Source organism: Heptranchias perlo, chromosome 14, assembly GCF_035084215.1.
Source record: "Heptranchias perlo isolate sHepPer1 chromosome 14, sHepPer1.hap1, whole genome shotgun sequence".
Lineage (NCBI taxonomy): Eukaryota > Metazoa > Chordata > Chondrichthyes > Hexanchiformes > Hexanchidae > Heptranchias > Heptranchias perlo.
This window is the reverse complement of record NC_090338.1, coordinates 63,873,870-63,934,817: the sequence shown is the minus strand read 5'-3', so window position 1 is coordinate 63,934,817 and position 60,948 is coordinate 63,873,870. Positions and strand designations below refer to the sequence as shown.

The window sequence follows — 60,948 nt, the reverse complement described above, 5'->3', positions numbered from 1 at the left end:
CTGTCAGGAGGAGGGTGGCGGAGGCCAAACTTTGTCCCAAGTGACAGAGTGGCCTCCTGCAATGGGTGAGGGTCTCCCCCCCACACCCCCACCTGTCAAATGGACCTTTGCAGCTGCCACAGGCTGACAGCTGGAACACGTCCATTTGACCTGGGAGTGTTTCCCCCAGTATGGGAAACAGTCCCAGTTTACTCTAAAATCCCACATAATCCTTTAATCCTTGAATAAATACCTTCAAGTGGAACCCCGCTGGCTTTAATTGCCTGCAGGATTCCCACCAGCGGGGGCTGCGCGCACACGCCGGTGCGTCAGCGGGGAACCCGGAAGTACACGGGTTCGGGGCGGGCTCCGGTACCGCGCCGGGATTCTCTGATTTTCGGAGCCCCCCCGCCAGGAACGCACCCGATAGCGGGTGCTAAAATAGAGCCCTAAGCTTCTGTAAAACCAGCTGGTTGTGGGATCAGTGGGATTATATAATTCCCATGCATTTCATACTTTGCAAAGTTCCACTGTAGGTGGACTGCATAAGGTGCGAAATGCATGTGTATTAATATCAATGACAGTTGCTGTCACACAACATTAGATTCACAATACAAGACATTGATTCCAATACAATTACAATGTGGAAAACTTTTTGGAGAAGGAAAACAAAAGGCAAAACGGTAGGGGATAAATGTTGCTGCAATTTTCGCAACTGTGGAATCGCAGAGCTGTAGGGGCCCTGATTTTACTCAAGTGTATGCAGAGAAGAGCAAATGGCTGGGAGGATGTTACAAACCTGGAATACAGCAAGGGATTTCAATCATTTGGTTAGTTTTTCCATTAACGTCATTAGTCTTCATTTTAGTAGCTGTGTTTGAACTCTGACTTTGAATTACATTATATGATAAGAACATGAGGTTACATAGACATAATGCGAGGCCAAGGTTTTATTTTTGAATTAGAAAATGTAACGTGAACTAATTTCATATGACAAAACAAGGCTACATAGAATGATAATGTATTCTGCATTCCAGGATCATAAAATCCCTACTCATATACTTGAAAATAAAAAGGTTTTTAATTATTCCTAATTATGTGTTATATTTGAAGGCAAACTGAGACTTTTGCATGAGAACATGCATAAGCTGCATTTTAAAAAGGAAGTTATTTTGGTTTAGTATATTGTCAATTCAAGATTAACTTTATTAACTGGCACTGGTTACTCATGGAAAGAATGTTGGTAATACAACCTTAACATGGGGAGCAGCACTCAAGACCTCGGGTTGATCAGATCCTCAGTCTTGGGAGCTGGCCTGAAGCATCGTCTTCCGTTCCTTCTTTACCAGTGTTTTCTAGAGGTCCTCCTGATGTCTCCCCTTCTTCAGAATCTTCTGATTCCGGGAGCACATTTTTAAAAAATTCAAAATATACTTTATTCCATAAAATTTAAAGATACACACAGTTCAATATAAAAGGGACAAAATTTCAAGCAAAATATTTCGAACCAATACAACGCAGATCGTTTTCACAATTCAAAACACAGTACATATCTTCTAAAACATTCTGTACAATACAAAGTGGCGTGGCCTAACACGGTGGCCTTTCCCCATAGAGTCTTTGCATAGGTCGCACCTCGCCTCATTGCGTCCCGCAGCACATGCTCCTGGACCTTGGAGTGTGCCAGTTGGCAACACTCGGTCGTGGACAGCTCCTTCAGTGGAAGACCAACAGGTTTCGGGCTGACCAAAGGGCCTCCTTCACCGGGTTGATGGTCTTCCAGTAGCAGTTGATATCTGTCTCGGTGTGCGTCCCGGGGAACAGCCCATACAACACAGCGCCTTATGTTACCGAGCTGTTGGGTGCACATTTCTCTTCTTCAGAATCGCCTGATTCTGGCTGCACACCTTAGCTTAGGAGTCATGCCTTCTTTAAAGTCTTCTGTAGTCATTGTTTTGTCCCATTATTAGAATAGGTGCCGATTTAAAGACTTGACTTCCTCACAGCTGTGTGTTTGTTGATAGTTCCTTCTGATTTTCTGTATTCATTGTTTTGTCCAAACGATTAAGTCCCCCCACCATAGTTGACAGTTCCTTCTAATAATCGTCTGGGCCACTGTTGTTGTATGTGGCATCAACTGTTCTGCTTTGAAGCCTCAGCTCTCTGATGTTACTGAATTTGCTTTGAAGTCTCAGCGTTTTCTCGGAAGCTCCAGCACATAGCAGACAAGCAGTCGATCTTGCTCTCTGACATTACTGAAGGACCAGAATCCCTTCACCTTTTTTTTTCTTAGAGTTTTGGAATATGATGTGCTCTCAAGACAAGCCTTCTTCATCTGAAGAAGGTAAGTGGCTTTACAGATAACACATGGTCCATGGGATCTCCTGACTAGTTTCACTCACCACAGTGGGTCGGAGAGGAATTTTGCAGAGTGCTTTTTCCCTTTTTGGCCCTGGATTTTTCTCTGTTTTTTGCCTCTCCTAGGAGAGGGTGTGGGAGGTGAGGGTGTGGGGGGGGGGGGGGTGGGGGGAGGCAGTAGGGAAGTGTCTAGACATGATGTTCCAGCCATCATGAGTGTGGGACAGGCTTGATGGACCAGCTGGTCTTTTCCTGTCTGTCATTTTCATATGCTCGTATGTAACCATTGGCCATTTGAATTCGTCCTTCCAAACTGTTCAACCTTCATTGCATCAGCTTCTTAAACAAGTCCAGTGTCCTGGTCTCAACTGCCCTTCTTGGCAACCTAGCCCAGCTTCTGCATAAAGAAATACTTGCTGGTGCCTGTCCTGAACTTTCCCTTCACAAACTTAAACCAGTGCCCTTGTGTCCTGCTGCTTTGGCATATCTGAAAGTATTGTTCTGGTTTTTTCGATCCCATGAGGTGATTTATAAATTGCTATAAAGTCTTTTCTGAGATGTCTCTTGTTGAAGCTGAAAGCGGCAAACTTACGTAGTTCTTCGGAGCTCAACCACCTAACACTGGAGACCAGACTTGTTGCCATCCTGCACACCAGCTCAAGGGCTTGGATGAAATCTGTATATTGCAGTGATGGGAACTGCACTCAATACTCCGGTATGATAATGAAAGGCTGGTGTTCAAGTAACTGACAGAATGTAAAATAGTGGAGTTTATTCAAGATCTTATGGTCGTCCTTGAAAAAGCATCATCATCTTTCTCAGGTTAGTGCTGTAACATTCCAACTATACTTGTCAATACACAATATGACGATATAATTTGCATTGTGATAACAAGATTTACAATGGTGACACTACCTCTTTAAATATGCATTATTTGTATTGGATTATATGTTACTGTGGAAAATGTAATCATTGCACTTAAATCTGATTGAAAACCCAATTACAAGGCCTGCCTACTTCAATGCGTACTTTAGCCTGGAATATTTATGATAACACTAAACAACTTGCTATTAGGTAAAACATTTGCAGCTATTGCAGATACAAACATGGCTCACAAAATTCCTGTTGTAAATTTCAAATGCCTTGACTCCAAAGCTTGAGTCTGGGATCAAATACCAAAGCACAATAGTGACCCTTGAGGTGCCTTGAACCTTGTCTCCTCATCTGGTTGAACAGACAGGAGGCCAACCTTAGTTACGCATACCATATTACACAAACAGGAATTTTAGGGAAAAACTGTATCGTACAGTTACAAGGGCAAAGGTTCTCTGAATCACCAATTATTCTCCAAATAAACACTGCACATGTATATGAAATTAAATTAAACTATTTAATAAGCTTTATTACGCAGCGAGTAGTTATGATCTGGAATGCGCTGCCTGAAAGGGTGGTGGAAGCAGATTCAATCGTGGCTTCACAAAGGAATTGGATAAATACTTGAAGGGAAAAAATTTGCAGGGCTACGGGAAAAGAGCGGGGGAATGGGACTAACTGGATTGCTCGTACAAAGAGCTGGCATGGGCTCGATGGGCCGAATGGCCTCCTTCTGTGCTGTAGCCATTCTATGGTTCTATGATTCTAATAAAAATATGGTCACACAATTAATACCAAAATAATAACATTTTAAATAAATTCTACTTTTGAGAATCCTATCCATTGTCATTATCTTACTGTTTGTTTAGGCTGCCGTGTATTGGTGCCAAAGCTTTCAGAAAAAATCACGATCTAAAAACCCTCTTCCACCCATCATTGTGAAAATGAGCTACTCAAAATTCCACAGCACAATCAATTGTGGATTAATCATGATAGAACAAATTAGAATAATCACTTTTGATTTAAAGGAAATGTTATCAAGCTGTATTTAGTACTTAAACTAGCCTCATTAACGGCACCTTGACTAGATATCTTCAATGAATGTTCAACTCCATCAGTACCTTTTCTTTCCCACTGCTCCAGAAGATAATCATTCTGCTGTGGACACAAATTTTGCGTTAGTTGACTGAATGAATTTCCTCATATTCGGTAATATGCAGTGTAATTTTTCTCAGCTTAGCCTACATATTATAGTCATGGCTAGGTATGACTAAAAGCTCTTCTAGCATAACTCTGATACAATGCCCATCAAAAGCATGTTCATCGTATGGTTCTGTATAAATGAATAAAATCATCTTTTGTCATGGAGGCAAACCTGGTGGACAGAGTGGAGATATTTCTGTGAGCTCTATCAGGGAGCAATGGTATAGTTCCAGAGATTCATTCATAATGGAGTTTATGGGATGTTACGTCATGGGAATAGTGTTTGACTTTGAGCTTGCCAAACTGCTTATGTTGGATGAGATGTAATTTGTTGGTTAACTGCTGGAAGGACATATTCAGTCCTTTGTGTAAGAAGTTGGCCTAGTCTGTTTCCAGTGTAGTATTGGTGCCCACACATCAATGCATATTCCCTCCCATGCTTCATCTAAATCATATAGCTACTTTTATATTGGTGATTGACTTTCATGCTAGCCTCCGAGTATGCTAGAGATGAGTGTTCCTAAGACTTCCCCATTACAGCAGAGTGAGGAGGTGGTTGACAAGTCCAGGCAATCTTCCAGGAGACGCAGGCATTCCTCCAGTCTGAGAGCGTTAGTGCAACCATGGGGTGTTTCTGAACCACTCCCAGCTTTTTCTGGAGGTCTATGAAGAGTAGGTTGTGGAGACAGGAAAGGGAAAGGGAGGAGTTGGTAGGGAGGCTCCTGTCACCATTCCTAGCCGTATATTTGCAGGGAGCATAGGCACCATGACAAAATTCACAGGGCTGTGCCAGTCGATAACAGTAGCAGGTATTTGGGCAGCAAAGTGGCTGTTCTTATTTTGAGAGCTGGAATCATCTGCAGTGTACTTGCAGGGTCTTCTCTGCCCAAAAGAATTTGGTGATGCCTCTGTTGAGAAGGTCAGGCTGGGACCTTAACTGAGAAAGGTCTCCATATTATAAAAAGGATAAAGAGGCACTGGAGAAGGTGCAAAAAAGATTCACTTGGATGATACCAGAATTGAAAGGTAATACCTATCAGGAAAAATTGAACAGGCTGGGGCTCTTTTCTCTAGAAAAAAGATTGAGGGGTGACCTGATAGAGGCCTTTACGATTATGAAAGGGTTTGATAGGGTAGACATAGAGGAGTTGTCTCCACTTGCAGTGGAGACCAGAACTAGGGGCCATAAATATAAGATAGTCACTAATAAATCCAATAGGGAATTCAGGAGAAACTTCTTTACCCACTACCACAAGGAGTAGTTGAGGTGAATAGCATAGATGCATTTAAGGGGAAGCTAGATAAACACATGAGGGAGAAAGGAATGGAAGGATATTCTGTTAGGGTTAGATGAAGAAGGGTGGGAGGAGGCTCATGTGGAGCATAAACAACGGCAGGGACCTGCTGGGCCGAATGACCTGTTTCTGTGCTGTGCATTCTATGTAATTCTATGTAATAAAGAAGGTGGGGGAAGGTTTTCAGCTTTCCCGTATTTGCCTAGGAGTGACTTTGGAAGACTGTTCCATCTATTTACATACTAAACCTTTATAAAACACTGGTCCGGCCACAACTGGAGTATTGCGTCCAGCTCTGAGCACCGCACTTTAGGAACGATGTGAAGGCATTAGAGAGGGTGCAGAAAAGATTTACTAGAATGGTTCCAGGGATGAGGGACTTCAGTTACGTGGATAGACTGGAGAAACTGGGGTTGTTCTCCTTGGAGCAGAGATGGTTAAGAGGAGATTTGATAGAAGTATTCAAAATCATGATGTGTTTAGATAAAGTAAATGAAGAGAAACGGTTCCCATTAGCGGAAGGGTCGAGAACCAGAGGATACAGAATTAGGGTGATTGGCAAAAGAACCAAAGGCGACATGAGGAAAAACGTTTTTACGCAGGAATGTGCTGCCTGAAAGGGTGGTGGAAGCAGATTGAATCATGGCTTTTAAAAAGGAATTGGATAAATACTTGAAGGGAAAAAATTTGCAGTGCTATGGGAAAAGAGCGGGGGAGTGGGACTAACTGGATTGCTCTTACAAAGAGCCAGCATGCGCTCGATGGGCCAAATGACCTCCTTCTGGGCTGTAACCATTCTATGATTCTATTAATTGCACTTGTTTCTAATATGCAGTAAATGGGGTTACTGCACTGAAAGTAGCTTTTTGGTAGCAGACTGGCATCATAATTATTCTGATCACTGAATACTTTATCTGAATGGCAGCCGATTACTGATAAAGCAATCTGCTCATTCATTCACACAATTTGTCACGTCAATGAGAAACAACCTGTACATTTAAGAGTATGCATTGAGCAGCTGTTTGATTGTACAATATAAAAGTAGCTGCATGATTTGGACGAAGCATGGGAGGAAATATGCATTGATGTGTGGGCACCAACATTACACTGGAAACAAACCAACACAAAGTGTGCTCCTACCTTATAGTCAGAATTACTCCAAAAATAAAATGCATTGCAATTTCTTGAAGATCATTATAGGCTATGTATTGGCAATGTGGAGATACTGGTTAACTCATTGTAAGAATTGGCTCCCCCATGCGACACAAATCAGATTGTCTAATTGTTCGTGGGAGACTCATTGGCCTAAAAATTCCTTTCGGCCATTTTTAAAATACCAAATGGACAAAGGGAACGATTCCTGCCTGAAGACAAAGGCCTGAGGATCACAAGAAATTGGTCCTCAGTCCTCATCTAAATATTCAGCATGAACTGCCAATGCCTGTCGTGCTTCCACATGCCTGACGGAAGCATGCAACTTTGGGCTGCCTTCCTTGCCAGTAGTGGCCCTCAGGTAAGTCCCTGCATCTACATCTGGAAAATATGAATGGAGCAGGGTCAAGCAGGCTCAGGGCAGCCCAATTTCTGCTAAGGGTCCTAAACCAGGCATTAGGCCCCTCATTTGCATTTTGGATCTGGCATTTTTCAGTAGTCCTTGGGGTGTCAGACATTGCGCCCCAAAATTGATCCTTTTTTGGACCAATTTCTACCCCAGTTTGTGTTGACTGTATCATGATACCGGGAATGTAATTTGCCTGTACAGAAATCTATCACAACGTGTCCAAAAGACATAAACACAGACAGGCACAGGGCATTTGGACATCAGACCAGCGAGAAAGAATTCAATTAAAATTGTGAATGTTTCAGACAATAGGTGAGCTGATGATAAATAGAAAAAGCTGCGCCTGGGAAGGAGGTGGAGGGATGGGAAAGAAAGGAGTCAAGATCCTAGCTAATCACAAGAACCAGAAATTATATGGCGGTTGGCATGTTGGGTAACATTATGAAGCTAAATTACCCATGGATAAGACAGACAGCATTGAAAAGGATTTGGAATAATTAAGTAGATGGACTAAGGAATAACAAATGCTTTTAGTGTGAACAAATGTACAGTAGTTCACATTAAACAAGAAACATGTATACACTAAGTATCAGCTTAGCTCAGTTGGTAGCACTCTTATTGTTGAGTCAGAGGATATAGATTCTAATCCCATCGCATGATTTTTTCAGTACATAATCTAGGCTGATTGCAGTAATGAAGGATTGCTACATAGTCAGAGATCCTCCCATTGAAACATTAAACTAAAATGAGCAGGGAGTTCTACCAGTGTCCTGAACGACATTACTCCCTCAACCAACATTACCAAGAGCAGATTAACTGGATATTTGTCTGATTTGTAGGGTGTTGCTGTGCGCAAAATGGCCGTCATATTCACCTACATATGAACGCAACTAATTCATTGTATGAGCTTTTTCCGAGAGACACAAGGCAAAATGTGAATGTGAAGAAATTGGGAACTAAGTGATTGACAAATGCTAATAGAAGATTTCACATGCTGAGGTGATTTCCGAAAGCCATGTTCACGTTCAGTACTTCCCAACTTAAATAACTCTATGTCGAGAGTTTATCTGTTGGCGGCAGCGTGCAATTAAAGCTACTCCTTCAGTTCCCCTCACAAACAACATAGATTCATATAAACTGGCCTATGCACATAGCGAGCAAATCGCGTTAGCACTCAAGAGCCTGCTATAAGCAGTGAGGACTGTACCTTGCAATGAATAGGTCTTAATTTGAAATGTCCAATAAATTGTGGGATTGGGTGAAGGAATAGATCAACAAGTGCTTCCCCTTACTGAGAGGACACCATCTTTTGTCATTTATCAAGGGTGCAAAGGGAATATGATTTGTGTGACCATTCACCATTCATTGAAATTACCAGTTGTGTAATTTTGCACATCTACTTTCAAAAGTAGCATGATGTATTGGAGAGAGCTCAGGGAAGAGTGACAAAGATGATTTGAGCTCTTGGGGCTCTAAGTTATAAGGATGAACTTGGAGAGCTGAACTTGGGGCAAAAATGAGATAGCATGGACTTGGTTTCTCAAATGCTGAGAGACACATCTAATGCAGCTATCAGCAGCTTACCTTTACTGTAGTTGTGACTTGAAGGCACCCGTATAAAATTAACAAGCCTTGTGTAAGACAAAAGACCTCCATTTTTTTCCCCATGAAGAACAAGAATATTCGGAACAGAATCACAGCAAAATCAGTTAATACTCTGTTGATTAGTATTAAAAAACTGGTCAGGTATCGGATTTATGAATGAAATTGATGGTTATAATGATCAGGATGTGGTAGGAGTAGGGTTCAACAGGCTGAATGACCTTTTCCTGTTCCTTTTTTTATGCTTTTTATTAAACTTAGCAAATGCCAATAGAACTGTTGCCTTTTCAGTGATTAATGTCCCTGCTGCCCGTCCTTAGGCTATTTTTACTGTTCTCCTAACAGTACTGCTGCTTTTACAACCACTCCTATTGCCTCTCCTGAGGTTACATAATGCGTTACTTCTTCTGTTATCTCTCATAGCAAAAGTGTAGTGGACTCTATTCATCAGTAAAGATGTAGAAGTGATGGTGACCCCAAAGTCTGAGCCTTCCTACTTTCACTAAGTATACTTGAGGCTGTGAAATACTGTAAGCCAGTATTGTTCCACATTAAGTTCTATAAGAAAGCTTTTAATTAATTATCCAAACAAACACTGACTGGAAAGGTTTACTTTCCTAACACCATGATCGCTTAAGCATCAAGTAAAGGATTCATAGCGCACTGGTTCCAATTATTGAAATCATCTAGAAATTACTGAAGTAACAATTTGCATTCCATTTTCACATCAACAATTATGTACAAGGTTACTAAGCTCGTGACTGTTGAACCAAATATTTTATACAGTTCATGAGGAGTTTCTAACCCATGGGTTTGTTTACGATAAACATACTCACTCTGCTTCCTTCCAAATGAAGTGGCTGCAGCTCTGTGGCTAATAGGTTTCAGAAAGGAAATATTTAACAGCTGTGCCCATTGTTTGCTACAGCCTGTTTACTGCTAATAGAGAGATTTTGTGTTAGAGAAGCATAACTCCCAAACTTTTAAAAGGTTCCATGTGAACCGTGTTACCAAAATATGTGTCTGGTTCTTCACAGTATGCAGCCTCCACATTTATCGCAGGTTAATGTGTGAAATGGAGCTTCCATGCTTTTGCTGGAGGTCACTGTCGAGCAATGAAAGAGTGAAGGAAAAGAAAGAGCAAGCAAACAGCTTTCTGCAAGCTCACCAATAAACTGATCGGCATTAAATTACAAAACTATCACCATGGGAAGAACAATTCTTGAAGGGAAACAGAAATCAGCCAGTTGAGACAATGCGTTAGCAGGGAACAAAACAACATTACATAGAATTACATAGAATGTCTAGCATATCCAACAGGCCATTCAGCCCAACAGGTCTATGCCAGTGATTATACTCCACACGAACCTCCTCCCACGTCTCTTCTAATCCTATCAGCATAACTTTCTGCTCCTTTCTCCCTCATGTGTTTATCTAGCTTTCCCTTAAATGCATCTATGTTATTCGCATCAACTACTCCATATGGTAGCGAGTTCTACATTCTGCTCACTGTCTGGGTAAATAAGTTCTTCCTGAATTCCCTATTGCATTTATTGGTGACTAACTTATATGTATGGCTACTAGTTTTGGATCCCCCCACAAGTGGAAACGTTTTCTCCACGTCTACCCTATCAAACCCTTTCATAATTTTAAAGACCTCTATCAGGTCACCCCTCAGTCCTCTCTTTTCTAGAGAAAAGAGCCCCGGTCTGTTCAGCCTTTCCTGATAGGTATATCCTCTCAGTTCTGGTATCATCCTTGTAAATCTTTTTTGCACCTTCTCCAGTGCCTCCATATCCTTTTTATAATATGGAGACCAGAACTCCAAGTGAGATCTAACCAAGGTTCTATATAAGTTTAACATAGCTTCACTGCTTTTCAATTCTGTCCATCTACAAATGAACCCCAGTGCTTTGTTTGCTTTTTTTATGGCCTTATTAACCTGTGTTGCTACTTTTAGTGATTTGTATATCTGTACCCCTGGATCCCTCTGCTCCTCTACCCCATTTAGAGTCTTATTTTCCAAGGAGTATGTGGCCTCCTTATTCTTCGTACCAAAATGCAACACCTTGCACTTATTTATATTTGAAATTCATTTGCCAATTACACACCCATTCTGCAAGTTTAATAATGTCTTCTTAGAATTTGTTGTAGTCTTCCTCAGTATTGACTATACCTCCCAAATTCTGGTTAGGAAGCTAGAAGCACTCCATGTAAAGTGTAACTGGCTAGAACTTACTAAGTACTTGAAGAAACAAAAGCAAAATACTGCAGATGCTGGAGATCTGAATTTCTGATGAAAGATCATCGGCCTGAAACGTTGGCCCTGATATTTACAAAGAGCGGGGAGGGTGCGAGGAGAGGTTGTAGAACTTAACGGTAGGACCTAATTATCATTTTTTGGATCCGTTTTCCGCCCTGCAGCCGGCCAAATTGATAGCCTGGCCGGTGGCTGGGAGAGATAACCAGCGGCAGGAGGCTACAGCCAGGGATCCCTGGGGACGGTCCCTGGCAACCGGGAGGGGGGGAGGTCCGACATCGCGGCAGGAGGGAAGGTCGGTCATCAGGGCAGGAGGGAAGGTTGGACATCGCGGCTGGGGGAGGTGGGGGGAGGTCGATGATCTGGCGGGAGGAGGCGAAAGGCTTAGTTGAGGGACTGGGGAGAGCACTCCTGCTCCTCCTGGCCCACAAGGAATGCTGGAAAAGGCACTTACCTCTTGGGGCCGGCAGCTCCCACCTCTCTATCACCGCCGGGTTTCCCGACCCCTGGGAAACACGTGCAGCAGCAGTGAATTTTAAATCGTTCTCCCAATTGCACTGAGGGAGCCTGATTTAAATATGCTAATGAAGTGTCTCACCTCTCCATGGCGGGACACTCGGATGCCACGATATCTGCCACAGTATAAAACAGCAACAGGCACGTGCGCGATGGGTTAGGGTCACGTTTAAACTCTCCCCCCCACCCCGACCCTTTCCTGCCCACCTTGGAGGGTTTCATATCGAGGCCATGAATTCTGTTTCTCTCTCCACAGATGCTGCCGGACCTGCTGAGCATTTCCAGCATTTTCTGTTCGTACTCGAAGAAACAATCCCACCTAAAACATCTTTAAATTTCAACAGTAATTTGTCCTGATTATAGATTCTATTAACCTCGTTCTCAACCTACCAGCCCCACAACAAGCCAGCTACCTGGGGAGCACCACCAACTTACAGTTTGACATTTCTATGAGCCTACTGATGGATCATTGTATGTAAACCCCAGTTGAAATTCTTTTCCTTCACATTATTTGACAAGTGTTATTGCTTTGTTATTTAATACTGCTGATTCTGAACTTTGATGCAAGGCAATGTCAAGACCTGTTTAAACCACAATCCCCATGCTTCCTATGAAATATGTTATGGCTGATTGGCTCTATGTCATAGAAATAAATAGAATCTTTGTGGACATTTAGGGACCACAACTTCTCCAGCATCTGTTTTTCTAACCCCTGGGTGTATCAAATAGGTTGTAATAAGATGATAATGTTGCCTCGATGGCAGAGAGATCTCGTAACCTGAGGATTTCTCTTTTCTAAGTGACTATTTCATGTCCAAGCAAAGCCACTTTCTTCCTATAGAATATTTCAACTTCAATCCGCAACAGAGATTTCAGGAACTCTTAAATCATTAAGATTTGGCCAGTCATAGAATCAATAGATTAAATCATGATATAGCAACATCTGGCCACTTACCATCAGTGTAGGAAACACACCAATAAATAGCAGTTTATTTACCATGATACAAGAAAGCAATACCCGCCGATGGATTTTGCCCATTTTCCATGTTCTTCCATCATGCCACTTGGTTAGCGACATCTGCTGTTTGGTGCCAAAACATCAAAAGGCAGTTCACCTTGTTTCAAATAGAAAGAAAAGCTGAATATTTGATATGAAAACAAACTGCTGGAAATACAGAGCGGGTCAGTTGACATCTGAATGAGAAAGGGTAAGTTGCTCCTGAAAAATAATCTCTCCTCTCTATCACACGCAGATCGACCTGCTGTACATTTCCAACACTTTCTGGTTCTGTTTCAGTATTTGTAAGAATTTGGGAGGGGGAGGGGAGGTAAGATTTCTTCTGTTCATTTGTAGTGAAAACGTAAAGAAGGTGCTTATGATTTTACTACAGATGGTGAACAGTGTGGAAATCTTTTCCCTGATCGATCAGTGGAAATGTGAAGTCTATGCAATTGCAGTTGAAGTTTTAATTAACAATGCTGCTCTCTTATTAACCATGTCAGCACAGCTATTCTGCATCATGAGTTCACTACAATCCTGGGCAATTTGCATTATATATTCTGGTCATTCTTCTTAGCAAGCCCAGGCTGCATGGCTTTCTGTTAAATTGCAGAATTCAGATATATACTACCAAATTACAAGTTATTCCGCCTTCCTTTTTTGGTCACTGAGTCCCATAATGTCAAATGACGGCCTGATGCTGAATATAACAATAACTTGCCCTAATAATTTAAAATAAAATTGCTGGACTATAACTTGGTGTTGTAAAATTGTTTACAATTGTCAACCCCAGTCCATCACCGGCATCTCCACATCTTGCCCTAATATAGCATCCTTGACATAGAAAATTGCCCCAAAGTGCTTCACAGAGGCGTATTCAAAAAATGGACCCCGAGCCAAAGAAGGAGATATTAGGAGAAGCTTGGTCAAAGAGATGGGGTTTAAGGATGGTCTTATAGGAGGAGAGGAAGGTGGAGGAGTTTAGGGAGGGAATTCCAGGATGTGGGGCCTAGACAATTTAAGGCATAGCCACTAATGATGGGGTGAGAGGAGGGAAATGCATGAGGCCAGAGAAAGAGAAACAGAGAGTTTGGGGGTGGATCGTAGGGATGGAGGAGGTTACAGAGATAGGGAAGGTTGAGAACATGAAGGGATTTAAACATGAGGATGAGGATTTTAAATTGGAAGCGTTGGGGCACCAGGAGCACAGGGGTGATGGGTGAGTGGGACTTGATTCAGGATAAGATACGGGCAGCATAGTTTTGGATCAACTGAAGGATGGGAGCCAGTCAGGAGAGTATTGGAATAGTCGGGTCTGGAGGTGAATAATCGCATGGACGAGGGTTTCAGCGACAGATGAGCTGAGGTAGGGGCGGAAGCAGGCCAAAGCCACGCTACCAAGTCATAACTATTCTCTGCTTCATAAAATATGACAATTTATTATTGAAAGGAACAGGTGGATACCTATGAATAAATCTGCCTAAAAGGGATAAACAAGACTGCTTACCAAAAACCATTTCTTGGCACTTATCAGAGCCACCCTGAGAGAAAAACAGGACTGTTTGTACTTTACAATAAAATTGGGACACGATGGCTGGAGTTTTCTACTTGTATACTTGCCGGCTTGTGAATCCTCCTGCCCCCCCAACTTCTCCACCCCCTCCCCCTCTCCCCTCCCCCCTCCCCCCCACCATCTATTTTAATGGATAGGAAAATCAGGGGCTGACAAGGATAGAAGCAGAAAACCTAGGCCAATTTCCCAGGCTGACACTCCTGAAAGGCCTCTAATAGTCCAACCAATACTTCCAAGGAATGTGAACCCTAATATGAAATGAAGACACACTTTGCCCTCAGTGAAAAAGGTACATGATTTTTTCCTGATTACTATGACCTTCTAACATGCACATCTGACCCAGTCTTGATGGGAGTTTCACATTACCCAGCATTTGCTCTGGTACCAGGTCACTAACCTTCACTGAACAAGTAAAAAGGGCTGAGCAGATGGCCTGAATGTATCTTTGGAATTCTCTACCTCAGAGGGCTGTAGATGCTCAGACATTGAGTATATTCAAGATAGGGATCGATAGATTTTTGGACACTAAGGGAATCAAGGGGTATTGGGATATGGCAGGAAAATGGAGAAAATGAGCCATAATCTGATTGAATGGCGGAGCAGGCTCCAGAGGCCGTATGGCCTACTCCCTGGTCAGACCGCACCTGGAGTACTGTGAGCAGTTCTGGGCACCGTACCTTCGGAAGGACATATTGGCCTTGGAGGGAATGCAGCGTAGGTTTACTAGAATGATACCCGGACTTCAAGGGTTAAGTTACGAGGAGAGATTACACAAATTGGGGTTGTATTCTCTAGAGTTTAGAAGGTTAAGGGGTGATCTGATCGAAGTTTATAAGATATTAAGGGGAACGGATAGGGTGGATAGAGAGAAACTATTTCCGCTGGTTGGGGATTCTAGGAGTAGGGGGCACAGTCTAAAAATTAGAGCCAGACCTTTCAGGAGCGAGATTAGAAAACATTTCTACACACAAAGGGTGGTAGAAGTTTGGAACTCTCTTCCGCAAACGGCAATTGATACTAGCTCAATTGCTAAATTTAAATCTGAGATAGATAGCTTTTTGGCAACCAAAGGTATTAAGGGATATGAGCCAAAGGCAGGTATATGGAGTTAGATCACAGATCAGCCATGATCTTATCAAATGGCGGAGCAGGCACGAGGGGCTGAATGGCCCACTCCTGTTCCTATGTTCCTATGATTGAGAAATGTTGCTCCCCTCTTAACTGTACCAATACCTTCCTTAGATTGAATCGCAATATTGATGGGGAGTAAAGAACTGCTCTCCCTTCCAACTTTTCTTGGCGTTGTTAGACCATGTGATCACTATGGAGCCTTTATTCCTTCTCTTCATGGTTGAACTACATTGTAAACATAGGTGCTAATGTAGTGGAATCCTTGGTAAGTCCCTGTCCTGGTATCACCTCAGCCTTCTTCATGCTAAGGGGTAGCAATACACATGTACAAAAATAATGCAAACAGCACTCTGCTATAAAGTCAGACTACTATCCACTGGCTTCTCAAGTGAATAATTCCACTGATCTCTGGGCCTGTTATTTATGCTCCTTAGGAAGTTGAGAGCCAGATATATGATGCATTGCGTTCAGTCACACAATCCAATAGTGGCCAAAAGTTGAGTTTGCATATTACAGTATTAGGAAATTCATCAGTTATAAAAGTGACTTATTTCTCAGTAATCGGATGTAGTTATTAATTTTCTATGTGACCAACGAGCATTAACTACACTGAGCAAAAAGGCTCCTTATATCTGTGGTGACACTTGCTTCCAGCAAAATAAAATAATAGAATAAAACATGCCAAAGGTTCCAGTATATATCATACAAATAAATTCATAGAAGGGATTACAAGACTGCATCTCCTTTAAAGCGTTGAGCTGTACTACTCTTGCTTCAGAGTCAGGAGGTTGTAGGCTCAAGACCCATACCAGAAATTTGAGCTAATAATATAAGCTGACACACCTGTACAGCACGGAGGGAGTACTGTCCTTCAGATCAGATGCTAAACACTGGCCTTGCCTTCCGAATGTGCAGTTTCAGGTGGGCTTAAAGATCCAGGGCACGATTTAAAGAAGAGCAGGGAGCTCGCCCACTGTCTTTACCACCATAAACAGGCTCACTCATCTCATTGCTGTTTGTGGCTGCGCCATTTACGTTCATAACTGTTACAGCACTTCAAAAGTAATTTGTTGTATATACTTTGAAACATTTGTAAGGAATGTGAACAGAGGGACTATCTCAGCGATTTCGCCCTGGAAATTGAGAGACATTGGGCTCGAATTTAGCAGGCCTGCGGGTTCCCAGCGGGTGGTCCTCCGGGAGCGTCGAAAACGCGGACGGGTAATTGTTCGCGTCCCCCACGCGATCGCGGGATAATTGGACCCATTAAGGCCTGCTTCCGGGTTCTGCGCTCCCCAGCTGCGTGCCGGCCGGCTGCGCATGCGCAGTACCGTCGACGCGATGTAGGAGCTCCAGTTAAAGGGGCAGTCTCCCAAAGCCCCTCCTGCTGCAAGCAAGAGGTCTGGGAGAATGGCTCAACCAAGGGGAAAGGCTGCGCCCCGTTTTTCAGATCTGGCACTGCAGCTGATGCTGGAGGGCGTGAGGAGGAGGAGGGAAACACTCTTCCCTGAGGATGGGCGCAAGTTCCCTGCCGCCGCAACCAGGAAGGCATGGGCAGAGGTGGCGGCGGAGGTGAGCAGCAGGGGCAACACCCCAAGGACTTGGGAGCAGTGCCGCAAGCGCTTCAATGACCTGACTAGGTCTGGCAAGGTGAGTACACCAACGCACCCTCCCACATCCCGTCCCCACCATCACGCCAAGCAGATCACAACCCCCTCCTGCACAGCCACCACTGCGCTCCATCAGCAATCCTCACAGCCACTCATTCACCATCCTCGCCGTGCACGCAAGTACCCACCGTCCCTGACCCCACCCGAACACTACCACACACCCCAATCCCCATGCAATGGGATGGGCACGTGGCCCACACTTCCTCCCATCCGTTCCGCGCCACGCTCAACCCAACCACACCGATGCTCGATGCGTCTCACGATGCAAGACGCACCCACTCACACATCTGTGTTTTGCCTTCACAGGAGAAGAGGAGCAAGAACAACCGCGAAAGGGCACGCACCGGAGGTGGGCCGCCGCAAGTGGTGGAGCTCACCGACGCAGAGGTGGAGGCGCTCGACCTCGCCCGCACGCGACATTGCCTGTCGGTGGCCGATGGCGAGTGTGTCGCTGCCGAAATGGGCGGTAAGGGAAAGCTGACACTCAACACCCATGATCGCGAGTGACCGTATCATCACCTGCCATCAGGCGCACTGTCAAGTTGGTCCACATGCCTCAAAGTGCCCTCTGTTCTCTTGCAGGTGCGTCTTTGGATCAAGCGAGCATGGAGGGCGATTCCTCAGAGGACATGGCGGTCTCTGAGGGTGCATCGTCACATCAGAGCCAACCATCCACCAGCGCAGAGACACGCACCTCGGTGGGTCCCCCTCGCCAACTAGTTGGGGTAGCACTTGGTGAGTCACTGCGCACGAGTGAGCATGAGCAGACCCTGGTGGCAGGGGCAGCCGCGGAGGGTCCGCGACGGAGGGAGCACTCATCTCCAGGCTCTGCTCAGCCGGACCCAGATGCTGAACCCAGGGGGCCACCAGAGAAAAGGAGAGTCGTCGAGGGCCACCAGCTAATTGCTGAGGTGCTGGCAGAGGTGCCGCGCGCATTGTCCACAATAGCGCAGGCGATGGAGGAGTCCACCTCCTGCATGTGGGCATTGGTGGCGCAGGCACAGGAGGGTACCGACGACACAGTGTCGCAGGTAGGTGCGGGACTGTCTGTGGTGGAGGACAGGCTGGCCTCCCTCGAGCGTCACGCACAGCTCCACTTCGAGTCCTTGCAGGCCCTCACAACGTCTGTACGGATTCAGGGTGAGCAACATTCCGACGCCACCAACAGGCTGAGGGATACACTAGGGGTGGCCTTGCAAGGCCTCACACATGCCATCCAAACTGCCGTCCAGCAGGGTGGAAGGGGTGATGTGGGCCGAGGCCAAGAGAGGGATGATGGTGACCGGGGACATGGAAGCGGGGACGCCTCTCAAGGCGTCCCCACGTCCCACCCGTCGCCCACCTCTCAACCAGCACCCGCAATGGTGCCTCCTCTCCAGGTGGCCGAGTCTGCCCCTGCCCCGGTGCAGGAGGAGCAGTCTGTGGAGGTGCCCTCACGGGCACCGAAACCCAGGGGCCGTCCGCCAAAAGCATCTACCCGGTCAAGGCAAGAAGACGAGCAACCTGCCACTACCTCTGCTGGAGCCACAGGGGTAGCACCACGTAGGGGTTCCCGGAGAAGAATTCCAAAGGCCTTATAATCACAAAGGGAATACACCAGGGTGTTTATTATTTTGTACTTTGTTTCTTAAATGATGTCACATTCCACATATTAAATAGTCTATTCTCACCACTCCTGCCACCTCTCGTCCATTCTTCCGCGGCTTGTGCAGTAGTTGCGTTCCGTGGAGGCCATCATGACGGCGAACACCTGCTGCCACCCATTGGGCACACTGCTGTGGGTGCAGGATTACTGGCAGCACTCTTCAGTGGAGGGGGCTGGTATGGCCGCTCGCATGTGCAGGTGAGGAGATGCGAGCGCCTCGCAGTGTCTGACTCTAGGAGAACCGTTGACGTATGAGTGCGTCCCTGGCCCGGCGACCATCCCGGTGAGTCGCGGCTCGGCGCATGGGTCGTCCAACATCCTCGGGCGCGTCCTCCTCCTCCTCCTCCGCCTCCGCCTCCTCCTCCTCCTCCTCCTCCTCCTCGCCCTCGCCTTCCTCAATGTGGGTGGCGGGTGTGGATGGGGCCTCCTCCAGCGGCACCCCTCTCTGTTGGGCCATGTTGTGCAGGGCACAGCAGACAACTATGATTCGTCCCACTCTGAATGGTGTGTATTGGAGCGCTCCCCCAGAACGATCAAGGCACCTGAAGCGCATCTTGAGAAGCCCTATGGTCTGCTCAATTGTAGACCTGGTAGCAGTGTGGCTGTCATTGTACCGACGCTCCGGCTCGGTGATGGGGTTCCTCAGAGGTGTCATGAGCCACGTGTGGAGGGGATACCCCTTGTCGCCGAGGAGCCAGCCGTTGCCGGCGTTGGGTGCCTGCAGGATGGGCGGGACGGCGGACTCCCTGAGGACGAAGGCATCGTGGCAGCTGCCGGGGTATCTGGCGCACACGTGTAGGAATCTCTGGCGGTGGTCACAGATGAGCTGGGCGTTCATGGAGTGATACCCCTTCCTGTTGATGAACAGCCCTGGCTCATGCGGAGGTGCCCGTATTGCGATGTGGGTGCAGTCGATTACACCCTGCACCCGTGGGAAGCCGGCCATGGCATGGAATCCAACCGCCCTCTCCATCTGGCTGCGCTCGTCCATGGCGAAGTTGATGTAGTGGGAGGCCCTGCGGAACAACCCATCGGTGACCTGCCTTATGCACTTGTGTGCAGAGGACTGACAGACCCCGGTGATGTCCCCGGTGGCACCCTGGAAGGAACCGGATGCGAAGAAGTTGAGGGCAGTGGTGACTTTGACGGCGACAGGTAAGAAGATGCTGCTTGGTCCATCAGGGAGCAGCTCGTCGTTAAGGAGGCTGCAGATGTCGGCGACTACCTGGCGATTGACTCTGAGCCTCCGTATGCACTGCTCCTCGGAGAGGTCCATGAAGCTGAGCCTCGCTCTGTACACCCTGTGCGGAGGGTAGTGCCTCCTGCGACGCATCTCTCTCTGCGGTTGCCCTCCCTCCTGCTGTGCAGGTGGGTGTGCCGCAGCACCGTGTTGGGGGGCCCCACCTCTCCGAGGCGGACGGCGTGGACTGTGAGGCTGCTGGGGCTGGTCATCCTGTTCGTCCTCCGACGATGTCAACGCACCACCCATCTGGCAGGTGTTGGTGTGAGGGGTTGTGCAGGGTAGGTGGGTGGGTCCTCGGACTGGGGCTGCGGTTTCGTGTCGGTCTGTCCTCTGGCTTGGCGGGGGTTGGTGGAGGGCAGGGGTTGCCCTATGTGACGCGGTGGCCTCCTGCGTGGGTGAGGGCGCTCCCCCGTGGAGCGCACCTTGGCACCTGGCACAGGCTGCTGGCTGCAACACGCCTGGTTTGAAGGGTCCTGTTTCCCCCAGTGTGGGAAACTGACTGCTTTGACCGTAAAATCCCACACTTCCTCTTTTGACAGCTGCTTCAGCTCATTAACTGACCACAACGAGCAAGTTAAGTGCTCTCAAGTGGAACCCCGCTGGCTTTAATTGCCTGCGGGATTCCCACCAGCGGGGCTTGCGCGCGCAGCCCCGCACGTCAGCGCGGTACCCGGAAGTGGCCGGGATTTCGTCCGATTCCGGTCACGTGATCGGAGATCGGGATTTTCGGGGCCCCCCCGCTGGAAACCCGCAGGTAACCCGACCCTAAAATCGAGCCCATTGTATAGGAAGCATCATTAGACAAATCACAGATTTCCCATCAGTTGGAGGACACGAGAAAGAAGCTGGTGTTCTTTGTGAATTCACTTGAACCCCTCAATAAAACTGTTAATTGTAACCATAGAATCATAGAATCATAGAAAATTTACGGGACAGAAGGAGGCCATTCGGCCCATCGTGTCCGCGCCTGCCAAAAAAGAGCCACCCAGCCAAATCCCACTTTCCAGCACTTGGTCCGTAGCCTTGTAGGTCACAGTATTTCAGGTGCAGATCCAAGTACTTTTTAAATGAGTTTAGGGTTTCTGCCTCTACCACCCTTTCAGGCAGTGAGTTCCAGACCCCCACCACCCTCTGGGTGAAAAAAAATTCCCTCAGCTCCCTTATAATCCTTCTACCAATCACTTTAAATCTATGCTTCCTGGTTATTGAACTGTCTGCTAAGGGAAATAGGTCCTTCCTATTCACTCTATCTAGGCCCCTCATAATTTTATATACCTCAATTAAATCACCCTCAGCCTCCTCTGTTCCAAAGAGAACAACCCCAGCCTATCCAATTTTTCCTCATAACTAAAATTCTCCAGTCCTGGTAACAATCTCGTAAATCTCCTCTGTACCCTCTCTAGTGCAATTACATCCTTCCTGTAATGTGGTGACCAGAACTGTACACAGTACTCAAGCTGTGGCCTAACCATTGTTTTATACAGTTCCAGCATAACCTCCCTGCTCTTATATGCTATGCCTCGGCTCAAAAAGGAAAGCATTCCATATGCCTTCTGAACCACCTATCTACCTGTCCTACTACCTTCAGGGATCTGTGGACATGCACTCCAAGGTCCCTCACTTCCTCTACACCTCTCAGTATCCTCCCATTTATTGTGTATTCCTTCGCCTTGTTTGCCCTCCCCAAATGCATTACCACACACTTCTCCGGACTGAATTGCATTTGCCACTTTTCTGTCCACCTGACCAGTGCATTGATATCTTCCTGCAATTTACCATTCTACTAATCATTCTTGAGTTTGTTAATCTCTATAAATTAACTTAATTAATTCCATTAAATGAATTCATTCCATTGTCTCCATATATCATATTCCTGTCCATCTTAAACATAATTTTTCCTTTCACATTTTCCTTGTTTTCTCACCTTTGACAATTTATTCCATACTTTGTCTTTCTTGCTATCTTGATTTCACTTTATTACTTTCTCACAAACCAACTTTTTTTAAAAATCCTTTGCCATTCTGTTTATTTTTCTTTAAAGATTCTTGTCACTTTTTGGTCTGTTTCCATCTTGCCTCACAATGCACACAGTTGTTATTGGCTATTTGTCGTGTAGCTTCCATTTGATTTTGCAATTTGAAGATTGTATTTGTCCCTTCTGTGCAGGCTCTTTCATTCTCTGCCAACAACTAATCAGCAAGGAATCAAAATACTAATCAACTGGACAGTGGGAAGATGTAAGTACATCGCAAGATCACCATGAAATATATAGCATGTGCATAAATCGATAATTTGGCAAACAAAGATATAAATGGCCAAAAAATAACTTGCTTCCTCCATTTCCAGGCAAAGAGTATTATTTGCTTTGCTCTGCCGACGTTAAATATTTCTACATCTGGGAGAAAAAATCTACTGAGGAGACACTTCTGCACTTTGCAGTGGGATTAGGCTGGGTGGCTCATTTTTGGCCGGCATGGACACAATGGGCCGAATGGCCTCCTTCTGTGCTGTAAATTTTCTATGATTCTATGCAGGCGACCTGCACTAACAAATGTGCCGCATGTAGCAACTCCAGGTAAACAGCTCAACATACTATTGGATGTAGTAGTGTGGCAGTTATGATGTTCATCAGCAACCTTACAGGTCATGGCCTAGAAATTGGGTGATGATGTGCCCATTTTTTGGGCGCTAAACGGGCGCCTAAGCCTCCAACGCAGCGGGCAGAAAGTGCACGTGCATTACGAGCTGGAAGTCTGCCACCCGCCATATTGTGTAGGCAAGAAAATGGGCGTCCAGAGCCCGTGCGTGAAATAGGCGTTAAGCCCTTTGCATATGAAAATAAGGGGACTAATGCCTGTTTGAGCCCCTTTTGCAATATTGGATTGCCCTGAACGCAGACGGGAATCTAGGCACAGGGTGCAATGTGTGAGGCTGGAAAAAATCAATCATACTTATCATGCACAGTTAGCACTGTGCTCCATATATGCCAAGGCCTGAGGGAAACATGCACACCAGCATCTCCACTCACCTTCTCAGATCTTTTATAGATTGTCAGTTCTCCAGCATATTGTGAACATCTGTATCTACAAACTTAATGCTGTTTGAATGTAATCGTCCAGGAATAGGGGATCCCTCCTTCATTTATGGATGAGAGAGCATAGAACACTGTACCTACAGCAGCAGATTGCTGGCATCTGAGAAAAAAAAATCTACTGAGGAGACACTTCCTCACTTTGCAGGTGCTAGTGGGATTAGGCTGGGTGGCTCATTTTCGGCCGGCGCAGATACGATGGGCCGAATGGCCTCCTTCTGTGCCGTAAATTTTCTATAATTCTATGCAGGGGACCAGCACTAACAAACGTGCCCCATGTAGCAGGCGCAAGGATTGCTCCCTGCGTTCTCGCCTTTGGGTGCGAACAAATTTCTAGGCCCAAGAGTTCAAGCCCCACCATGATAAATTGTGAAATTGAATTCAATAAATCTGGTAATTTGTGGACTAGCACCAGGAATACTAACTATGAAAGCTGTCGGATTGTCATAAAAACCTAATTGGTTCACCAGTGTCCTACAGGGAAGGGAAGCTGCCACCCACACCTGGTCCAGTCGACTCGTGACTCTAATTCAAACTACTTGGTTAGCTCTTAATGCCGCCTGAAATCCGGTCGAACTTGTCACCACCTTCTAAGAGCAACTATGGATGGGCACCAAATAGAGCCTTGGGAGCATCACCCACAACCCAAGAACAAATTTAAAAAATGGCACTGACTGTATCCCTTTGAGTCAGGTTTACTAACTGGATACATGTGGAGTGGAGATAAAAACTGTTCACTTAGATTGAAGCTAAGTCCAGCTCGTAAGAATACTGATGTTCGGAGTTTCCTTCAAAAATGGAAAGCAAAACATGACCATTATGTTTTTTGAACATTACATTCCTCAATCCCACACTCCAACTCTGTAGTACTGAATCTCCGACCTAAACTCCCTGCGTGAATGCAGGTCCACACTGGGAGCACAGAGTCACTCATGGAAACAAGAAATTGCTAGACGAGAAAAGACCAAGGTCCATCTAGTTCACCTCCTACCATCCTGGTAGTCACATTATACCTTGCTAATGGAGTTGTTGACTAATCATAGCTATCTATCTCTAACAATTAGTCTATAACATTCCTTATCTATCATAACAAATGGCAACTGTAATAAGGACAGATGCTTCATGAAAAGAAATCCATCACCATGCTGAACCAAGCTGCTCAAAAATCTACACTTGCAAAACTTCTGTTTGCCAGATACTGAGTGCACACTCTTCACCCATAGGGCATACCGCACTTTGCCCAAAACTCAAGATCTTAGGCTCATGGTGGCAGAGTCCAAGGCTTTGAGGCCTGAGTGTGCACTGGGGAACTACTGGAGTTTAACCATCTAAAAATGTGCAGCTTACACAGAGGTCTGGTAACTTCCGTTTGCTTGTCCAGCTACGACCAATAAACCCGTTAGATCATTGGCTTGCAGGGTTATCTGAAATCATGTGGGAAGAATTGGAGCTCCAAGTGACATGTCTCCTCCCTCCTCTGCTTCCATTATTGAGGCAGGCTACTGGTCAACCAACCACAGCATGCTGGAGGACTGCACACCAGCTCGGATCAGGTATCAGATTTTGAAATCTGCCACAGGGGGTTGACTTGTTTCCATACTTCCATTACCAGGCCCGTCATTTTGGAGTTACCTCGACCCCTGAATAGATCCAACCTCTGCAGAATATGTACGGTCTATTTCCATAAAGGTAAAACTCCAGAATATCTATCCTAACCTTATTTTTCAATTCTGAAGAAGGGTACGAGCTTAGCATTTTATTTTCCAAGCTTGACTATGTCTGTTCTGAAGGAAAGAATGTTACTTTGAATGGCTCGAAGAACAATAAACTCAGGTACTTCTTCTGGTATGGCAGAGAACCTGAGTCTTAGCGGTTGTGACTGCTGGTTGCTGTAACAAAAGGAAAGATCTGAGCACACTAATTTGGGGTGGAGACACCAGGGTCAGGCTAACATGGAACATCAACCAGATGCCAGCACTCTGCTGCAATCAGTACAGTGTTCTATGTTCTCTCATCCATAAGTGAAGGAGGATCCCCTAATCCTGGATGATTACACCCAAACAGCATTAAGCTTGTAGATATTGATGTTCACAATATCCTGGAGAACTGATGATCCATAAGAGATCTGAGAAGGTGAGTATAGATGCTGGTGTGCATGTTTCCCTCAGGCCTTAGCTTATGCGGAGCACAGTGCTAACTGTGCATGATAAGCATGATTGATTTTCTCCAATCTCACATATTGTGTTCTGTGCCTAGGCAGATCCTCTTAAGTATTTTGTAATGAGGAGAGAGTATGTGTGATTCCAGAAATTCCACCATCAGAAACAAGCCAGTGCTTTTCCTGCGTTGTGCGACTATCCCAACCCAACCAACAGCACAATGCGACACAAGATTATGGACATTGCTAATACTGATTCAACAGCTATGAGGGCATAGTCACGATTGAATAATTAGAATCTGACCCAAGGAACAGCTTCGTTTTTCTGACAGCACAAATATTGAAATATCATATGTAGAGCTTTCTGAACGCATTAGTTTCAGTGCAGCATAAAAATGAATGACAAGAAATGATTATTCTTTTACACCGACACAAACAGCCGGACAGTAAAACTATGCTCAATGGACCAAACCCTTTCTTAAAGAAAGAAAAGAATGAGCTTGCATTTTTATAGCACCTTACACAACAGCCAATGAATTACGGTGCCGATTTTCATCCCCTCCGCTGGGTGGAAACGTAGTAGTCGCTCAATTAAAATGGCAGCGCAGTACTTATCGTCCGTTCCTGCCAACATCCGGGTCACCGCCATTTTGGTTGGGGACTTGAAAAGGACGGTCCACCAAATCCCCGCCAGACACTAGCAGGAGCCTCATTCGCCCATACAAATCAGGGTCCTATGATATCAATAAGACCCCGTTGCAAGCTTGAAGTATCATTGGTACTTGGTGTTGAGTGGTCTGACCGACATTCCTTAAAGGGGCTGCTGCATGCCGCTCCAAAAATCAGGTATGTAAATGATTTTTGTGGGGTCAGGAGGAGCATTAATGCTCCACAAAAAAATCGATCCCTGACCTTCCCTGTGGCCCTCCATTGAGATCGCTACCCTTCCTCCCTTTCACTTACATGCACCGGTGCTGGGCTCTGCAGTGGAGCCGTTGCATTTCCCATCTCTTCCATCAGCGAGCTGCTCCAAATGGGCAAGCAGCTCGCTGGCTGCATGGTGATGAGGCCTGACTATGAAAATCAGAGCGTTTCTAATGGGCGGGCGGTGGGCTCGCTCCACCCGATGGAAGCTGTCACATAAAGACCCACCTCTATTTTTGAAGTGCAGTCACTGTTGGTATGTAGGCCGTGTTGGCAGTCAATTGGTGCACAGCAATGTCCCACAAACAGAAAATGAGATAAATGGCTAATTCATCTGATTTTTGGTGGTATTGTTTGAGATATGAACGTTGTCTGGGACACCAGCAGAACTCCCTGCTCTTCAAGTAGTATCATGGCATCTTCAACGTCCACCTGAATAGATGGATCGGGTTTTGGTTTAACTGAAGTGTCAGCCTAGATTATGTACTCAAGCCTCTAGTTTGAACCCAGAACTTTTTATCTCAAAGTGCTGTCAGTGAGCCAAGTTGACACTTAAATATGAATGATAGCTTTTGGCGTTTTTATTTTAAATAAAACACAAGACTATTCATTCTGCTTGATGCTGACAGGAGCAAACATTGACCTCGATTTTAACTCCCCCAGAAGCAGAAACAAGGCAGGGGGGGCAGTTAAAATGCAATGGAGGATTGACTCCTTTTCTGCCCTGATCTGACTGACTGTAATTTTAAATTATAGCTATCAAATATGCCTGCCTCAAGCCGTTTGCGTCCTCTTAAAAATGCAGGTTGGGCCCTCATGACATCATTGGGGCCTGATCTGCCATTTTAACCTATGACCTGAGGTGGGGGAGCAATGGTAACTTCCCCGCCAGGCCAAATCTGTCGGGAACAGTAGCCAGAGCCAGAAGAGGCCCAATGAGGTAAATATTCAAATTTTGTTTTAGTTTCCATGAGGCTCAGGAGGAGCAGGAGTGCTCCTCCAGGCCCCACAAGGAAACCTTTGATGACCCCTTTCCTGGGCTTCCCCCCCACCCCACCCCGGACAGGGATTCCCCACCTGGGTTCCTCTGATGGACTTATCTCGTGCCGGGACCTTTCCCGTGGGATCACGGCGGCGGCCTCCTCCCGCCTGAATTCCCGTTCCCGCCCACTGGCCTGGCAGTGATTCCTGCCATGTTCTGGCAGAAGTCCCAACTTGCATATGTAAATGACGCCCGGGAGCATGCTTGCCACTTGCCCTGCCCCCCCACCCACACACCGATCCTGCCCCGAGCTAAAATCGAGGCAATAGTGTGGATTGGGGACACTAGCTTGGGAACAGTTAGACGTAGTATCTGTTGTTCAGAACTGGTGACACCAAACTCTTCTCCCCCACCGCTCTTGGCCCCTCCACTGCCTCTGTTTGGTCAGCATGCATGTCTGATATCCAGTCTTGGGTGAGCCACAATTTCCTCCAATTAAACATCAAAACCATCGTCTTCACTCCCTGCCACAAACTCCCTACCGTTGCCACTGATTCCATTCCCCATCTTGGCCACTGCCTTGGGTTGAACCATACTATTCACAACCTATGCATCTTATTTGAACCTGAACTGAGCTTCCATCAGAAGGAATGCCTACTTTCACCTCTATAACATTGCCTGCCTTTGCCCATCTGCTGCTGAAAGTCTTATCCAAGCCTTTGTCACCACCAGGTTCCAATGGTCTCCTGTCCGGCCTCCCACCCTATACCCTCCATATATTTGAGCTCATCCAAAACTCTGCTGCCCGTATTCTGTCTTGCACCAAATTCAGCTCACCCATCACTCCTGTCCTTGCTGCCCCTACATAGGCTCCCGGACCACCAACAACTCCAATTTAAAATTTTCATCCTCATGTTTAAATCCCTTTGTGGCCTCGCCCCCTCCCTATCTCTGCAACCTCCACCAGCCCTTCAACCCTTTGAGAACTCTCTGCTCATCTGACTCTGGCCATTTCCACCCCCTCCCTTAGACCCACCATTGGTGGCTGTGCTTTCTGCCGCTTTCGCCCCATGCTCTGCAATTCCCTCCATAAACCCCTCCACCACCCTCTTCTCCTTCAGGCTTTCTTTAAAACTCACCTCTTTGACAAAGCTTTTGGTCACCCTTCCTAATATTTCCTTCTTTGGTTCAACGTCCATTTTTGTCTGATAATGCTTCTGTGAACACCTTGGGACATTTTTCTGTGTTTAAGGCGCTTTACAAATACAAATTGTTTTTTATTACAGAAAGGAGCTAAAGATAAATTAACTCGTTGGTGGATGCAACCAGGTTGTCTTTAAAAGCCATCAGCAATTAGATCTGCATGACAAATATATATACAAACATATTATATAACATTGCTACATCCTCCTTTATTGCAGGTGCTGACTGATGCTGGGATACACCTACACAGCTGCCACCAGCACTCCAGTACCTCATACACAAGGGGCCATTCTTTACCGACAAGCCTGAACAATGAGTGTCAAAAGACTATCAAATTGGTGGAGATGGGGGCAGGGTATCACGACTGATCTTGATCCTATTTTCACCAGGAAGCCTCCCATGTACACTTGCCAGAAGGGGGTCACTCGATAGCAATTGAGCGTGGGAACATCTGGCTGTTTTTCCTCCTTCATAGCTGAAGGGAGCAGAGGCTAAACGTAGCTGCCCTGACTGCAGAGACAAGACGTGCAGGGGTTGAACTGGAAGCTTTCCTGGTCTGTATGTCTTGACACCAAACCAAGTGGTATATCTTCCTACTGAGCCATTGGAAACACTAGCACTCTCTCCGCTGACTCAGATGGTTGTGGGATCAAACCCTATTCCTGGATTTGAGCCCATAGTTTAGGCTGATGCTTCAGTGCAGTACTGAGGGAGTGCTGCATTGTCAGAGGCCCTGTCTTTTAGATGAGATGTTAAACCTGTCTGCCGGCTCGGGTGGATGTAAAAGATTCCTTCACACTATCGAAGAAGAGTCGGGGAGTTCTCCTAGTATCCCGGCCAATATTTTTCCCTCAACTAACACCCCCAAAAACAGATTAGCTGGTTATTCCTTTCATTGCTGTTGGTGGAACTTTGAGGTATGCAAATTGGCTGCTGTGTTTGCCTACATGACAATAGTGACTACTGGCTGTCTCAAAGATCTGAATGGACACTTTGGCCTGGAAATTCCTCGGAGCTGCTCCCGCTCCGTCAGCATTACTTCACCGGAAGGGCGGCGCAAACTCAGTCTGCGCGCCTCGATGGGGTTTCTGCAACGCTTCCGGAAAGGGTGCAGCTCCGAGGAATTTCCTGGCCTATATAAATGCAAATTCTTTCTGTTTTTTTCTCCCATTGGAACTCAACTATCCAGGAGACACCATCTGCTTGAAGGTTGTAACTGCTATAAAACTCTTTTCAGTAAGTAAATGGATTCCTCTTTCCTGCAAGCTTGAAAAGGTTATTTGAACACTTCATCCATCTATTGTTCATATTGCTAATTCAAAACTTTAATATAAAGTCATATCAAGGCCAGGACGAGTCACAAATCCCATTGGAATTCACTGCCCGAAAGGATGGTGGAAGCAAATTCAATAGCAGCTTTCAAAATGGAATTGGATATATACTTGAAAAGGAAAAAAATTGGGAAAAGGGCAGGGAAGTGGGACTAATTGGATAGGTCTTTCAAAGAGCCAGCACAGGCTCGACGGGCTGAATGGCCTCCTTCTGTGCAGTAATATTCAATGAAATCCCATTCTTCCCATGAAAATATTTTATGGGCTGCTTAGACCCACAACTTAAAATAAATAGCGTTCTTGTAGAGATGATGAATCACTTCACTGTGAAAAATCTACACTTCTAACTTTTAATTGATTGGAGCTTCATTCTGCAAGAAATTAAAGGATGAATTCCTTTTTCTCCTAATCGAGTTCCTGAATTTTGGAAGTGTTAGTCGAAGCGCTTTATATCACTAATGTAAACAACTCTGTTTATCCAGTGACAATCACTGAACAACACTATCTGGATGGCATCAAACTTCATTTCACTCAGTGTAAAGGTCTTGTGGCTTTTGAATTCTAGACCGCCTACTTCCACCTCCAAAACATCAATCCTCTCCACCCCTGCCTCAGCCCATCAGCTGCTGAAACCCTTATTCATGCTTTTGTTACCTCCAGACTTGACTATTCCAATGCCTGCCTGGCCGGCCTCCAATCTTCCATCCTCCATAAACTTGAACTTAACCAAAACTCTGCTGCCCGTATCCGAACTCGCACCAAGTCCCCTTTACCTGTGCTCACTGACCTACATTGGATTCTGCTCCAGCAACGTCTCAAATTTGAACTTCTCCTCCTCGCCCCTCCCTATCTCCTCCAACCCTGCAAACCTCCGGGAATTCGGTTTCCTCCAATTTTGGCCTTTTGTGCACCCCTGATGTCCTTCGCCCCACCATTGGCGGCTGTGCCTTCAGCTGCTTGGGCCTTAAACTCTGGAGTTCCCTTCCTAAGACTCTCCACCTCTCTGTAATCCTTTAAGACGCTCCTTAAAACCTATCTCTTTGATCAAACTTTTGGTCACCTGTCCTAAAATGTGGTTCATGTCAAATTTTGTGTGATAACGCTCCTATGAAGTGACTTGGCATGATTTACTACGTTAAAGGCGCTATATAAATGCAAGTTGTTGTTGTTGTTGAATTATTTAATTCTCTGGTACAGAGAAGCAACTCATTAAATAGACAAATATTCAATTTATTTGACTGGAACACAAGTTGAAAAGACAGTAGTATTGGTGCATGTACATGGGTGTGGAGAGGGAGTGAGGAACCAAACCAGATTACATTCACAGCTTAGACATGAGGGTGGTTACCATGGTCAGTCCTGTGTCTGACTGCAATGCTCTTGGCGCCAGAAATCGACTGCAGACCAAACTATTAATTGAGTGTTTGGAGCAGGGAATTCCTTTGTCCACATCGCTGAATGTGTCAGTGCTGGACGTCACATAATAGAACACTGTGTGGTCAGCTCGAGGTTGATAGCAGGGTGGTACAGGCAGACTAGAATCTGCTCGATTTCTAATTGTCCAGCAATGTGCCATGGAACTATGGATTGAGTAAAAGCTGGCGAACAACTGGTACTGTGCCGTCCCTTGCTGTGCTACCTGCTCATCACAGCCAAGAGATTGATATTTCATACCATAGTGTCCCTGGTTTGAATCCATTCAATGCCCAAAAGTTGCTGCATGAATAATCCCCTTCAGTGAGGGACTTGGCTAAAGTTGGCTCCAACCCATCCAACATAGCCAAGAAGTCAGCAGGAAACCTGTGTGAAAAGTCTGGGCCCCATCTGTGGGAATTCTGCACTCCTGTCCTAGGGCAATAAAAGAGAGATAGGGCACTCTCCAAATGGCTGGCTGGCTGGGCTTGATTTGGCTTGGGTAATTTAGATTTTGTCCTTCATTCTTTGTAATATCCTACATGGTCCCTCATTGAGAGTGTGGAGCTCCCAAAATGCTCCCTGACCTCTACTGCAGTATGGTTGTCATAGGAAGGGACCTCCCATGGATTCTCTCTTCCTTCTTTCCTGTGTGGGAGAACCTAGCCTCTTACCTTTTCCAAAATGGCATGACTGATAACAATCACTCACTGTGTGAAATTTGTGGGGTGAACCAAGATTTAACTACCTTGACATAAAATATTTCTTATAAAGCACGTTTCTTTAAATGATAATATCAATGCAGGTGAATAGAAGACATTCCCTCTGCTGCAGTATGTACAATCTACAGGATGCACTGCAGCAACTCACCAAGGTTACTTTGACAGTACTTCCCTCCCCTGTGACCTCTACTGCCAAAAAAGACAAAGGCAGCAATGTTGTTGGAACACCATCACCTCCTAAATTGCTATCCAATACACGCACCATCTTGACTGGCGCATATATTTCCATTCCTTCATTGTCGCTGGGTCAAAAGCCTAGAATCCCCTACCCAATACCATTGTGGGAACAGCATAACCATAATGACTGCAGCAATGTGAGGAGAAGACCCACCATTGCCTTCTCAGGGCAACTTTATTTTATTTCAAAATATACTTTATTTCATAGAATTTAAGGATACACACAGTACAATGTAAATATCACAATTCCAACCAATACAATTCAAACCAACACAATACAGATTGTACACAATGCGATCCCAATATTACAATTCAAACACAGTACGTTTTTTATGATTCATGGTGTAGAATACAAGGTGGGGCAGCCTTACACAATGGCCTTTCCCCATAGACCCTTTGTGTAGGTCGCACCTCGCTTCAGTGCGTCCCGCAGCACGTACACCTGCACCTTGGAGTGTACCAGTTGTCAGCACTCGGTCATGGACAGCTCCTTCAGCAGGAAGACCAGCAGGTTTCGGGCGGACCAAAGGGCCTCCTTCACCAAGTTGATGGTCTTCCAGCCACAGTTATCATAGAATCATAGAATCATAGAAGTTACAACATGGAAACAGGCCCTTCGGCCCAACATGTCCATGTCGCCCAGTTTATACCACTAAGCTAGTCCCAATTGCCTGCACTTGGCCCATATCCCTCTATACCCATCTTACCCATGTAACTGTCCAAATGCTTTTTAAAAGACAAAATTGTACCCGCCTCTACTACTGCCTCTGGCAGCTCGTTCCAGACACTCACCACCCTTTGAGTGAAAAAATTGCCCCTCTGGACCCTTTTGTATCTCTCCCCTCTCACCTTAAATCTATGCCCCCTCGTTATAGACTCCCCTACCTTTGGGAAAAGATTTTGACTATCTACCTTATCTATGACCCTCATTATTTTATAGACTTCGATAAGATCACCCCTTAACCTCCTGCTCTCCAGGGAAAAAAGTCCCAGTCTGTCTAACCTCTCCCTGTAAGTCAAACCATCAAGTCCCGGTAGCATCCTAGTAAATCTTTTCTGCACTCTTTCTAGTTTAATAATATCCTTTCTATAATAGGGTGACCAGAACTGTACACAGTACTCCAAGTGTGGCCTCACCAATGCCCTGTACAACTTCAACAAGACATCCCAACTCCTGCATTCAATGTTCTGACCAATGAAACCAAGCATGCCGAATGCCTTCTTCACCACCCTATCCACCTGTGACTCCACTTTCAAGGAGCTATGAATCTGTACTCCCAGATCTCTTTGTTCTATAACTCTCCCCAACGCCCTAATCTGTCTCGGTGTGCGTCCCATGGAACAGTCCATAGAGCACAGCGTCCTGTGTTACCTAACTGTTGGGGGTGAACCGGGACAGATACCAACGCATCTCTCTCCACGCCCTCTGCGTGAAGGAGCAGCCAATCAGGAGGTGGATGACGGTCTCCTCCCCGCCGCAGCCTCAAGGGCAGCTCATGGTGGCGCTCAGATTCCGTGCATGTTGGAAGGATCACATTGGGAGGGCCTTTCCCACCACCTTCCAGACTACATCCTGTTGCCTGTTTGTCAGTTCTAGGGTTGAGATGTTTTGCCAAATGGCATCGACCGTCTGGTCCGGGAAAAGTCCGATTGAGTCCACCCTCTCCTTTCCTTTCAGGACTCTCAGAATGTTTTGTGTCGACCACTGTCTGATAGCCTTGTGGTCGAAAGGGTTCCTCCTCAGGAATTTCTCCACCTGGAATAGGTGGGGGTGGGGGACGGGACGGTCCAGCTGGACGGGACGTCCTACATCTGCTTGGCCAGCGTAGCCAGACCCAGTCTTCTCAGTGTGTTGGACAAGTAGAATCTCAGCACATAGTCACACTTGATGTTTGCGCACTGGGGACCTACACATATTCTGAGGCAGCCACACACAAAGGTGGCCATCAGGATCAGAACGGCATTGGGGACGCTCTTCCCCCTTTTGTCTGGGGTCTTGTACATGGTGGTCCTGTGGATACGTTCTACCTTGGACCTCCGGACAAAGTGGTAGATAGCTTGGGTGACTGTGACGGCGGAGTTGTGGGGAATGGGCCAGAACCTGGCCACGTGGAGCAACACCACAAGTACCTCACCTCTTATCATCAGGTTCCTACTGGTCATGGAGAGGGATCACCCACCCACATACCAAGCTTCTGCTTGGCCTTGGCGATCCACTCCGCCCAGTTCTTTCTGCAGGTCGGGGCGCCCCGAAACAGATCCCCAGCACCTTCAGGTTGGACTTGACGGTGAAGGGGACAAAGGGTCAGGTCTCCCTCCTGCCAAAGAATATGACCTCGCTCTTACTTCGGTTCACTCTGGCCCCCGAGGCCAGAACAGTCGCAGATGTCCATTGGAGGGGAAACCGACTGCTGATCAAAGCAGAAGACGGTGACATCATCCATGTATAGGGAAGCCTTAACACGAGAGTCTCCGCTGCCTGGGATCATCACCCCCTGATACCCGTGTCCTTCCTGATGGACGTGGCAAAACGGCTCGATACAACACCTGTCTGACTCCAGATCGGATCAGGAAGCTCTCTGACTCCCACCCGTTAATTAGGACTGCGCTACAGATGTCCACGTAGAGTAGTCAGATCCAATCGCGGATTCTCTCCTCAAACCCATTTTGGAGAGCACATCCATCATGTACATGTGGGATATCCCGTTAAAGGCCTTCTCCTGGTCCAAGCTGATGAGGCAGGTGTTCACCCCCCTGTTCTGCATGTAGGCGATTGTATCCCTGAGCAGCACAATTCTATCAGAGATCTTCCTGCCGGGTCCGGTACAGGTCTGATCGGGGTGGATCACCCATGCCAGAGCAGACTTGAGCCTATTGGCGATGGCCTTAGACAGATAGTGGTTGTTGGAGGCCAATCATCTCAGCCCCAGGACATTGCTGCAGGAGTTCCTCAGGGCAGTGTCCTAGGCCCAACCATCTTCAGCTGCTTCATCAATGACCTTCCCTCCAACATAAGGTCAGAAATGGGGATGTTCGCTGATGATTGCACAGTGTTCAGTTCCATTCACAACCCCTCAGATAACGAAGCAGTCCGTGCCCACATGCAGCAAGACCTGGACAACATCCAGGCTTGGGCTGATAAGTGGCAAGTAACATTTGTGCCAGACAAGTGCCAGGCAATGATCATCTCCAACAAGAGAGAGTCTAACCACCTCCCCTTGTCATCCAATGACATTATCATCGCCAAATCCCCCACCATCAACATCCTGGGGATCACCACTGACCAGAAACTTAACTGGACCAGCCACATAAATACTGTGGCTACAAGAGCAGGTCAGAGGCTGGGTATTCTGCGGCAAGTGACTCATCTCCTGACTCCCCAAAGCCTTTCCACCATCTACAAGGCACAGGTCAGGAGTGTGATGGAATACTCTCCACTTGCCTGGATGAGTGCAGCTCCAACAACACTCAAGAAGCTCGACACCATCCGGGACAAAGCAGCCCGCTTGATTGGCACCACATTCACTCCCTTCACCACTGGCGCACTGTGGCTGCAGTGTGCACCATCCACAGGATGCACTGCAGCAACTCACCAAGGCTTCTTTGACAACACCTCCCAAACCCGCGAGCTCTACCACCTAGAAGGACAAGGGCAGCAGGCACTTGGGAACAACACCACCTGCACGTTCCCCTCCAAGTCACACACCATCCCGACTTGGAAATATATCACCATTCCTTCATCGTTGCTGGGCCAAAATCCTGGAACTCCCTTCCTAACAGCACTGTGGGAGAACCTTCACCACACGGACTGCAGCGGTTCAAGAAGGCGGCTCACCACCACCTTCTCAAGGGCAACTAGGGATGGACAATAAATGCCGGCCTTGCCAGCAACGCCCACATCCCATGAACGAATAAAAAAAAAATTCTATGAAACAGGAAGCTATAGTTAGAGGGCGAAATAACAGCAGCACTTATACAATTTCAAATCTTCCCTTTTGTTCTTTCCTCCCCTTCCCTACCCTCCCCCTTTCCCTGGCTCTGTACTTGCTTAAAAACTTTAAATCTTTAACATCTTCCAGTTCTGGCGAAAGGTCTTCGACCTGAAACGTTAGCTCTGTTTCTTTCCCCACAGATGCTGCCTCACTTGCTGAGCTTTTCCAGCATTTTCTATTTTTATTTCAGACTAAAAAGGCTCTCACTAAGCAAGTAAATAGGATGCGAACAGCAGAGTTTTGTCATTTTAATGGCTTTTGGTTTACTTTGACAGCTAATTTGCATATTAAGTAGACAGCTTAGTTCCATGTCCTCAGTGTCTGACAAGAGTCTGCAAGTTTGCAAGCATTTACTATTTAATAAACATGAAGTCATTTCTGATGCGTGCGATTTAGAAATGCAGAATGATGAGAACATCTCCAACTGGTTGTGTATATTTGAGCTGAAAGTGCTTATTGCTGATGCCTGTGCATTTTTATTTGGTATTGGGTTGTGGGTGGTACTGGTATGCAGGATCTATTTCAGCTGTAGATGATAAGGCTGTTAGACAGAGGTTGACATGAAATGTTCTCAGAGTCCTGCAAGGAACTGAGATGGTGGATTCTGTTGCTTTCTTCCCTGACCACATGGTTGATGCTATTTGGTCGAATGTCTTGTTGCTGGAACTGACCAACAGGCACCAGCATGTAGCCTGGATGGTGGTGAGAAAGGCCCTCCCAGTGTGGTCTTTCCAACATGCATCGACCCTCAGTGCTACTGTGAGTTGCTTTGAGGCTGTGGTGGGGAGTAGACTGTTGTCCACCTCCTGATAGGCTGCCCCTTTGTGCAGAGGGGGTGGAGAGAGATGTGATGGTATCTGTCCCTGTTCATCCAAAACAATTCGGTAACATTGTGCCCTACGATCGTTGTGCCCTACGAACTGTTCCCCAGGACGCACAACGAGACAGATATCACCGGCAGCTGGAAGACCATCAACTCGCTGAAGGAGGCCCTTTGGTCCACCCGAAACATGCTGGTCTTCCAGCTGAACGAGCTGTCCGACTGGCACACTGCAAGGTGCAGGAGTACGTGCTGCAGGACGCACTGAGGCGAGGTGCGGCCTACACAAAGGGTCTATGGAGAAAGGCCACCCCACCTTGTATTGTACACCATAAACTGTAAGTACAATGTATGGTGCGTAACTGTATTGATTGTACCGGGACTGTTGAATTATACTGTCTGCACTGTTGTAAATTGTATGACCTGTATTCTATTATTTGAAGCATGACTTGAATTGCATTGTATGTACCATTACAAATTTTATGAATAAAATATATTTTGAAATAAAAAAAAGTTGATGGGGGGAACGTCTCTTCGCCGGAACTGACCAACAGGCACCAGAATGTAACCTGGATGGTGGTGAGAAAGGCCCTCCCAGTGCGGTCCTTCCAACACGCACGGAATCTTAACATCACTGCAAGTGGCTCTCGAGGCTGTGGTGGGGAGGAGACCGTTGTCCACCTCCTGATGATCTGCCCCTTTGCGCAGAGGGTGTGTGGAGAGATGTGATGGTATCTGTCCCGGCTCATCACAAACAGTTCGGTAACACAGCACGCTGCGCTCAACGGGCTGTTCCCCGGCTCTGTGGGACTGGATAGGCCCAGACCTCTTGGAAGTGTACGGCGGTACGCTTCTGGCAGGCAGCATGTCAGAGTCCATGAGGAAAGGCATCATCACCCTCATCTACAAGCAGAAGGCGGAGAGGGAATAAATCACAAATTGGCGACCCATTTCCTTGCTAAATGTTGACTACCTGAAGGTGCTGGAGATCTGGTTCGGGGGGCCCTTGGCCTGCTAAAAGAACTGGGAGGAGCGGATCGCCAAGGACAAACAGCAGCTTGGTACGTGGGTGGGGCGATCCCTCTCCATAACCAGCAGGAACCCGGTGATAGGGTGTGAGGTACTCACATTGTTGCTCTACGTGGCCAGGGTCTGGCCCATTCCCCACAACTCCACCGTCAGAGTCACCCGAGCTATCTTCCACTTTGACTGAAGGTCCAAGGTAGAACGCGTCCGCAGGACCACCACGCACAAGCCCCCAGACAAAGGGGGGGAAGAGCGTCCCCAACGCCGCTCTGATCCTGTCCGCCTTTGTGTGTGGCTGCCTCAGGATATATGTAGATCCCAGTACGCAAACTCCAAGTGTCACTACGTGCTGGGTTTCTACCTGTCCAACACTGAGAAGGCTGGGTCTGGCCACGCTGGCTGAGCAGGTGTAGGACGTCCAATCCAGCTGGACCACGCCCCCCCACCTGTCCCAGGTGGAGAAGTTCTTGAGAAGGAACCCCTTTGACCACAAGGCCGTCGGACAATGGTCGACACGAAACGTACTAAGAGTCCTGCAAGGAACGGAGAGGATGGACTCGATCGGTTTCTTCCCCGACCAGACGGTCGATGCCATTTGGCAGAACGTCTCATCGCCGGAACTGACCAACAGGCACCAGGATGTAGCCTGGATGATGGTGAGAAAGGCCCTCCCAGTGCGGTCCTTCCAACGCGCATGGAACCTCAGCGTCACTGCGAGCTGCCTTCGATGTTGTGGCGGGGAGGAGACCATTGTCCAACTCCCGATGGGCTGCCCCTTCGCACAGAGGGTGTGGAGAGAGATGTGTTGGTATCTGTCCCGGTTCATCACAAACAGTTCGGTAACACAGGACGCTGTGCTCTATGGGCTGTTCCCTGGGACGCACACCGAAACAGATATCACCTCCGGCTGGGCGACCGTCAACTCGGTGAAGGAGGCCCTTTAGTCCGCCCGAAACCTGCTGGTCTTCCAGCTGAAGGAGCTGTCCATGACCAAGGTCCAGGAGTAGGTGCTGGAGGACGCACTGAAGCAAGGCGCGACCTACAAGGCTCTATGGGGAAAGGCCACCGTGTAAGGAAACCCCATCCTGTATTGCACAGAATGTATTAGAAAATATGTACTGTGTTGTAAAACTGTAACAATAGGATCATAGTGTATACGATCTGTACTGTATTGCTTTGAATTGCTGTGTTGCACTTTGCGCCTTTTATTTGAACTGTGTGTAAACCGTGTGTATCTTTAAATTTTATGGAATAAAGTATATCTTGAAATTTTAAAAAAGTTGATGGGGGTCGATGTCGGGGAGGAACTCAGAGAGGTGAAGGGCCAGCAAACCTCACTCTTCGCCTCCGAGGCCTCATAGATCATCTTACGGTCCAGAGTCCGCTCCATAGAGCAGAGCGAGAAGTGCCCGCGTTTCTTCTTCCAGAAGCTGCACAAAGAGACCTCTGTGATCAGCAGGCTGAAGGAGGAAGACGGCTCGCTGACGTCTTCACAGGCCGACATACTGAGGATCAGCAAATCATTTTAAGTCGGGTGGCTCGACGTAAAGCCCACAAACAGCACTGCCTCCCAGTCATTCCTGTCCTCTATCATGGAAGTCTTAGAGAACAGTGAGCAGGGGAGCATGGATCGGCCACTGACCTTGGACGAGCAGACAAAGGCCATCTGGTCCTTCGAGAAGAGTAGAATTCCCGAAAGCGACAGCTTACCGGTCGAGTTCGACTCAGCTCTGTGGGATTGGATCGGCCCAGATCTACTGGAAGTGTACGGGGGTGTGCTTCTGGCAGGCAGCATGTCAGACTCCATGAGGAAAGACATCATCACCCTCATCTACAAGCGGAAGGGGGAGAGGCAAGAAATCACAAAATGGCGACACGTTTCCTTGGTAAATGTTGACTACAAGATTTTTTTTTTCAATTCTTTCATGGGATGCTTTGTCCTGGATGGTGTCGAGCTTCTTGAGTGTTGTTGGAGCTGTCCTCATCCAGGCAAATGGAGAGTATTCCATCACACTCCTGACTTGTGCCTCGTAGATGGTGGAAAGGCTTTGGGGAGTCAGGAGGTGAGTCACTCGCCGCAGAATACCCAGCCTCTGTCCTGCTCTTGTAGCCTCAGTATTTATGTGGCTGGTCCAGTCAAGTTTCTGGTCAATGGTGACCCTCAGGATGTTGATGGTGGGGGATTCGGCAATGGTAATGTCGTTGAATGTCAAGAGGAGGTGGTTAGATTCTCTCTTGTTGGAGATGGTCATTGCCTGGCGCTTGTCTGGCGTGAATGTTACTTGCCACTTATCAGTCCAAGCCTGGATGTTGTCCAGGTCTTGTTGCACGCGGGCTCGGACTGCTTCATTATCTGAGGGGCTGTGAATGGAACTGAACAATGTGCAATCATCAGCGAACATCCCCATTTCTGACCTTATGATGGAGGGAAGGTCATTGATGAAGCAGCTGAAGATGGTTGGGCCTAGGACACTGTCCTGAGGAACTCCTGCAGCAATGTCCTGGGGCTGAGATGATTGGCCACCAACAACCACTACCATCTTCCTTTGTGCCAGGTATGACTCCAGCCACTGGAGAGTTTTCCCCCTGATTCCTATTGACTTCAATTTTACTAGGGCTCCTTGGTGCCACACTCGGTCAAATGTTGCCTTGATGTCAAGGGCAGTCACCATCACCTCACCTCTGGAATTCAGCTCTTTTGTCCATGTTTGGACCAAGGCTGTAATGAGGTCTGGAGCCGAGTGGTCCTGGCGGAACCCAAACCGAGCATCGGTGAGCAGGTTATTGGTGAGTAAGTGCCGCTTGATAGCACTGTCGACGACACCTTCCATCACTTTGCTGATGATTGAGAGTAGACTGATGGGGCGGTAATTGGCCGGATTGGATTTGTCCTGCTTTTTGTAGACGGGACATACCTGGGCAATTTTTCACATTGTCGGGTAGATGCCCGTGTTGTAGCTGTACTGGAACAGCTTGGCTGGAGGCGCAGCTAGTTCTGGAGCACAAGTCTTCAGCACTACAGCTGGGATGTTGTCGGGGCCCATAGTCTGTTGTATTGTATTATCATGGAAAGGTTACAGCACCGAAGGAGGCCATTCGGCCTATCAAGTCCGCGCCGGCTCTATGCAAGAGCAATCCAGCTACTCCTACTCTCCTGCCCTTTCCCCATAGCCCTGCAAATTATTTCCTTTCAAGTACTTTTCCAGTTCCCTTTTGAAGGCTGTAAGGTGTTCCGTTCCTTTCCGCCTTACACCGGTTCCTGGACCTCGGAATTACTAGAACAAAATTGCACGCGACAAACAGGCTTTGGCTCAACCCAAACTTGTTAGTTTATTAGACCAACAAAATCCCAGAACAAACCCTTCTATGATTTGATTGAAACTTACAATCACACATGCGGCTGGTCGTTACCGATGCTGATCATAGACCTGGACCTGGAAATGATTGGTTTCCGTCCTTCTTCCCTTGACTGCAGCCTCCGCAGTGCAAACCCCTTAGTGGTTTGCCTGGAACTTACAATCACCCACGTGGCTGGTTGTTACCGAAGTTGATTGTAGGCCTGGATCTGGAGGTGACTGGTCTCCATCCGACTTCACCTGACTGCAGCATCCACGTGCTGCTGTTGTACCTTCTTATAGTGTTCGAGTCATGCAAGCCCCCACCTGGGCCTCATCTGTGGTTTCAGCTATCAGTCTGTTGGATTGCTTGACATTCACACCTCTTCATCTGGGCATCTCGGTGATTCAAAACTCCTTAGTTGTGCAGAGCTGTGAGGTTGAGAGACAACTCCTTATCTCCTCCCCCACTACCTGCACAGCATCAGGACAATGCGGTATTCCTCACTGTGATGGGCCCCTGGCTCACAGCATTGTTCAGGTGTGAAAGGCCTTCTGTTCTTGTCCGAGACTGAGCATGGCTCAGAGGCTCAGTATGATTATACATTGTCTCGATGTTAATGTGTCTTCGCCAGGGGATCGTTGTTTGATACAAATGAGTTTCCAAAACTGATCATGGACTGGAGTCTCTTTGACCGGCACCCGGGGTTAACTGTTTCATATCTCGCAGCCTGTTTCATGTCTTGCAGTTTTATAGTGTTTTTACAGTATTTTCCATATTTGTAGTCTTACAAGGCCATGATTGAATCTGCCTCCACCACCCCCTCAGGACAGTGCATTCCAGATCCTAACCACTCGCTGTGTAAATAAGTTTTTCCTCATGTCTACTTTGGTTCTTTTTCCAATCATACCCGGAGACCACACCTGGAGTATTGTGTGCAGTTTTGGTCTCCTTACCTAAGAAAGGATATACTTGCTATAGAGGGAGTGCAGCGAAGGTTCACCAGACTGATTCCTGGGATGGCAGGACTGTTGTATGAGGAGAGATTGGGTCGACTTGGCCTGTTTTCACTCGAGTTTAGAAGAATGAGAGGGGATCTCATTGAAACATATAAAATTCTGACAGGGCTAGACAGTCTGGATGCAGGGAGGATGTTTCCCCTGGCTGGGGGGTCCAGAACGAGGGGTCACAATCTCAGGATACAGGGTAGGACACTTAGGACTGAGATGAGGAGAAATTTCTTCACTCAGTGGGTGGTGAACCTGTGGAATTCTCTACCACAGAAGGCTGTGGAGGCCAAGTCACTGAATATATTTAAGAAGGAGTTAGATGGATTTCTAGACACAAAGGCATCAAGAGGTATGGGGAGAGGTATGGGAATATGATATTGAGGTGGAGGATCAGCCATGATCATATTGAATGGCGGAGCAGGCTCGAAGGGCTGAATGGCCTACTCCTGCTCCTATTTTCTATGTTCCTATGTTTCTATCACCTTAAATCTATGCCCTCTGGTTCTCGACCCTTCCGCCAATGGGAACAGTTTCTCTCGATCTACCCTGTCTAGACCCTTCATGATTTTGAATACCTCTATCAAATCTCCTCGCAACCATCTCTGTTCCAAAGAGAACAACCCCAGCTTCTCCAGTCTATCCACATAACTAAAGCCCCTCATCCCTGGAATTATTCTAGTAATTCTCTTCTGCACTCTCTGTAAGGCCTTCACATCTTTCCTAAAGTGCAGTGCCCAGAACTGGACACAATGCTCCAATTGTGGCCGAACCAGTGTTTTATAACGGTTCATCATGACTTCCTTACTTTTGTACTCTATGCCTCTATTTGTAAAGCCCAGGATCCTGTATGGTTTTTTTAACCGCTTTCTCCACCTGCGCTGCCACCTTCAACGCTTTGTGCACATAAACCCCCAGATCTCTTTATTCCATTGCCCCTTTAACAGTTGTGCCATCTAGTTTATATTACCTCTCCTCGTTCATCCTACCGAAATGTATCAATTCACATTTTTCTGCAATAAATTTCATCTGCCACGTGTCCGCCCATGCCACCAGCCTGTCCATATTCTCTTGAAGTCTATCACTATCCTCCTCACTGTTTACTATTCTTCCAAGTTTTGTGTCATCTGCAAAATTTGAAATTGTGCCCTGTGCACCCGAGTCCAAGTCATTAATATATATCAAGAAAAGCAGTGGTCCCAGTACTGACCCCTGGAGAACACCACTGCACACCTCCCTCCAGTCCAAAAAACAACTGCTCACACTACTCTCTGTTTCCTGTCCCTTTGCCAATTCTGTATCCATGTTGCTACTGCCCCCTTTATTCCATGGGCCGCAATCTTGATGATAAGCCTATCATGCGACACTTTATCAAACACCTTTTGAAAATCCATTTACACCACATCAACTGCATTGCCCTCATCTACCCTCTCTGTTACCTCATCAAAAAATTCCATCAGATTAGTTAAACATGATTTGCCTTTAACAAATCCATGCTGGCTTTTCCTAATCAATCCACACTCGTCCAAGTGACTGTTAATTCTGTCCCGGATTATCGTTTCTAAAAGTTTCCCCACCACTGAAGTTAAACTGACTGGCTTGCAGTTGCTGGGTTTATCCTTACACCCTTTTTTGAACAAGGGTGTAACATTTGCAATTTTTCAGTCCTCTGGCACCACCCCCCGTATCTACGGATGTTTGGAAGATTATGGCCAGTACCTCCACAATTTCCACCCTTACTTCCCTCAACAACCTAGGATGCGTCCCATCCGGACCGGGTGACTTATCAAATAAGCAGGTTTACATTGTAACAGTAAAGGGGACCTGATAGAGTTCACGGCCCCCATCAGAGACTCTGTGATAAGAATCTAAAAGAAAGAAAGAACTTGGATTTTTATAACCCCTTTCACAACCTCAGCACTTCCCAAAACGTTTTACTGCCAATAAAGTACTTTTGAAGTGTAGTCACTGTTGTAATGTAGAAAACATGGTAGCCAATATGCGCACAGCCACAAACAGAATTGAGATAAATTTCCAGATAATTTGTTTTTAATGATGTTGGTTGAAGGGTAAATATTGGCCAGGGCACCGGGGAGAACTCCCCCGCTCTTCATATAGTGCCATGAGATTTTTATACATCCACCTGAGGGGGCAGCTTAATGTCTCATCTGAAAGACGGCACCTCCTACAGTGCAGCACTCCATCAGTACTGCACTGGAGTGACAGCTTAGATTATGTGCTCAAGTCTCTGGAGTGGGACTATGAACCCAAGACCATCTAACTCAGAGAGGAGAGTGCTACCCACTGAGCCAAGGCGACACCTAAGCCGCGTTGGTTGCTGATGTGGTCAAATTACGGTTTGTGGGCCCTCGGTGTGTGGAAATTGGCTGCCGTGTTTCCTACATTGCAACAGTGACTACACTTCAAAAGTACATCATTGGCTGTAAATCGCTTAGGGACTTGAAAGGCGCTATAGAAATTCAAGTCTCTTTTTTTTTACCATTAATCAATCAGTGACTAGTGATCGACCTGCACCTTCTAATTCACTACTGCCATTAGCAATATTCGAAGGGATACAGTCTTCGTGAAATGGCGGTTAGCGAATTTTTCGTTGGGCAACAGAAAAAAGCCACACCAGCCACAACATGTTGCGAGCACACGGAAGTAAAGCATTTCACCCTAACTCATTTCACCCTAACTCATTTCACCCTAACTCATTTCACTTCATTTGGAAAGGTTGGCCTAACATTTTCGTCAAGACAATGTATCTTTAGATAGATGAGTGCTGATGTCACCAAAGATTCAAATGCTGTTCTGTATTCTTATCTATTTGGATTTTAAGTCAATCAGTCCCATTGCTGATCCTGATCTCACCATGATCTAATTGTGCAGAGCACATACAGCAGTTGGGAATCAGAACAGCTTGTAATTGAAACCTTGAATAATTTACATCCAGTTTGAACCAAAGCAGTTATCCTGCAGTTTATTATCAGTGCATCAAACATCTGTTTTGCTTATTACAAACATCAAACTACAATGTTGAGTTATGTTACTACTGAGCTCAACCTCGACCCAAATATATTTCCCTTTTTAGTTTTACCCATCAGATTTAAAAGGAAAAAAATGTTTCTTTTTGGATTATCCTTTTTGATTGGATCTGATGATCCACCAAAGTCTATACCGCTTCTTATTTAATTTTGTTCCTGCTGTAATTTTAGAAAATTAAAGGTCAGGTTCTCCCATACAGAGGCCCCGATTTTAAAGAGGGGGCAGTTACAGTGCGCATGAGCCCCAAAGCGGGCGGTGTACCCGGAGAGTCCGGGGATGTGGAGGCCCGGCCGATCTTAACGGCCAGGCCTCATTCAGATAAATGTTCCTGGAGGCCCACACTCGGCTAGATTCACTACCAACTCGGGATCCATGGGAACACGGCAGTCAGTGGGAGGAGGGGTCTGGAGGTGATCAGGGATTGGAAGAGTGAGGTACCAGCATGATCGGGAAGGCCGGGACTAGGGAGGCTCCAGGACCCCTTGAGGGCCCCGAGGGCAGTACTCCTGTTCTGACAAAAGTCATTTTTTTAAACTCACCTTGAGCTCTGCTGGCCAGTCGATGCCTCCCGTTGTGGTTGTGCAGGACTCTTCCTAACTTTTAGATCACGTTGCCGTGCCGATGATGTCACTGGGCTGCGATTTTTGAATGTTAAGTAGGCCTCTGCCTGCCTGTAGCCTCAGCCGACTTGAAAGACGAAACGGCGGCGAGCAAGAATGGAGAGACCTCGGGCCAGTAAGTCGACTTGGCCTAATTTTAACCTCTCCCACGCACTATTCTCGCTGGCCGAGGGCAGTTAAAATCGAGGCCAGAATGTCGCTATAGAGGGGAACTCAAATGCCACACTGAGCCCCCCTTCCCCCCCGCCACTACTCAAAATAAAACCCTTTTCAAACACAGATTAGGTCTGTCTGAGAAAGAAAAACATTCATTTTATTTGTTCCATCGAATAGTCAAGTATAAAATCTTTGGCAAAATTGAACGAAGCAGAAGCAGATTATGTTACCAATGGGCCTTAATCATCGTTTGGGCCCAGTCCTCTTCACATTCCTGTCCGGCTTTTATTGTGTCATTAAAATTAATGGTACTGCTGAGCACAGTCATGTTTTTGCTATTGAACCTACAAATTTAAATCATAATCACTGTCTGATGTTGTTGAGGAGATTCCTAACTTTAATATAGTGCACAGTATAATATACATTGCTGTGAGTGGGTCTGTTTAAGGCTTATTGTTCATAGCAGAGTTGGTGTATCAGAAAATTTTCTTTGAAAAAAAAACACACCAGACACAATAGTTAATAATATATCAACTTGATTATTTTTTTCAACCATATACCAGTGTGAATGAATAACCTAATCACTCCAGTATATTACAGGGGAGATTTGGAGGCCTCCTGCCCTGCGGAAACAGAGAAATAGTTCCCGAAAATGATGGGGTCTGACTTACTGCCCCGTCCCTGCCAACAGCGTGGCTCACGTTAGATTTTCAAGGGCCAGAGTCTGGCGACAGGCCCTTTTAGTGGGAAATCAGGGTCTTATGACATACATAGGGCTCGACTGCCATTTTAAGACTCAACTGGGCGGAGCGCGCGCAGTGCACCCTGTGCTCAGTTCCCGCTGGCGGACCAGCCAAAGTGGAGCCCAGAGGGTAAATTTTAATTTATTTTTGTGGGGCTGGGAGGAGGGGTAGTGCTCCGCCGGGTTCCAAAAAGACGACCTGGGCCTTTGTTGCACTGGGTGGCTACATGTTCAGCGGCTGCCTGCCCATGTCTGCTAGAGCCTCCAGCACCCATCCACCTGTTGTCCAGGCACACAACCCCAAGCCAGCTATAATTACACAACATTGATGCCTGGAACTTACTCTGACTGCCCTTATGTGTATCACCCCTTCCCCTCCCTTCCTTTCACCATTGGTGGCCGTGCCTTCAGCTGCGTAGGCATATGCTCTGGAATATCCTCTCTCAGCCCTCTGCCTCCCCACCTCCCTCTCCTCTATTAAGACCCTCTTTAAAACCCAGATCTTTGACCAAGCTTTTGGCCATCCTTCTAATCTCTACTTCTTTGGATTAGCTTCCATTTTTCCTTACGACACTGTGAAGCTTTTCTACTTTGAAAGGCACTGTATAAATGCAAGTTGTTATTATTTTGATGGCAGTCCCTTTAAGCAAGAAATGGATAAGGTGTGGGAGATAATGGGCCAGAATTTGCTGTCAAAATAACAGCAAGTCCAGTAGTGCTCACCGTTATTTATGGGTAAATGGTACAGCAACTTCAGGTGAGGAGCAGATGTGCGGTTAAATGTGACTATCCAAAGGTTGCTGTCCGAGATGTGCTGCTCCGACCTTAGTTTCGTGAAAACGGCATCTCCCCCTTAGGCTCCCCCTTTTTTTAGGAAATTGTGTGTGCCCATTAAATGTGCCACAGAAAGTTAAGTATTGTCATTACAAGTGTAAGCACCTTTTTAACAATGTGATAAGTGTTGATTACTGCCAATTAACCTCTCTGGCATCGAAAATTAACTATTACAAGTGGGGAGTCTCATTCCTCCAGGTTTTGAATTTTTCAGGGAGATTTTAAAAATGTCAAATATTAAATGTTAAATTTTTTTTCTCACTTTTCCTTTCTGTCTCTTAATCCAATCTTCCTTTTCCTCTCTTTATTTCTCTTTCTGTACCTGATTTGACATTGAATTCACCCCCTTTAATTCAGCCTCCTTCTCAGTCCTTCCTCTTTTTATTTCTCAATCCTTAAATCTGATTGATTAAAGAGATACCCTGTTGTTTGCCCTGTTCACTCAGGTCCCAGATGCCCTGATTCCCTCGCTGTGCTGTCACCAGCTCGCACTTTCAGCAACTTAGTGGGTCAAAATATTTGGAGCTGGAGGGTGCAGCAGCAAGTCTAACTGACAGCAGATGCTGTTAGATGCCCTTCTACAGTAAATTCTGGCCCGTGGAGAAATCAGACTAACAATCTATACGATCTCATTAAGGCAAGCTAGAGGAGATTTTAAGCATGAGACCAAGGAACCACAAATCAAACTGTCACAGACAGCCACTGCAATGCAGCTGTCCAGATATACGGGCAGCATAATTGCAGCAAATGGTTTCATTTGTGAGCAATGTAGCCATTAGTGTAGCTCAGGAATTCTGTATTCATGCAGTGCTGCAGTCGACAGAAAACAAGTTATTAGAATGGCTGTCAGCACTTAACATTTTAAGAAACACATCAAGGATCATTAGGAATGAATTCAATCAAAGATGCTCAAGATCGGAACTTTACTGAGCTTCTGTGCCAGATGTACTTTAATACAACAAACACCTGGGATTGCATCCTTTTAATTCTGTTGATGGGCTATTTAACCCGTTAACTGCTTCTTTGTAATAACCTAGAATAGCTGCCCTCTTACCCTTTAATTGATGTTTTCCCCTCCCCTCTTTATTTTGGTCAGCCCTATCAGGGGAGGGGGTTCTGCACCCTTCCTTTTCATGTTCTGATTCTGGCTCACTACACAAATTATAAACCAGTCTTTTCTTCTTTTCAGATGCTGACAGGTGTGTATTTTTTGATATTCCAATTTTTTGTTCTTTAATCTTTGCTGCAACTTTTTAAGTCCGGAATTTCCATGTCACTGGGCTCCTCAGTTTTATATCTGAAGGAATGACAGTATTTCGTGCCCACTGATATTGCACCAAGCGGGATGGTATCGGGAAAATGTCTCCTGGCTGCATAAGGGCAGCAATCGTTATTCTGACTGTTCATGTTGTGGCATTAAATGCATAGATGTCGCTCTGTTCACCTGCCTCTTTGTAAAAGGGGCCCTAGATGAGTGAATCTAAGAACATAAGAAATAGGAGCAGGAGTAGGCCATCCGGCCCCTCGAGCCTGTTCTGCCATTCAACAAGATCATGGCTGATCTTCTACCTCAACACCATTTTCCTGCACCTTCCCCATATCCCTTGATGCCTTTAATATCTAGAAATCTATCGATCTCTGTTTTGAATGTACTCAATGACTGAGCCTCCACAGCCCTCTAGGGTAGAAAATTCCAAAGATTCACCACCCTCTGAGTGAAGAAATTTCTTCTCATCTCAGTCCTAAATGGCCCACCCCTTATTCTGAGACTGTGACCCCTGGTTCTAGATTCCCCAGCCAGGGGAAACATCCTCCCTGCATCTACCCTGTCGAGCCCTATAAGAAATTTGTATGTTTCAATGAGATCACCTCTCATTCTTCTAAACTCTAGAGAATACAGGCCTAGTCTACCCAATCTCTCTTTTCATTAGCCGTAGCTCAGTGGTAGCACTCTCGCCTCTGAGTCTGAAAGTTGTGTGGGTTCATGCCTCACTCCAGAGTCTTGAACACATAATGATAGGCTGACACTCCTATACAGTACTGAGGGAGTGCTGCACTTTCAGAGGTGCCGCCTTTCGGATGAGACGTTAAACCGAGGCTTCGTCTGCCCTCTCAGGTGGATGTAAAAGATCACATAGCACTATTTTGAAGAAGAGCAGGTGAGCTCTCCCTGGTGTCCTGGCCAATATTTATCCCTCAATCATCAACACTAAATCAGATTATCTGGTCATTATCACATTGCTGTTTGTGAGATCTTGCTGTGCACAAATTGACTGCTACGTTTCCTACATTCCAACACTTCAAAAATACTTAATTGGCTGTAAAATGCTTGGGATGTCCTGAGGTTGTGAAATGAGTTATATAAATGCAAGTTCTTTCTTTCTTTAAACAGAGCAGCTTTCAAATTCCGCAGGGCTCCGCTGCTCTCCCACCATTACTCTGGCAGGAGACCACGGAACCCCCAAGGAATCGGCAGAGACTCAGTTACGTTGGATCTCCGCGATTTCCAGGAGTTTCCTCAGAGCCTTGTAAGAAGGAAAAGGAGGTAATGGCTGTGGTTTGGTTGCGGGGGGGAGTGGAGGAGGTGGTGCATCTGGACAACTCCCCCCCACAGGCAAGTGGGTGCAAGCAGGTTCCAGAAGGCATGGACATGCAGCTGGCTGAACATGTGCCCACCTGCCCCAATCAAATGAGGTGCCCACCCACTGGCCTGACAAACTCTGACAGGGTCAGCGCTGAAGGGCATCACTGGAATCACAACATAAGGAATTTTGGGGCCCGTTAGTTCAGCAGGTCAATCCACCTTGTGGAGCCTTATGGAGCTATATACACGAGGAAGGTCCCAGATTTGATCCTCAGTCTGTACTAATCTTAACCAGGGTGACAGTCTGAGTACTACAATTGGCCATAGTGCCTCTGACATGGGTGATGATGAGGAAGGGGAATAAAAATCAGCCAAGGTTCCTGCTCCTACTTACTGTTCAATGATAAAAACAGAAAGTGCTGGAAACACTCAGTGGGTCAGGCAGCATCTGTGGTTCTGATGAAAGGTCATCGACCTCAAAAATAATTCTTCCCTTCCTCTCTCCACAGATGCTGCCTGACCTGCTAAGTATTTCCAGCATTTTCTGTTTTTATTGCAGATTTCCAGTATCTGCAGTATTTTGCTTTTCTCTATTCAGTGACTTGTGCTGGAATGTGTGCGTGGGTGTGTGTGTGTGGGGGTGTGTGTGCGTGTGGGTGCGTGGGTGTATGTGTGTGGGGGTGTGTGTGCGTGTGGGTGTGTGGTTGTATGTGTGTGGGGGTGTGTGTGCGTGTGGGTGCGTGGTTGTATGCGTGTGTGCATGTGGGTGTGTGTATGCGTTGGTATATTTGTATGGGTGTGTGTGCCTGGGTGGGTGTGTGTGTGCACATGTGGGGCAAGAGCTGGATTGGGCTCACTGTGATCCCAATGGTCGGACAGCCTGTGATACTACCTGTCAAGGCTCATACATGAAGAACGCCTACTTGGGGAAGATACAAAAGGCCTGCCAGCATCCCTGCACCCAGTGTATGTCAAGGTCTTCAGAGGGAGGAAGGGAAATGGTTAAACACAAACAATGACTCGCTCTTATTGTGAGATGGAGTCATGGGTCACAATGCCAAGTTATAGTAGAAAGGATAGGTCATCCCGAATCCCAAGGAATCCAAAATGAGAAAGTTTGGGCATTTGCAAACATCCGTGTGATTACTCAATCCAGGCCCCTTTGCATGTTGGACTTTTTTTGGGCTGTGTGTTCTTGAATGCATGGCTACCTTTCCACCTTATCCCAAGCCCAGACTGAGCTGGTACTTCTTTTTTGGGAGGAGGGTGCAACTCCCTTGTTAAGGCCTTTATATTCTTCTTCTTTTCTTTGTGCTCATCTCCTACACTACAGACACATCAGTATTCGAGAGCAGATGGCCAGACAACCTGCCCACACTCCTCCTAGAAAGCTGTACCGTAACTGGTTTGCTGGATCACATGTGAGTCCTGGGAAATTCCCTCACATTTTTTCTCTTGCTTCATGGTGCCAGCAAACAACAGGACGGAAATTGGAAAACTCATCAAATGGTCAATGTGCTGATGACATGAAGCTCTGCACAATCTGTCCATCAAAACACACATACGTCTTAATATCATTAACAATTCTCTGTTAAACTATAGTCGAATATCACTCTTACAAGTTTCAACGAGGGTTCTCGTACATAGTGATGCGTCTGTTTACTTTGGTAACACGTATCCCTACATGTTAATGAAGTAAAGAGGGATATCACTTCAATGTCATGGAATGTGAGTAGCCTGTTAAAGGGCCAATATCCTCATTAAAAAGTGCTCGGGAAATTTGTGTACAGCACAAGCATATCATGATGACTGAAGTGGATCATTGAATCTCTTGTGCACAATGTAATCCCAGTGAAAATAAATCAGTTCTTTTCTGCCTCTTGAAATGAAAATAGGTTTGAGAACCACTTTTTCCATTAGGGCACTGTCCCTTAGCATTAGAACACCAATGCCTGGAGCCATGGAACAAGGGTAGTTGCACATTGAACTTGATCTTGTCTTTGCTCTTTACAGATGCTGACAAACCTGCAGTGTATTTCCAGCATTTCCCAGCTTTGTTGCAGGTTTAATTACTACTGCACCCACTTCCTATCCAGCACCATGGCAAACACATACAGCTTGGTGTCTCTGCAAGGGGGAGGAGGGGTGGGATAATCAACAAAGAGTTACCTCTGAGTGGACCTTGGAGCCAATAACCTCCCATCAACAGGGCACACTACAGCACAAAGAGGTTCAAGGTCATTTCAGATTATTGGGACACAATGCAAGCAGGAAATGACCTTGTTAAGAAAAGAAGCCCAGCTTCACGCTGGAGAAATTAATTGCGGGGGGGGGGGGGGGGTGGGAAGGGGGGGGGGGAAGGGGAGGGAGGGAGGGAGGGGGAGGAAAGAGAAATTGTGTCTGGATAATACTTCCGGTTAAGCAGAACTTGTGCTTGTCAGACTTGCAAAGAGGAAAAACCTGTGCGTGACTCAACTCTCCAGAAGAAAATTATGACTGAGATTATTAGAAAGCCCTCAATAGGCATTCATCTCTTCCTTTTCCTGTAAAAAGATTACCGTGAATGGCTGGATACCAGCCCAGTCATCATTAGTAAATCATATGTGATCGCAGAGTCATTGCTATTATTAACAATGTCACCTAGCAACATCTTTTCTGAGACATGGCTTTTAAAATGGTTAAACACAATTTTATTTGGAGCCTTGCAAAAGGAAAAACATTTTCCATGCGGAATTTATGATGCTAAATGATACCCACGGTGAGCCTTGTCTGGATTTATTCAGAGTATTCTGAAAATGAATCTGCTACACACACACTGTAGAGCTTTTCCTGGCTCAAGTGACCCTATTTGATTGTTCTGTTGCAAATCATACCCCAATAAGCTCATTTTCCCCCTACCCCCATCTGCTCATACAATCATCACGCTTAACACAAAACCAAAGTTTGGACAGAGCAGTAACTGGGAGATGTTTCATGTAAGAAGCAGCCTGTTCAGAGATAACTTCATAAGTTTTTCAATTCTATTTCTACTCTAGTTCTACTTTTGGATCCTACCTTTACTTTCCGAAAGCTGCCATCTCTGCAGTCACAAACTTTAGTTGAAAAAAAAATACAGTTTTCCAAGCAAATGGTCCCATTCTTGAAGACGGCTTGGCCTTCATGTATCTGCTGCCGAGAGGGCAGGTTGGCCATTTACATATGAACATAGGACCATTAGGAACAGGAGTAGGCCATTGAGCCCTCGGGCCTGATCCGCCATTCAACCAGATCATGGCTGATCTACGCCTGAGCTCCATTTTCCCGCAGACGGGGCCTCGGGTTAATGTCTCATCTGAAAGCCGGGCAGGCTTGCTGGACCAGCTGGCCTTTTCCTGTCCATCATTTTCGTTTGTTGATATGTATCTTCCACCAAAGTTATAGCGGGCGATTGGGAGGACTTTCACGGAAATTCCACCACATTGTCTCTGGTGCATTATATCATTTGCTTTTTTTTCTCCCTCTTGTTCTGATACCTGCAGGGTTAAAACTAGGTTCAAATAACGAAATGAACCAGGACAAAGAAATGGCTGATATACATCAGTACAGAAACAAAGTTGATGCGTCTGTGGGTTGCTGTTGTTTTAATTTGCTAATGCCTATTAAGCATAAAGCCACTACCTGTGGTGCTGTCTGGATGTATCCCTGATACCTATCTTACAGGTGCTGGTGTCCTGTGTTACAGATCTGATCTTGAAAGGGTGTAAGAGGTTACCCTGTCCAGCAAATATCCTTTGCGTTCACTGGGTGAACTTCAAAGCAGTTGTAAAGTATATCTCAGGCAGGCCTCCCTAATTCATGAGTCCTTCTCAAGCCATCAGAGTGGCAAGAGATCCTGTGGGGGTAGGGGGCGGTTATGCAGTGACCTCCACGTAAAGTTGTTGCTAAGTGATGAAACCAGGTCCAGTTTTACTGTGACCGTTATTTTCCATCTTCAGGAGAGTAGCAATTAGGTTCTGTACAGTGATGTGACTCTAATGTTTGTCTTTGCTCCTGTGTTCTTTCCTATTTATTATCTTTAATAAACACCTTCCATAGATCTTAGCCTGAAGCACAGTCTGATAGAACATTTATTCGACCGTTTTCTGAAGACAAGGAGACTACGTCAGGGCAGGTGATGAATCCAGTAAACTGAATACAGCAACAGAGGCTTTTGTTTGTCTGCTGAATTTGCGTCAAGGGGGCAGATGAGGGCGCATTCTGGATTGCTTACAAGAGTGATCTTAAGCACTGATCACGAGGAAACAATCTGAGGTAAATGTTGAAAAATGTAACAAGTGTAAAGCACTCGTGTAGTACAAATCCAGCGTTAGGGCCTGACATGACCCCGGAACAAAGCAGAACGAGATTCTCTCCAGCCGGAGAGTCTCACTTCATCTTGCACCGAAGCATCGGTTGTAGTGTTGAATAGTATTGGTAACTCACAGAACTTCCTTCATATGCGATTTGAGAATCTTTCACTCATTCACCTGACGAAGGGGATAATCTCCGAAAGCTTGTGATTTTAAAATAAAATTGTTGGACTATAACCTGGTGTTGTAAGATTCCTTACATTTTGCATAAATAGGGCAGTAGGGGGCTGAAAATGGCATCAGGTCACTTACCGCCCCATTTACACTGGTGTTCTGGCTATTCTGAAGTGCCTGCCTGTTTCAGGCTGGAGACCACTTTTCATATACAAATTGGGGCCCACGATTTAAACTTTGAGGTACAAGATGAGCAGAGTGTGCGCAGTACAAGCTTCGTCCATTTGCATCGACAGTGAGCAGCCTAACCAGTGCTCCTTAAAGGGACCACTGAAGGCCACTCGAAAAACGGCCCAAAACCTATTTCATCTTTTATTTTAGTGGGGCCAGGAGGAGCAGTAATGCTCTCAGGATTGCCCCCAGGATTGCCTCCTCCTCCCCACTCCGGGCCCTGACCCTCGGCTAGCTCTGCATAAGAGCCGGTTGGTTTCCTGTCCTCCCCCAACCGGTGAGCTGCATCAGATCGACAGCTTGCAGCGTGCAGCTCGCCGGGATCGGAGCAAATGAGGCCCAGGCCTCATGGCAGCAACAACGGGCGGGCAGTGGGCACGCCTCTGCCTGTTGACCATCCGTTTTACGTCAAAGTTAAAATCAGTTCCGGTGTGTCCCATGCTACTCGTGTTTGTTTTAACTCTGGATTGAAATCTATTTAACCCCATACGGGGCTCAGATGAATCTGCATCCAAGGCATAAAATTGGAGTTGCCCAGTTTACCTGCAAATCCAGCGATTGTCCAATCTACATTTCCTAATCACGTGGCTACACATCCAAGACATCTGATTCTTTGGTACTCCATAAACAATCTGTCCAATTTCCCTAATGGTTCAATGGGTTTAGAGGTCTAATTTCCACTGCACTTTGGGGAGACACTCCTTGCTCACACATCAGCAATCCCCCCTATTGATGTCGCATTAAGATAATCCAAATTTTGGCATACAGTTCAAACAAGGATCAAAAATTCCTATAAAAGAAGCCAAATGTAATCTTAGATAAGACTGCAAATCTTACTTAAAAGCACCACTAGCTTTCTGAAGTCACTTGCATACCCATTCGAGAATTCATCCGTCAGCCAAGATATTAGTTATGGAAGTCTGAGTAGACATACAGTCACTGGTAAGGAATTTTCTGTGGCTAGATGTACCATATGCCTATCTACAAAAAACAATCTAACCCATCTGCAGTATAAACATTCTGATCAACATGTTACAAGTATGGCAAAGCATTTTTACTTCATCAAGGGCTATGATCAGGACTCACACTGATTCAATCGAGTTACCAAACCAGCTGTAAAAAAAGGATGGTATTTTCCTTAATTCTCCTATAGCAAAGTTCCTCATTGTAACTAAATAAAAAGACATGTTAATCCAAAAGATTTTGCTTACAGCTATAAGATACCCTTGCAATACTCCTTTCTTGTGTTTGGCTCCCTATCTCGGAGCAGCATCACATGTATGCTGGTTAGATGCCTTTAAATGAACTCTTTATCACAGGCATACAACTTGCAGGCTTCTACCCTGAACTTAACCCTTTGATCATTATCTCTGTCTTACCTGATCGGAACATTAATCCATTAGTCTTTTCTGCTTTTGTACCAGCCAGATATATTTGCAATATTATATCAGCTAAACATTTTGCATGAAATACCTGGAAGATCCATAAATGCCCTGAACAGCCTTTTGGTAGTTGCAACAATTAGGTCAGCAATCAATAATATCCTTTATTAAACCAGTAACTTCATCCGCATGACACATGGGGACAAGGGGTGGTAAGTCAGAGAGTGGAGTAAATGGAAGACAGGTCACGTACATGCAACAACTTGCGAACACTTTAGCAATAACAAACAACACCTTTGTCAACCATGTGAGGACAGTCGCCCTTAAAAGCTGCCTTACTGGGATCAATAGGTGATTCAGTGAGTTAGACATTGATCTTTCATCTGTGGGACCCAAGATCAAATCCAGCCCAGAGTGATGGGATGAAGCTCTCCTCAGTTTGCTGGTTGTAAATGGCCTACATGGAATGAGTTTGAGCAATCTCGATCAAAATCCACTGCTCTTAGTGGACTTAATTTGGTGTGGGAAGTGGAAGATTGTCACACTGATGCACTAGGAGATGAGGTTGAGGTTGAGGCTTAGGCATTGTTTGGGCAGAATAGAGGGCTAATACACTGCATTCCACCTGATCTGGGAGTTGCCACCATCTGGCATCCAAAATCCATTCCTTTCTCCTCCATTTATTTCCTTCACTTTAAAGAGTGCAATCAAAAGTCATAAAAATCTCGCTTGCTTCTCTCTGCAGTCGTACTGGCGTTTTGAAGGCCCTTGGGAATATCTGGCTCAAGGCAATGAAATTTTAATACTAGCCATTGTTGTCTGCTAGGTCCTTTTGTTTTGCTGAAGTAGCATGCTTAGTAATGAACATTGCAGCAGACAGATTGTGCCCATAAGCCTTGTCAATTATGCTGTGAGGCTCTAGTGCTAATATACAGATGCACTTCACTATTAAGTCACAGGACAAAAAGGGCTCGATTTTCAAATCAAAGTGCGGGTGCGTTGGGGGCGGGGGGCCTGGGAAAATTGGGAAAATCCCGAGCGGGTAAGGAAGCCGGCTCCAACCCGCCGACTTCCATGTCTCACACAGACGCATTTGTGTGTGTGCGCTTCTGGAATACGGAAGTCCTGCCAGCAATTAAAGCCAGCGGGCTGATATTTAAAGCACTTATTAACATCGTTGAACTTGTTGATGTTGTTCATTTCATGGTGATTGAGGCAGGGGAGTGATTTTCATTCAGCCTCAGAGTGTTTCCCGTGCTGTGGGAAACACTCCATTCTGTTGGAGACATGTTTCAGCCAGCAGCCATTTGGATATTTAAATCTGTTTGACAGATGGGGATAAAAGGTAAGTTATTGCAGCACTCAGGGGGCACTCAGTTCTCTCAGACAAACATTTGGCTGGGAGATCTTTGTGTTTAGACTGAGAATTCTTGGTTTCCATTCAGAATTGTTCTGTTTACACATATTGACCAACTTTCCGGACCCCCTCAAACTGACACAATCAGGATGGGCCGATAAGATGGCTCCCGTGCCTGTGCTACCATTCCACTCATGCAGGAGTTGGATTCCTCCATCCTCTGCACTATTGTGGGGAGTGCGCGTGGCACCTGATCCAGCACCTCACAAATGTGCTGCTGTCCCTCGATCATTCTCCTTTTAAAGGATGGCCCCCAGGGTTCAAGATCTGTGTCCAGCTGAGCAGAGCCTGGAGAGGAGTGCTCCCACCGACACGGACTCTCCACAGCTGCCCCTGTCACCAGTGTCTGCTCGTGCTCACTTGTGTGTGGTGACTCACCAGGTGCCAACCCAACTAACTGACTACTGGGACCCACCGAGGTTTGAGTATCTGCGCTGGTGGATGGCTCGCTAAGATGTGACGGTGCACCCTCAGAGGCTTGGAGCTCCTCTGAGGGCTCGCCCTCTCCCGTCACTGCGGTCATTGAATGGCCTGTAAGAGAACAAAAGGCAATAATAAGCAATATCACAGATGTGTCATGTTGCGATGAGCACACTGAGGTGTTCAACATGCCAATCATTGTTAACATCAATTCATGTTGTGTGTGATGAATGCTAAAGTTGTGTCACCAGACGTTTGTGGGGTACCAGTCTCGGCGTCCACAATGGACAGGCACTCGAGGAGGGTGCGGCTGGTCTGCAGGGCCTCCTCCTCCGCGTCTGTGAGGACCATTATTTGTTGTGGCCCCCCTCCAGTCCTCGCCCTCTCATGTGCATTCTGAGCTCCCTTCTCCTAGAAGGGGAGAAAGTACAGATGTGTGAGTGAGTGATGGTGAAGTAGCCAACTGATGAATGCATTGCTTTGGGTGAAGCTGACCATGAAAGAGGTGCATCAGAGGGTGAGTATGAGACAGAGACATCACATTGGATGAGGATTGGGGTGAGTGGTAGTGGTGGGGTGACTAATGGGGAGGTGAGGAAGTGCTGAGGAAGTGAAGGTAAGTTAAGGATGAGCCTTAAATGGGTATGGGGAGTGATGTGATAGAGTGGTGTTGGCAGTGCAGAATGAGTTGGGGGGGGAGAGGGGTGATGTAGAACACGGAATGTAGGAGAATCAGTAAGTGTACTCACTTTTGCTGACTTAGTTAGGTCATTAAAACACTTCCACTGGACCCAGTGCGGGATATGTTGCTGCTGCTGGTGACCTCCTCTGCCACCTCGAGCCAGGCCTTTTGGTACCAGAGGCAGGGCACTTCCTCCTGTCAGCTGGGTAAAACATTTCCCTCCTCCTCCTCACCCCGGCCAGTAGCACTTGCCCCTGTGCTGCTCCAGTGTGTGTTCTTGGTCTTTGCTCCAGCAAAAGCCAGTGGAGCAATGGCCCTTTAAATCCAGATGCTCCAGCTGACAGCCTGTCATGCGGGTGCGCAGTCCGCCCACTGTGCAGCTTTCGGATGGCAAACCCGGAAGCCACGTTAAGGGCCACCAATTAAGTTGCGATCGTGTGGGATAAAGGTAAGTTATTATTATCCGGGTTTGCCGCGCGCCCATTGACCCTCCCGCTGCCATCCCGCTGTCCTTTGAAAATTGAGCCCAATGTCTTCAAAGCTTTGAGGTCCTGAAGACTATTCTCCCTACATTTCTTTGATGGTGTTTCCCTACATACATACAGAAAAACTGCTGAGCCAAGGTACATCTCTACAGGAAATATGAAGACATTACTCAGGAGCAATACTCAGTAAAAAGGATTTACCATGTTTACAATTTACTGTGCTTTTCCTTCTCATCAGTTTTTCTCCATTTGTTCTCTCTCTTTGGGCTCAATTTTCCCGGGAAATTGCGGGTGCGTTGGGGGCGTGGGGGGGGGCTCTGAAAATTGGGGAAATCCCGTTCGGGTTCAGAAGCCGGCTCCAACCCGCCGACTTCCGAGTTCCCCGTAGACTCAACTTTGTGCGCGTGGGCATCCCGAATCCGGAAGTCCTGCTGGCAAGTAAAGTCTGCAGGATGATAGTTAAAGAGCCAAATGTACCTCATTGAGGTACTTAAGGCACTTTACTTGTGACATATTAGGTAGCTGAACGATTTTTAACTTACCTGGGCAGCTTCGCCACGGCTTCTGATTCACCAGACATGAAGGGCCGGATCAGGCAAAAAGAAACAAAATAAATTAAATAAAAAAACCATTGCACCAAGTTAAAACAGATGTCCGCCCCGATCTCCCCCTCTTCACCATCACCCCGATGTCCCCCTGATCTTCGCCACTTCCCCCCCAAATGTCCCCCCAACCTTCCCCTCTTCCCCCCAATCTTCCCCACTGATCTTCCCCTCTCCCCCCTCCCCTGATTTTCCGTTCCAGCGTCGGATGACGGATGACGTCTCTCTCTCTTTCTCTCCCCCAACCCCTCGTGTTGCAGTTCCTAGAACCATAGAACCATAGAAAAGATACAGTACAGAAGGAGGCCATTCGGCCCATCGTGTCCGCACCGGCTCGAAGAACAACCAGGTACCCATTCTAATCCCACCTTCCAGCACCCAGTCCGTAGCCCTGCAGCTTACAGCACTTTAGGTGCAGGTCCAGGTACTTTTTAAAAGAGTTGAGGGTCCCTGCCTCTACCACCAATTCGGGCAGCGAATTCCATAGACCCACCACCCTCTGGGTAAAAAAGTTTTTCCTCATGTCCCCTCTAATCCTCCCGCCAACCAGCTTAAATCTATGTCCTTTAGTTCTTGAACTCTCCGCTAGGGGAAACAGGTACTTCCTGTCTTCCTGCGGCAGCCAGCCTGTCAATCAGCTGGCTGCCGGGTACGAAACCCGGAGAGGATGTTCATCACCATCAATCACGATACGATTGCGTCGGAAACGGTAAGTTTTGTTTATGTGTGTTTGCCACGCGCACCCTCACCCTCACCCACCCGCCACCATTTCACCATTTCAAAATTGAGCCCTTTATGTTAGACCGACTTTCCATTTGCTATTTTCCTCTTTCCCCCAACTGATTTGTTTCTCCCTTTGCCCACCGTCTTGTAGATTCTCGCTCTTATGGTTTTGCTCTTTAGATCCTTTACTTCTCTGCCTGTGCAAATGACAACGTTCATTTGGAAGTTTTGCCCAATATTGTCAGTGAACTGGAAAGCATTCATTTTACTCATTAGTTTCATTTCGAGAACAACCAGAATAATCTATGTTGTAAAAGTTACTATAATTGCCATTGGGAACAGCTTGAACTCACACAGCACACAAATAAT

At 46.4% G+C, this 60,948-nt stretch overlaps 1 long non-coding RNA gene across 1 annotated transcript; it reads right to left on the bottom strand.

The window, feature by feature from the left end:
- Positions 1-1,014: 1,014 nt before the first annotated feature.
- Positions 1,015-41,701, bottom strand: LOC137332181 (uncharacterized). The gene is made up of 3 exons (XR_010965613.1): positions 41,195-41,701; positions 4,332-4,368; positions 1,015-3,083 (listed from the first exon to the last, which is right to left on the bottom strand). It is a non-coding gene; the product is annotated as an uncharacterized lncRNA (long non-coding RNA).
- Positions 41,702-60,948: the final 19,247 nt, after the last annotated feature.